Source organism: Ranitomeya imitator, chromosome 1 (assembly GCF_032444005.1).
Source record: "Ranitomeya imitator isolate aRanImi1 chromosome 1, aRanImi1.pri, whole genome shotgun sequence".
Classification (NCBI taxonomy): domain Eukaryota; kingdom Metazoa; phylum Chordata; class Amphibia; order Anura; family Dendrobatidae; genus Ranitomeya; species Ranitomeya imitator.
The window spans coordinates 79,982,456-80,054,544 of record NC_091282.1 but is presented as its reverse complement, the minus strand read 5'-3'; positions in this window follow the sequence as shown (position 1 = coordinate 80,054,544).

The window sequence follows — 72,089 nt, the reverse complement described above, 5'->3', positions numbered from 1 at the left end:
CTGGCAGACCCGCTTCCAACACCCATATGCACGACGCTGGAGGTGAGCCCCGAGGGGGTGATTTTCCAATAGGACAATCCAAGAGCAGAACCAATCGGGTCTCATGGGGAGTCCCAACCAGAAGGGTCCCATATTGAAGCCCTCACCTGGGAGGAGTATAACCAAGGTCTGGTGCTAAAATGGAAAGAGGAGAGCGGGAGTGAGGCCCAACGCAAAGCGCAGGTCCATAAAACTAAATGATGTAACAAGAGCCCAGTGAAATGGGGAATAGTAGTGGTCTTTCACCCAAAAAGGGGTTGGGGTTTTATTAAAGAATCGGGACTGCTGGATAAGGTCCATGTCACCCCTCATGATGTGGAATCTCATCTCTGGGACCTGAGCCGATGGGATCAAGTGACATACACCCGTCACTGGGGTGAAAAAGGCTGGTACGCCATGAACGTTAAGAAATGCGCACCTACAGCAGTGCCACCTAGTGTCAAAGTTGATACCATCACTATCCCTCCTGTCACAAAGCCAGTAACCCTTCAAACCATCACCACTACCACTGAGTGCATAATCACCACCACTGAAACGACCGTGGCAGTTGCACCAGTAGACATGCATACTCAGGACACGCAAACTCTAATTACAGCCTATGACTTGCCTGTACACAATTTTTGACTACCCTGCCTAATCGCTTAGTGTTACAGCCATTAATTATGTGACGCCCAGGAGACCGGGGTACCCAGCACCGGACCAATGGGGTCTGTCTCTTGAGGGGGATGTCACGGGTGGCTTGACCCGGTGCTGTGGTCTCAGGCAATGCACAGTGTAAGGGGTATCGTGAGGGAACAGGCACTTACTTGATCAGCAGCAGGTTCTCCCAGCGGTGATGATCCCGATCCTGGATAGATGGCTATTGTCCAAATGAAAGACTGAGGCACTGAAACGTTTAACCAGTTTACTTCAACATAAAGGGATTTACAACCAGTCCTGTCACCGGAGTCTGTATGGGAACTCTGAGTTACTTTGACCCTGCCGGGGTCTTCGCCTCTTATTGTACGCAATTTCTGTGTGGCCCTGCTGCTGTATGTGAACTGGCTGCCGGCCCAATCTGTCCCCTCCGGGTCCTGGTTCGACGGGCAACCCGAGTCCTTTTATCAGCTTACCCCCTCCGGGAGTACCGCTGAACTCTGTGTCTGTTGCTGCGTTCGGCCCTAGTGAAGCTGATATCACCTCACGTTTTTCCGGTTGCTGTATTATATATAATGAATACAGCCACGGATCCGGTATCCGTCTTTGCGCCTGTTCTGGGTAGTGATTAATGCTACCCGGTTCTCACAATGTCCTTTTTCTCTGTCCCTCTTCTCCTCAGGCCGGTGATTTAGGCCTGGAAACAGTCACAGGACTGTTAGAAATTCAGCTGTATGACCTCTCACTTTCAGCTCCTTAGCCCAACTGCCATTTCTTCTCTCAGACCAGAATGGATCAAGGGGAGTCTCTGGAGCTCCCCCTTCTGGCCGGAGGTGGTAGTGCAGTCTTGCTATTTTAGTATTTGTATTTACTGTCAGTAACTATTTTTGTGGCAAATACCCCTAGGGGTGCCACATTCCCCCTTAGTTAAGAACAGTACTCCGGGACTGTGGGACGATAACATTTTGAAATAACAATTAATATGTACAGAGTCTTAAAAATGAAAAGTTACAAAAACCACTCAAGGAAACAAAAATAGAGTTCTGTAAAAAGTCACTTCAAATAGCGTCCATTAATACAGTCCTATCCTTGAAGGTACTAGGAAAGGCACTGCACTTTGTGTCCAGGAATTTAGTTCCATTTTTCCAACGAAGTTGTCAATATAAAGTCTAAAGAAAGTTCAAAAAGAGCAAAAAGCAAAGTTCAAAAAGCAGTCTTTCCGGAGCTTTGATTTAGTGCCTCCGGGCTGATAAAAAGTTCAAGAATATGCAATAAGTTCATACAGACAAGTCTCTGTAGGTACTGGGCTTAAACGTTGCAGAATGATAACAATGACTATAGTTTTATAGTTGGTAATCCGCATACCTGGCCGGTAATTGACCCTGGGTACTACGCTGTGATCTACGTAATAGCGGTGTCTCTTCATGTGGTGTACTACTGTCTACTGCGGATGTAGTATCTGCCCGCTCTGCTAAAGATAATTCCACGACTATGGAGTTGGCAAGTCCACCGTGAATGGGATTACTCTGATCAGGAATCTGTTCTTCCTGGCCTGGAACCTCCCGTAGTACGGGGTCAGCCTCTTCCTGTCTTGGGACTTCTGGTATTGGGTTCGGTGTTGGGTAAAAGGCCACCATGGGAACCACTACTGCACCATGGTATGTTAGTAGGGTTTTGGGAAAGTCTCCTATACAGGTGTGATACATTTCCTCTTCTTTTTCCTTTACTGGTTGGACCTGCATGGGTTGAATAACTTCTGGTTCTGGCTGGACAACTTCTGGCTCTTTCAATGCTTCCGGACATAATTTAAGATTGTCTCTTGACACTAGTACAGATGTTAAGCCTCCGTTTTTGCTAATGAGACACATTTTAGGATTATCCATTCTTGTTGGTAAAACTGTGTTGGGTACGGCTTCCCACTGATTGTCTAGTTTATTGGCTCGACGATTTCTCTTGAGCACTTGGTCACCCGGTCTTAATGGGGTCGCTAGGGCATTCTGGTTGAAAGTTCTCTCTTGTCTTTCTCTAGTTTGCTGAAGGCTTCTTTCCACACTCTCTTGCACTTGGCGATACTGCTTTTGCCGTATGATATCCCAATTGGAGCCTTGAACTTCTGCGTCTGGTTTCAGAATTCCCATTTCTAGATCGATTGGTAATTGGCCGGGTCTTGCATGCATAAGGTAAGCTGGGGTGCAGTTGGTGGAGCTCACCGGGACATGATTATACAGATCCACCAAGTCAGGCAATTTCTCTGGCCATTGATTCCTTTCTGTCTCAGGTAAAGTCTTTAGTAGGTCTATTACAATATGGTTCATCTTCTCGCATAAGCCGTTTGTTTGTGGATGATAGGCCGTCGTCCGGATCTTTTTGCAACCATACATATTACAGAATTCTCTGAAGATCTCTGATTCAAAGGCTGTACCTTGGTCGGTGAGAACCTGTTCCGGATATCCATGGGGTCTACAAAAGTACGTTTGGAACGCTTTGGCTGCTGTTTTTGCTGTCAGATCTTTTACGGGTACTACTACCAAGAAGCGTGAATAATGGTCCACGATGGTCAAGGCATAGACATAGCCGGACCGGCTTGGTGTCAACTTCACGTGGTCCATGGCTACAAGTTCAAGTGGTTGTTTGGTGATTATGGGCTGCAGTGGTGCTCTTTGGTTCTTTTGATCGTTTCTTCTGAGGTTGCGCGGCCCACAATTTCTGCACCACTGTTCGACTGATTTTCTCATCCCGACCCAATAAAATCTTTCTCTTAGAAGTACTTCTAACTTTTTCCAACCGAAGTGACCAGCACCATTATGGTAAGCTTCGAGGACCATCTTGACATCTTGTTTAGGCACGATAATCTGCCAAACCAATTCATGTGTTTTCGGATTGGTGTACCTTCTACAGAGCTTCCCTTGATACAGGAACATTTTGCCTCTCTCTTTCCAGAGTTGATGCGTCTCTTCTGGGGCATCCTCATCGGGATATGCACTTTGCTCAGTCAGCAGTTCCTTCACCAACTTCACAGCCGGATTGCTGTCTTGGGTGTCAGCCCATCTATGGTGTGCTAACGGATTAAAATTCACCTCTTGTTGTTTCTGATAGGTACTTGACTGATGATGTTTTGCCTTGGGATGATGGAAGGCTGGTAGTTCAATTTCTTCAAGCTCCCCCGTTTCTTCTTCTACATCTCTCAAGTGTAGCATCCGGGATAGGGCATCAGCATTTCCATTCTTGCGACCTGCTCGATACTTGATTATGAAATTGTAATTAGATAACCGGGCTATCCATCGCTGTTCTAACGCACCTAATTTGGCTGTGTCCAGGTGGGTCAACGGATTGTTGTCAGTATAGACAATAAATTCTGCAGCGGCCAGATAGTGTTTGAAACGTTCAGTCACAGCCCAAACTACTGCCAGTAGTTCCAATTTGAAGGAGCTGTAATTTTCTGAATTTCTTTCAGTTGGCCGGAGCTTTCTACTTGCAAAGGCGATGACTTTCTCCCGACCTTCTTGCTTTTGTGACAGCACCGCTCCTAGTCCCACATTACTGGCATCGGTGTAGAGGATGAAAGGTTGATGGTAATCTGGGTATGCCAGAACCTCTTCTCCGGTTAGTGCCTTCTTTAGTTGTTCAAAGGAGTCTTCCCTTTCGTCGTTCCACTGAAAAGGAGGGTTTCGGTTTGAAGGTTTCTTCGTCTGCCCTACCAAGGCATCTTGCAAGGGTGCTGCCAACTTGGTAAATCCTTTTATAAATCTGCGATAGTAACCCACCAATCCCAGGAATTGCCTCACTTCTTTTGCGTTGGTAGGTCTTGGCCAATCCCTTATGGCTCTTATTTTCTCGGGATCCGGTGCTACTCCCTCCGAACTCACGATGTGTCCCAGGTACTGTACCTTTGGCTTGAGAAGGTGACATTTGGATGGCTTGATTTTCATACCATACATGGATAAGGCTTCGAACACTTCTGCCAGGTCTTTTAAGTGTTGTTCGTAAGTCTTTGAGTAGACAATCACATCATCTAGGTACAGGAGGACGGTCTCGAAGTTCTTGTGTCCGAGGCAGCATTCCATCAGCCGCTGGAAGGTACCGGATGCGTTGCAGAGTCTGAATGGCATGCGATTAAATTCACATAGACCCATTGGTGTGGTGAATGCCGTCTTTTCCTTATCTCTCTCAGCCACAGGGACTTGCCAATACCCGCTTGTTAAGTCTAAGGTGGAAAAATAATTAGCAGATTTCAAAGCAGTCAAGGACTCTTCTATCCTAGGCAAGGGGTAGGCGTCTTTATGGGTGATGTTATTAATCCGCCGGTAGTCTACGCACATTCTCATGGTTCCGTCCTTTTTTTTGACAATCACTAGAGGGGCCGCCCAGGGGCTACAGCTGTCTCTTATTACCCCGGCTTGTTTCATCTCCCTCAGCATATCTTTTGCACATTGATAGTGAGCGGGCGGTATGGGTCTATATCTTTCTTTTATTGGGGGATGGTCGCCGGTGGGGATTGTGTGTTCTACCCCTTCTATCCGTCCGAAGTCCAATGGGTGTTTACTGAAGACTTGTTCATATTCCGTCACTAGCCTGTACACCCCTTGCTTTTGATGGGTAGGTGTTGAATTTATGCCCACGTGTACCTGTTGGCACCAATCCTCCAATTCTCCATCTGAGCCGTTGCCTTCCACCTGACAGGTTGGTTCTAAGGGCTCAATGGTTGTGATGGCATTGTTGTCAACAGTATATAGCTTTGACACTGTAGCATACCTTGGCAAAGTGACCTCTTCCTCTCCACAGTTCAAAAGTCGTACCGGCACTCGTCCCCGGTGTACCTCGACTACCCCTCGTGCTGTGAGTATAGTGGGCCTGCTGTCGGTGTACACTGGTTCTATTAAGGCTTGATAATCTCGTCCCTTAGTACCAATGGCTGCTCTACACCATACCAGCATTTCTGTTTTTGGTGGGATTACAATAGATGTTGGATCACTTACCCTCACACTGCCGATTTCTCCACCTGCAACTTCTACCTGTTGCCTTAACATCAATACTTTTATTTCCCTCCGGAGAACTCTCTGCTGGCAGGATTGGGCAGTTTCAGCAATTTGTTGTAAGACAGAAATAACTTCGGAAAAGCAGTTCTCTAACACATTCATTCCTATCAATACAGTTGGTTCACAGTTACGCCGGTCAACATCAACAACAATTATACCCTGTTTCTTCAATTCTACTTTACCAATCTTTATGGTCATCTCCCTGAATCCTAGTTTCAGTACCAACTTACCATTACTGGCCCATATATCTAGTTCAACATCAGAGGGCCCTTTATCAATATCTGCATCAGCCCAGTACCTCTTATAAAGGATATACGGTATAGATGAAATCTGGGAACCTGTGTCCAGCAAAGCGTTGAGGGGAATTCCGTCCAGCACGATAGGGATAATGGGACGTCCTCCGATGTACCTGTCGTGCCAGGGTGTTGGGCCTTGAAAGTTCATTCCTGTGAAGCGGCCCGCATTCCCAGGGGATTCCCGTTTAAATCACAATCTCGTGCAAAGTGGCCTGGCTGCTGGCAACGGCGGCAAATGGGCTGTCCATCCGGTTGGTAGCGGTCGCGGGGTCGTCCTCTCCATGTCGGGTATTTCCGGGGTCTCATCCATGGAACATCCTCTCTACGGTTTGCCAACTCCATCTTGGGTCCTCTCATCTCCTGCATGGTTTTAGCCATTGAAGCAACAACATCAGTTAAAGAGTCAAGCTTTTGTTGAAGAGCCTCATTAGTACTGGGCCCCAGGGGCTTAGTAATGGCCCCGGACATAGCTGATGTCACTTGCACTCCCTGTTGTTGAGGTGCCTCTGCCATGGGTTGCGCCTCCTGATCCCGAGGTGCCTCTGCCAGCTGGAGACGTATAGCGCTCTCCTTTAATTGGGCAAATGTCAATTCAGGGTTCTTAAAAACAAGCATACTCACATGCCTCCGGTGAGAAGGGGTGTAGAGTCCCTCCATAAATTGATCTCTTAGCAGTTTATCCGCTCCGGTGTTAAAAATGGGTTCAGCCAGTGTAAGTGATTTAAGGGCTTCCTGCAGGTTTAAGGCAAAGTCTCTCACGCCCTCATTAGCTTTTTGTTTGCAATTAAAGAATCGTACTTTAGCTTTGCTGCCGGCAGTGGTTTCAAATGTAGCTTTTAATCCAGCAAATATGCGTTCAACAGTGCCTTTTAGATCAGCTGCCCATGCTGTGACTTCTCGCTTAGCATGGCCACTTAACTGCATCATCAGGAGACTAACACGCTGAACTTCACCCACGGGGAACATGTCAAAATGGGCCAGCATCTTTTCTCTGAAATCATCAAGGGTATTAGGCTCACCTTCATACATTGGAAGCCACGGGCCACCTGGGGTATATGGCATCAGCACTGGCATGATGGGCGCCATTCCTTGCACCGCTGCACTACCGGACTCTCTATCGACACTCTGTCTTTCAGCTGCATTAGCGTCGCCGGGTGCTGCGGCGTCTCCGTGCTGCGACATACTGTGCCCCCTTAGTTAATCCGGACCCTTCCGGTCCTCCGCTTCCGTCGGGATAGTGTAGATTCGTTCCGCTGTGCAGCAGGATTGGTTTTCCCCTTGCTCTGACGTCAGAGCGCTCAGCTTGGTGCCGCCCACAATGACACGCCCCCTGCTGCTCCCGCCCGCCGCGTGCTCTGTAATGGCGGATTCTGAAGTTTTTCAGTCAGACTGGGGCTCAGGTGATGGCGTAGCTCAATTAACAGTCTCGTGCCTAACGGTTATGAAGTGATTACCTCAGGGGATGGCGGCCATCTTTACTCCATTATAACCAATGGGGAAAAGTCACTTTCAATAGTTTTTAATGGGAAATGGAATTTTCTTTAATAAAGTCAATTTTCAAGATTTTTCATCCAAGTTTTCACAGTTTTGGGCTCCAATCACGGCACACAATACCCGGTATACGGGCTGGCTGGATCCTGTTCGTGACGCCAATTGTGACGCCCAGGAGACCGGGGTACCCAGCACCGGACCAATGGGGTCTGTCTCTTGAGGGGGATGTCACGGGTGGCTTGACCCGGTGCTGTGGTCTCAGGCAATGCACAGTGTAAGGGGTATCGTGAGGGAACAGGCACTTACTTGATCAGCAGCAGGTTCTCCCAGCGGTGATGATCCCGATCCTGGATAGATGGCTATTGTCCAAATGAAAGACTGAGGCACTGAAACGTTTAACCAGTTTACTTCAACATAAAGGGATTTACAACCAGTCCTGTCACCGGAGTCTGTATGGGAACTCTGAGTTACTTTGACCCTGCCGGGGTCTTCGCCTCTTATTGTACCAATTTCTGTGTGGCCCTGCTGCTGTATGTGAACTAGCTGCCGGCCCAATCTGTCCCCTCCGGGTCCTGGTTCGACGGGCAACCCGAGTCCTTTTATCAGCTTACCCCCTCCGGGAGTACCGCTGAACTCTGTGTCTGTTGCTGCGTTCGGCCCTAGTGAAGCTGATATCACCTCACGTTTTTCCGGTTGCTGTATTATACATAATGAATGCAGCCACGGATCCGGTATCCGTCTTTGCGCCTGTTCTGGGTAGTGATTAATGCTACCCGGTTCTCACAATGTCCCTTTTCTCTGTCCCTCTTCTCCTCAGGCCGGTGATTTAGGCCTGGAAACAGTCACAGGACTGTTAGAAATTCAGCTGTATGACCTCTCACTTTCAGCTCCTTAGCCCAACTGCCATTTCTTCTCTCAGACCAGAATGGATCAAGGGGAGTCTCTGGAGCTCCCCCTTCTGGCCGGAGGTGGTAGTGCAGTCTTGCTATTTTAGTATTTGTATTTACTGTCAGTAACTATTTTTGTGGCAAATACCCCTAGGGGTGCCACATTTACATAGCACTTTACAGACATCATCATCATTTTCCCTATTGGGCTCAAAATCGAAATTTCCTATCAGTACGTTCTTGGAGGAGGAAACCGGAGTACTCAAAGGAAACCCACACCAAAACAAGGGGAACATGCAAATTCTTGGCTGCCCATTTTGTTATTTTCTGTTCTATATTTTACAGGATATATTAGATACTGTAAAATATTCTTTTTGTTAAACTGTTACTTTGAATTGGCAGCAATATTAGTGGACGTGTTTCCCGACGTGAAACACTGACCATGCTGTGGACACATGGCTAAGGGAAAAACTGGTCCTATGTGCCATATTATGAGGAGAATAACCTCTGATTGATCCAGGATCTATGTGAGGACAGAATCGTGCCAGGGATCTATAACACGGTTATGATTTTGCAATGAACCTATGATGGGAGCCAGTTTTGGCTGTAATACCTGGGTAATCACCCACTTCACTAGCTGTAGCTGCCCTCTAACGTTCTCCTGATGTCTTAATTTGTCCAAAGGAGGAGAAAAAGAATGCAATGCTGATTGACCACAGGGATTGTGTGACATAACGATGTGCCGACACAAGGAGGCAATGACTAGTTACCTCTGCAGTCCCTCCCAGATGACTATTGAAAGCAGCAAGTCCCCATTTTTCAACTTCAATTTCAGAGTAAAAGCTGCAATTTGAACAGATGGATGTCTACAAAGGTATTTGGGAGTTGTGGAGCACCCTGATGACAAGTTCTTCTAACATGCTCCTGAAACCTAGTGATAAAATATCAAACTACATGACCCTGTCATAGTTGTATCCAGCTACCGATGACGTATCTGCAGTAATAAACTAGTAAAATTTTCTTTATATTTTTCCCAATGTATATAACAGAATATAAATGCTGGAAGTTGTTGTACCTATTTCTTCGGACTCCCTAATAAATGTATTTTGTATTATCAGTGGGTTGCCATTGAGACGTGCAAGACTTTGCATGGGTAACAAATGTATTAGGTAACTATTGACAATGCTTAAAGAGATCAAAAGTGGGAAGTTTTTTGCTCGTATTTTATTCCCACTGCTCCCATTACTATACAGAATTTTTTGGGTTATTATTTATTTTATTTTTAAATCTGCCCAATAGTTATGGAGATATGGGTCTTTTGTCTTTTATTTAGTGTTACTTTTTATGGTCTTTACTAAGGAAGCATTGCTCACAGCGTGTCTTTAGGATACTCTGTATAATTGCACTGTGAGCCAAGCCCCCTTAGTAAGTACCATAAAAATTAGTACAAAAAAAAGCCCCATTTCTCTGGAACAGTATGGCGGGTTTAAAATAAAACTCTCAGAGGAGCAGGGCGAATAAAATAAGAGGAAAAACTGACCACTTTTGACCTGGTGACAGGTTCTCTTTAAGAGTTGTCTGGCAAACAAAGTTCATTTTAAAGGGAACCTGTCACCTGAATTTGGCGGGACTGGTTTTGGGTCATATGGGCGGAGTTTTGGGGTGTTTGATTCACCCTTTCCTTACCCGCTGGCTGCATGCTGGCTGCAATATTGGATTGAAGTTCATTCTCTGTCCTCTGTAGTACATGCCTGCACAAGGCAAGATTGCTTTGCGCAGGCGTGTACTATGGAGGACAAAGAATGAACTTCAATCCAATATTGCAGCCAGCATGCAGCCAGCGGGTAAGGAAAGGGTGAATCAAACACCCCAAAACTCCGCCCATATGACCCAAAACCAGTCCCGCCAAATTCAGGTGACAGAGTCCCTTTAAGCAATAGATCTAGGAATAAAAATAAGTTCCACAATTGGATGTGTTTAAATAAAATGTTCCTTTACTAAGATAATCTTATAAATGTGCCCCTGCTGTGTACGGTGTAATGGCCGTGTTTACCGCTGCAGCTCCTGGACAGGGGAGGAAGCAAAAGAGAGTATACAGACATTATAGCATGGGAACACAGCTGATTTTTCTGTGATGTAAACCACTTATTAAAAACAGGCAGGGAAATGTTTCACCTCACAAAAACAATTAACTGTGATCCCATGCTGAAATGTCAGTATATTCTTTTGCTTCCTCATGATCAGACCATATTCTGCACGGTCAGACACAGATATTACACAGTACACAGCACACAGAACATAGCAGGACTAATTCTTTTTAAATGTTCTTCAAGCAGTACCATTCACAGAACCCCTGTCACGACTCTGTTTTCCGGTGACCTGAGACCAGGGGCTTCTTCCCTGTCCATAACACTAGGGGCACATTAGCTTGCCCTGTTCCCCAGGTTACTTCTGAAGGTGAAGATGCCGTGGCCACTTACCTTGCCTTATCTCCTGATTTTTACCCTCGTCTGTACCCTTCCTTCACCCAAGGAAGAGGGGAGTAGTTATGCACTATAGTACACCAATCAGACGAACAAAGTAACATGAACAAGGGAAACGGAAAATACCAGGCATGCAAAAATTCACTCACATATAACAAGAAAATGCACCAGGGAGTGGAGGATGGGATAAAAATAAAGTAGCAGAAGGAAAGGGAATTATGACACTTACTAAACCAAGCAACAGTCATACCACCAAACACCTTCTCATATAACCACTAACTCCTATCCTCCCAGCCATGCAGCATAAGCTAGCTCTGATGAAATGTGTCAGTCAGGATTCAGGTTATACAGGGGATATGAGTGGCTAACCGTGCCCTAGGTCCCAGAGTTCTCAACATGGCCAATTAACCCATGTACTGCCAAAATAAATTTATACCATTGAAAAAGAAGGTGAAGTGCTTCTTTTCAGCACATGACCGCGTATGGCCAATAAAGGATCCTTTCCGTAAGGCATCCCCCACCCCCAACTACCCTGCACCCTCTTAAACCCTTCCATTTATTACCCAAGAAAACACACCACCACGTTAATTTCGTTTTGGATAATTTGGCCACAGCGGCCATTTTATTAACAAACAAATACATAAATAACAACATGTAAACAGTAAATATAAAACCTCGAGGGGGGGGCTCTTGGAGCTAAAAAATCTGGCTCATAATAGGCAGAGAGCCTACCCAAAATTTTAACCAAAAAACACGTATTTACCCTCAGCCATAACCACCAGCTCGAGGGCACCAAGTATCCCATTTCGGGCAAACCAACCACAAAGCTCCCGAGGTAAACACCCCATCCAGAGCCGATACCAAAAGCCAGATCAACCCTATAAGCATCATCACCAACTCCAAGAACCCCACCCCCCGCCACACACGAACAGCCCTGACCACCTCAGGCTCGTGAGTGCCCCATCACCGCCAAAGCTCTTTCTACTCCTTCTTGTAGACCGAGCGCCCATAAATCCATCCCGATCTCGTTAAGATGCACTCCATCATCCCTCCAGAAATTACCGACCCCGGCCTCTAGCTCGAAATGTCTCACGGCAATACCCCCATTCCGGGACACAAAACTCGCCACCATCCTGTTCAATTTTACCCTGGCTCTGTTAATCCCTTTATGGGAACGGGCCTCCCGCCACGTCTTCCGTGGCACAATGTCCAACCACACCGTCAGCATACCGGGAAAAGATACCCACAGCCTCAACAAGTCGTAACGGATATCCCGAATGAGTTCCCTCACAGGTTTTGCCCCCAAATCGTTACCCCCCAAGTGAACCACTAGAATATCCGGGGGGCGATCCAAACGGGCGGCGCGGGAGAATTCCAGCAAGAAGCTACGCCACGACATACCGCGAGTCCCCATCCAACGGATGATCACTGCCTCCCGGCCGAAACCCAGTTGCCTACCATTCGCGCGCGCATCGGCCCGGAGGGCGCCCCAATATACGAAAGAGTGTCCAACAATCCATGCCAAAAAGGGGGCATGACCTGGAAAACACAACCACAATTAACAATCCGCAAAAAACGCACTTCCCCCCCAGCATTGTTGATTTAATGCCGCACATAAGACAGGTAACGATTAGAACTCCACCTGCCTATTTTCTTGATCACCTTCGGCCCGAGGCCCAAACCATCGGCCTCGGACGCGGCCCCAATCCTAAAAGAGTGCGAGCCGAAATTTTCCGGGTTAACACCCAGTAAACCCAAGCCCTTCCTCAAAATGGCTACAAACTGGAAACGTGACAAGAAATCCCCTTCTTGGTGTTGCAACAGAGGGCCTGACCTGACCGATGACAAATTCCAATATGCCTCTAAACAGCGTTGCGGACACATCCCGCTACCCGCCACCCTTCCTAGCACTACTTTCTTTCCCCTACCTAGCTGATCCGTCTTTGAACGCCTTATCCAAAAAGCAACTCCCCCGTCCCAAAAAACCACATCTTCCGCCAAAAGACCACCCGACCTGTCCTTGCTCGGGGAAACCAATTCACCCAGACGCAAAGCACCAAAAAACGCTAAAGAAAAGGCCAACCGAAACAGTACCACCTCGAACTGAGATGAACAAATGACACCCAATGCCTCCCCTAACCGCTGCAACATCCCAAAAGAAATGGGCCTACGTTTATCAAAAGTCGAATTACCCTTCCGAAAACCCTTCAACGCCTGCCGTATAGCAAAGTCCTTTGTGACGTCCCTCAATCCTTGCAACTGAAAACCAAAAGCCAAACCTGATATAAACTTGTTTAACCTAGACACGGACCAACCCCACTCCACGACCTTACCTACCAGTGCCAATAACGCCATTGCCCTATCGCTATCTGACTCAGCCGAGCCGCATTGAAACAACCAACTTTCCCACATGGCCCATGACGCCACATAATCTGACCATGTCCTGTTTGACACCGAAGCTTGGATCAATCAGCCTCCCCTTCCGTAACCACCTGCCACAGATGCAAAGGACATGCTGCTCCTGCCGCCTCCGAATCTGGAGCCAATTCCCGGAATAGGTCCCACTGCAAACGAGACAAAGCGTCAGCTATATTGTTCTGAACTCCAGGCACGTGCACCGCCGAAATCCATGCATTCAACTCCAAGCATCTCAAGACCAACTCCCTGACCAGCCTAATTACTGGGGGGGGAGGAAGAAGATAGGCTGTTGATCACGGACACCACGCTCGAGTTATCGCAATGAAAACGTACTCGCTGGTCACGAAAACTGTCACCCCAAACAAACACCGACACCACAATCGGGAACAACTTCAACAATGCCAAATTCTTGGTAAGCCCCTTTTTTCGCCAATCCTCTGGCCACACCCCGACGCTCCATTTTCCTCCACAGTAGGCCCCATAACCAACTCCACCCGCTGCGTCTGTGTAGATCTCGCAATCAAAAGCATTCAGATCCTCCTGCTGAATAAGCGACCTGCCGTTATAGCCTTCCAAAAAACGTTGCCAAACAAGATGGTCATCCTTATGCTCTCTACCCAAACGGATAAAATGATGGGCCGACCGGACTCCAGCCGTCGCCCTGGACAATCTGCGGCAAAATATCCTGCCCATTGGCATAATACGACAAGCAAAATTCAGGCGGCCCAGCAACGACTGCAACTCCTTCAAAGAAATCTTCCGCAATTTTCCAATCCGACTCACCTCTTGCTTAAGCAACACCAACTTATCATCCGGCAACCTACACTTCATTTTTTCAGAATCAATGAGAATCCCTAAGAAACTCAGGACCTTGCAGGGGCCCTCCGTTTTATCCTGTGCCAAAGAAACTCCAAACTGTCCGGCCACCCATTCCATGGTACCAAGTAGATGACCACACACTGCCGAATCCGATGGACCAACAAACAGAAAGTCATCCAAATAGTGAATGACAGAAGGAACGGCCGATACATCTCTCACTACCCACTCCAAAAAGGTACTGAAAGTCTCAAACAATACACAAGAAATCGAACATCCCATAGGCAAACACCTATCCAAGTAAAAACCACCCTCCCACCAACAACCTAACAAAGGAATGCTCTGCGGATGCACTGGCAAGAGCCTAAAGGCCGACTCGATGTCCGTTTTTGCCAACAATGCCCCAGGCCCGTACTTTCGCACCCACCGAACAGCCGCATCAAACGATGTGTAAACAACGGAGTTCAACTCCTCCGCAATCCCATCATTAACTGAGGATCCTTTGGGATACGACAGATGCTGAATTAACCGGAACTTGTTCGGCTCCTTCTTGGGCACCACCCCAAGCGGGGAAACAATTACACCAGCCATGGGCAACGAACTAAACGGCCCCGCCATTCTTCCCAGTTCAACCTCTTTTGCCAATTTAGCCGAAACAACCTCCGAATGCAAGCTAGCTGATCTCAAATTTTTTGTAGAAAAAAGAACCACGTGCGTTGGGTGAGGGATCTTAAACCCCTCAAGAAAACCGTCCCTAATAACCTCCGCCTTTTTAACATCCGGGTATCTACTTAGATAGGGGGCCATCTTTTGAACCCTCACTGGAGTCACCCCCGTGACCGCCACCCACTGATGGCTTACCCCGTGATTTCTTGAAACACTTAGCGGCTCCGTGAGAGGCCCCGTTGCAGTGGGAGCACACGTGTTTAAATTTACAGGTGGTGCCATACTTGCACTGGCCCTCATTAAACCGCCAGCATGTCCCAGTTTTTTCCTTTGCACCCTGAGACCCGTGTCCTCCGCCTTGTCCTGACTGCAGACTGCTACCCCCCCCCCTCCCCCCTGAAAGGACTGCCCATATCGCACCGGAGCCATCACCTTCAACCACAATCCGATGTCTTTTTGGTCCCACCTTATCTCCGGCCTCACCGCTTTTCGCTGCCTGAACTGTTCATCGTATCTCAGCCAAGCCTGGCCCCCGTAGGTACGATGCGCTTCTCCAATAGCATCCAAATAACAAAACAGGCCTTAGCAATTCTCGGGGAATTTCTCCCCTATAACACTCGCTAGAATGGCAAAGGCCTGCTGCCAGTTAACGAACGTCTGAGGAATAAGGCGCCAACGCCTCTTTTCTTCCTCCTCCTTTTTGCTGTCGTCTTTCTTTCCTTTATCCAAGTTAAATTTTTCTAAAGGAAGGAGAGAGAAAATCTCTACGTATTCATCTTTCCAAATCCTTTCCCTGACCTCCTTCTTCAAGAGGGCCCCCAGCGGACCCTCAAAACACACATAGACCTTGTCTTTTGCCCTATCGTCTAACTTAACGGTATCACCTTTTCCCATTTCTGTTTGAACCGACACCCCTGCTGCAGAAACAGGCGGCCCACTACCCAAGCTCGCAATCTCGCTCGAACCCCCTGCTACACCCCCAGCAACCGACACCCAGGCCCCAGCGGGCGACGATCCCACACTATTAGCAACTGAATTACCCCCGCCCCCATCCAATCTATGCAAAATCTGCGACATACCCGCTAAAAGCTCTCTAACACCCGGAACCTCATTACTGCCCCCACCTCGCTCCACTACACCCGAAACACCCGGCACTGGAAAAAGACTGGACATATACTCACGTGGCTGCGCAGGTGCTGTGTCCCCACCAGCCGTGCTTCCTGAATCCTGCCGGTCCCTTTCGTTGCGATGTTCGTTCCCGGAATCGTCGCTGCCGCTCATCTGCCCGAGGCCCGCGCCCCTGGCCTCCACGTCACCAGGGGGGACCGAGACTGGCGAAGGCGACCGGTCTCTCGACCTTCTGCTGGATCTGGATCTGTCCGGCTCCGTGAGTCCTCTGTTTCCTGACGCTGGACTATCTCCTCTGGATGCCGCTCCTGCGGCGCGACCGCGACCCGCTCCCTGCCGTGATGCCGCCGCTGTCCTGCACGAAAATCTGCTCTGCCGTCCGGTCGCAGAGCCAGGTGCACTGGGGGGATGGGATCCGGGTGCACCCACCGCAATACTCCCCGGCTCCTGCCTCGTGGATGCTGCCGCCGCCGCTGGGCTCCTCCCCCGCCCCATCGCTCGCGTCGCCGCCACCGCGGGAGATGCTCCCCGGCGGGTAGAGGCTGCAGTTCTCGGTGCTGCGGCGCCGCCGCGCCCTCTGCTAGGCCGCACCGGAAGTGCGACCCTGGCATCCTGTGCAGCGCCGGCGTCCTGCCGCGTCTGCACCGCTCGCCCAGCACCGCACCGTCTCGCGCCGGCAGGGCCGCCAGGTGGATTCCTGCCGGAGGGGGGGGGCGGGCAAGGTGGATCCGCCGCGTCCCTCAGCCCCCGCAGGGTCCCGGGAGGGGCTCCGCGGCCTGTGCCTGCCGCGCGGTGTAGTGTCAGGGGACAGCCTCTCTGGCGGCCTGGTCCGCCTGGTTCTGCTGCCCCGCCTCCCGCTGTCCTGGCTCCCACTGTCGCCGAGCAGCCCTGTGAGCTGCTCCTCCAGCCATCCGGCCCTCCTGGATCTAGCCTCGAGGCTGTCCACGGTAGACATGGTAAGTGGCTGTGGCAGCAGGTCCACTCACTTCGCCCATCTAAGGTGACTGATCCCCCTTTTCCCGCACTTTTCCAAGCCCCCACCTCCCTTTTGCATAAATCCATACCCCCAATCCTACTCTACCAATCCCCGGGCCCCCTTTCTCCTATTTTAAAAACCTACTGCACTGCTCCCCATGGCAACGCAGTCATGTGGGGGCCTCCTTTTAGCTGCGCCCCATACAGCCCCCCCCCTCTGGAGTAGGAGCAATCAGACGCTATGGTCTTCTGGCTCCTCTCTGTCGGGGTAACCCCGTGACAACCTCAAGGTCCAGGCACAGTACACATACAGATGTCAGCAAAAGTCTTCTCACAAGGATCATGGAACAGGGCACATTGTGGACACACTGCTGGCTGCTGTCTATATGTCATATATGTCACATTGGGGACACATTGCTGATTGCCGTATATATATATACATGTGTTTCTGTCTGATTCCCACCCATTGGGTGTGGTGTTTTTCTTTGAAAGGAGGCATTTTCATGGGCCTCTCTCGCTATAGATAACAGACTCTGTATGTGTATAGACTGCCCTGAGGAAGTGGTGTGATCACCACAAAACGCGTAGAAATAAAGTCCATTTCTCTATTGCTTCTTCTTGGACTCCACTGGTACATCATTGTGACAGGCGAGCAGCGTAGTCTGATGCCCCATTCTCTTTATCCAACAAAGAATCATCGCTTCGGGGTTTGCATCAGGCGCCAATGCTAAGCACAGTGGTTGTGTCTCTCACAACCATAATAGGTGAGTGAATTTGAATTATCTCTCATATACATTCCTTTTATCTTGGATAAGACCCTATGTGCGCTCTACTGTATATTCCTTCTAGCTATCTGCCTTTTTAAACAGTGTAATAAAATGTGATCAAAAAGCTGCATTCACTAGAAAATGGTAGATAATAATAAAGAGGGAGAGGGAACAAGAGAGTCACCTCGTCACATTCTGAAGCACCTCGTAGGCAGGACACACCACACGGAGTCGCCCTAGTCCAGGCAGATCTAACCATGTAGAAAAAAAGGTGGTTCTCCAGTGTTGATGGAAAAGCAGGTAAGTATAAAACTTCACATTTATTTAAGCATATTTAAAAGTCCAACATGTCGGCATGACACAGTGCAACACTATAGAAAAAACAGTCATGATCTGTGTGAACAAGATTAGTTAGAATCGGGCCACCATCTAGTGCTTAAATAACTGTGAATACAACAGTTTTCTATGCAAAAAACAAGCTTCATACGTCATACAGCCCCGCTGACTGAAAATGTTAGACCTTATGGCTCTCAAAATATGGCATACCAACAGAAATAATAATTTGTACAAGTGTAAATTTTTGGTTCAAAATATAAAACAAATAAAACAGTAGAGATTTGGTGTGGCCAAAATCGTACTGAGCCACAGAATGAAGAGAACACGTTATTTGTGCTGCACAGTGAATAGTGTAAACTTAACATGCAAAGAACTATGGTAATATTGCTGCTTTCATAGAAAGGTAGTGTTGGAAGGGACCTCCGGGGTCATCAGGTCCAACCCTTTTTTATATTCTTTCCCATAAAGAGTTAATAAAAGTGTCTTAATAAATTATATATCCCTCAAAATTTTGCCACTGACCAATACAACAGTACAAACAAGTGCCCATATGACTGTTACCACAAAAAATAAAAACGTTATGGCTCCTGAAACGCAATAATTCAAAAGCGAAAAAAAATTATTCTGGACTAAAAGCCAAAACTGGCTGTGACAGCAAGGGGTAAATGAATAATAAATAAATGAGAAATAAATGATAGAAGAAAATGAAGGACAGAACAGGAGGTGACATACAGCCAACTTACGAGGGGCGTTCATTTATGATTTCCCCTGACCCACTTCCTGTGGCCTGAGAGCAATGAACTTTGGCACAGTTATTAGTCCTTCTCTACATAGGTGCCACCTAGGGAAAGAGGTGGATCTCCGTTGTTCAAGGTCGAGGGGGAAGTGGTGTGAATAAGGGGGATGTGGTAGAACTTCAAAGCCACAGGGGCATGCTTCCATTTGGGCAACATGTGAGTTGTGAACTGGTGCATTGTCTTGCAGAAGTCGAGCATCGTTGGTGAGCATGCCATGTCTCTTGGTTTTGATGGCCACAAGCAATTTCTGCAGCAGTGAAGCAGAGTATGAGCCCCCACATACCCTCTCTATATACAGTGTGAACCTCCACATAGCCACCCTATATAGAGTATCAGCCCATGTATATAGCCTCCCTATATACAATATGAGCCCCACATAGCCTCCAATATACAGTATGAGCCACTGCATAGCCTACTATATACAGTATGAGCATCTACATAACCTCCTCTATACAGTATGAGCCCCCACATAGCCTCCTATATACAATTTAAGCCCCCACATGGCCTCACATATACATGTAAACATCCCATACACATTTGCAAAAAGAAAAAAGAAAAACATACCTTGTTTCCATTCTCCTAGTGCTTTGCTCCTGTCTCTGGTGCACTCACTTTCCGTACAGCACATGAGATGATGTGACATCAACGCATCTGCTGCCTCACACTCTGATTGGTGGAAGAAGTAGCTGGTGACTCCATCTTCCACGAATGCATTCACCACTGTCAGCCTCCTGAGGCTGCTGATAGCCATAACATCAGGAAGCGGGAGGCGGTGACGGACAGGCAGTGGGTGAGGTCATGGCCGGACTGAAACAGCGAGAGGCCGAAGGTGGACCGCGGGCCGCACTTTGCTCAGCTATGCTAAATAATATTACTCTTTTCTGGATCCATTGTTAAATGCCTCAATATTGCAATTACACCAAGAAGAAAAAGTTGTGGAATGATGGAAATCACAGGATGGAGATGTCACGGATTTACAAAAGGTGGCAAAACGGAAACATTTCCAAACATCTCAATTTATTCGCTTTGGAGTATGAGCCACATACAGAATTTCCCATATTTTCAGCCTCGGCTGTTATCAATGAGGTTATTAATAGTCTGCTGAGGAAGGTTCTGCTGCTGAATGCACTTGTGCAAATCATCAAGATCTACTACTGGCAGCTCCTGTGTAATCGCCAGCCAATGGCATCCCAGATTTGTCTCGTTTCTACGGAGACAAATCTGGGGACAATGGAGTCATGGGAGAACATTGGGGCCATACAATCTACTCGCAGTACATGTGGCCTGGAGTCGATGTATTTAAAAATGGTTAGTAGGACACTTTACTGACTTGGCCGCACTATGCGTTTCACCAGCAATTAACGTAATGCCAAGCTGTGAGTCTGTGAGTGCACCTGGAATGAAGACTAAAGGGGTCAGGCTACCATATATCATACCATCCCCCACCATAATCCTGGGAAATGGCCTAGTTTGATGTTCCTTCATGAAGGCATCTTCATGGCATTGCCCATGTGGTCTCCAGACCAACTTCTGGCTATCATTGCATCCAAGAAAGATGCAGGACTCATCACTAGAAAGGATAGACCTCTATTTTAGCCTCCATTTCTATCTTGGTTTGCACCATGATGGGCTTTCAAAGAGATGGCATAAGGTTAGTGGACAAGCAACCAGACCCCTCAGCTTGGAGTTACATTGATTTGGTCTTGGTGTAAAGAGGTAGGCAAGAAAAATTCCGAGTATAGTTAGTACCTAACCGAGTATCTGCAAGTGAATACCATCATCTGTTGGTCAGGGGCGATAAAGAAAGTGAAAGCATAAAGGATCACAGTAGTAGGAACCCCGGGAAAGAGTTTAAAGACGACAACGGGTCAGGTGACAGTTGTGTCACAGTTACTAAATATAAAAGGCCTGGCCGGGCCAAAAAGGGGGCATGAGCCTGAACCAGACAGGTCATGTGGCCGCCAAGTGGGGCTAACTGCAACCAACACCACAGAAGGGTCCAGGAAAAGGCTGAGCTGAATAAAATACCATGACCTACGCAGTAGAAAACCATGACCCAAGCTAGTAGAAGACTGTGACCCGAGCCAGTAGAAGACCAAGACCAGAGTCGAACCAGGTTCGAGAGACAATTCGGCTGTAGCAAAAGACTGTTCATGTGGGCTGTTACTTCCACTGTACATGTACGGTACAGAGTGTGGGCCATGCTTCAGGGAACAAAGACGGCCAGTGTGACAAGCACACTGTGTACCAAGTGAATTAAACATCTAGGACTTGCGGCCTAGAGGGAAATACCAGTGACCACTGTTAGGGCCAGTATAGCAATTACAGGCGCTTAAAGAGAATATGATGGTAATTGGTGTAGTGTTGAGCAGGTGGCCCGTTAAGCTGAAACAGAAAGGCTAAACATCACTGATCAACCGTTGTTTACTTACTAGATAATAAGGACAGTGTATATAAATGGAACTTAGATATCGTATTTTGTCACATCGGTGCATTCTGATAGTGTCCTAATATACTGTATTGACCTTGTTACTGTTACCCACAATACAGAGCTTACTTGTATACATATATACTTATAGATAGATATTCTTTCTGTGATAGTCTAATATATGCTGTTGGTTGATTACCGTTGTCTCCTCATTGTCTGCGCTGTTGCATACAAGTAACCTGTTACCATTGAAACCAATGGTCACATGTCAGATAATGTCAGATTATCAATGATGCATCTGACTGGACCCAAATTTATTCTGCAGCCCAAAACATCTAGCCAATGTCATAAAGAAGCAGGAGTTCTGGATATGATGATACGACCCTCACAGAGTCTATATCAGGGGTGTCAAACTGCATTCCTCGAGGGCCGCAAACCATGCGTGTTTTCAAGATTTCCTTAGCTTTGCACAAGGTGCTGGAATCATTATGTGTGTAGGTGATTAAATTATCACCTGTGCAGTACAAGGAAATCCCGAAAACATGACCTGTCCCTTGAGGATTGCAGTTTGACACCTCTGGTCTATATCTCACATCATCCAGATCATCCAGTCTTTCTGGGATCACAGAAGATCGGTGGTTAGTCTCCTGCCAACTTCCTGCCAAGTTCTTTAAAAACTGTGTCCAAATCTATCTACTGTAGAAGAAATAATGGAGACAATGGGCGATCGCCAGATATTGATGGGATTTGGCTTCTTTTTTTTATCAACTTTATATTTTGTTGCGTAATAAGAAATAAACAATTCCCAGTCCAAATTTTGAAATCATATTTGTCCACACTTGCGCAAAAGTTTTCCACAATACTGTAACTGTAACAATACTGTAACAGCCTCTACAAGAACAATATTATACTTTAATTAAAATATAAAAAGATATTTTCTTTGAAAAATGGTGACAAGTTCAATACTTATTTCAATCGGTGTATGTTACATATTTTATGTATGTTACTGCCTAGGAATATATTTTCCCTTGTGTTCTTCAGTGCTACCTGCTTGCTTGCTTTTCATGCCTTCTCCATTAGTTCTTTACTATGGTAAGTGACTGCACTTTAACTTCAATGAAGTTAAATATTTATAAAAAGCCAAAAAGGGAAGATTCACTTAAGAATATGGAGTATTTTATAGACAGTGGTCTATAGCGCAACTAATTGGTTTTTCTCTACATGTGATTACAATTTCTGAGCAATACCTCTTTAGGACCTCTAGGTGTCATCGTGTTAGTGTCTTGTTTAGAGAAAAAAAGTTTTGGAGATAATTAGTATCCAAATCTCATTCATGTGCTGTGAAAAAGAAAAAAATCAGCAGCTGAAATTAACCGGTCTCCCAGTTTCAAATCAGTTCCATACCCCTAGTAATTATGCAACAAATCCTGTAAGTGACATTTATAAATAATGCAGATTTTTTATATATGTAATATACAGCTAAAGTGTGAAACAAAAGATTCTGATGTATTTACTTTTAAAAATGTGAGTCAGCTTCTTAACCTAATATGAATATAATTGTAACAGTGACACCTACAGTATAGACGACAGTACTGCATTCTGTCAAATAAAACGCTCAAGGGTCGCGCATAATCTTTACCTAAATTAAAAATATAATAAAAATTGAGTGGGAAACTTACTTGATACATTCTATTATTTCTAGTTTGCAGAGTCCACAAACATAAAGCAGATAATGCTAAAATAAGAGGAAATCTTATACCTCATGTATGGTTATGGAACAGAAGTTGTGATACGTAAAGGAGTTGTCTCATCACAATACAAGATTTGTCATAAATGTCTGATAGATGTGGGTCCCACCTCTGGGACCTGCACCTTTCTCCAGAAGGAGGGTTCTATGAACCCCTATTCTGACTAATGCCATAGTGGCTGAGACTGACGAGGTGGTTGCGCATGTGCGGCTTTCTCCTATTACTTGTATGGGAATTCAGAAAACTGCAGAGCACCTCTCCTGTGACAGCTGCCATGCCATAAGCAAAGAAGGCAGATCAGGGAACCCAGTTCTAGATATAGGTGTAATTCCCAGAGGTGGGAACCACATATATTGGACATTGATGGTATTTTAATGTTATATGCAGTAGATGAGACAATCCTTAAAGGAAATCTGTCACCTCCCCCCCAAAAAAAACTATAAATGCATATACAGTGAAGGAAATAATTATTTGATCCCTTACTGATTTTGTAAGTTTGCCCACTGACAGACATGAACATTCTATAATTTTAAGGGTAGGTTAATTTTAACATTGAAAGATAGAATATCAAAAATAAAATCCATAAAATCACATTGTATAAATTATATAAATTTATTTGCATTTTTCAGAGAAAAATAAGTACTTGATCCCCTATCAACCATTAAGAGTTCTGGCTCCTACAGACCAGTTAGATGCTCCTAATCAACTTGTGACCTGCATTAAAGACAGCTGTCTTACATAGTCACCTTTATACAAGACTCCGGTCTACAGACTCAATTAGTCAGTCAGACTCTGACCTCTACAACATGGGCAAGATGAAAGAGCTTTATAAGGATGTCAGGAACGAGATCATAGACCTGCACAAAGCTGGAATGGGCTACAAAACCTTAAGTAAGAAGCTGGGTGAGAAGGAGACAACTGTTGGTGCCATAGTAGAAAAATGGAAAAAATACAAAATGACTGTCAATCGACATCGATCTGGGGCACCATGCAAAATCTCACCTCGTTGGGTATCCTTGATCATGAGGAAGGTGAGAGACCAGCCTAAAACTACATGGGGGAACTTATTAATGATCTCAAGGCAGCTGGGACCACAGTCACCAAGAAAACCATTGGTAACACAATACGCCATAAAGGTTTAAAATCCTGCAGTGCCCGTAAGGTCGCCCTGCTCAAGAAGGCACATGTGCAGGCCCCTCTGAAGTTTGCCAATGTACACCTGGATGATTCTGCGAGTGATTGGGAGAAGGTGCTGTGGTCAGATGAGATAAAAATTGAGGTCTTTGGCATTAACTCAACTCACCGTGTTTGAAGGAAGAGAAATGCTGCCTATACCCAAAGAACACCATCCTCACCGTCAAGCATGGAGGTGGAAACATTATGTTTTGGGGGTGTCTCTCTGCTAAGGGCACAGGACTACTTCACTGCATCAATGGGAGAATAGATGGAGCCATGTACCGTAAAATCTTGAGTGACAACCTCCTTCTCTCCGCCAGGACGTTAAAAATGGGTCATGGCTAGGTCTTCCAGCAAGACAATGGCATCCATACAAAAACATAAAACATATGTAATGTGCTGCTGCAGTGCAGTATAGAGCAATCTCCACCAGGGGGTGCTGGATAAGGAAAGGAGGCTGCACACACAGCACAGCAACACTGAGCAACAACACAGGTGTCACAGGTAATGAAAGGGACATGAAACAAGCCAAGGTCATACACGGAGATAGCAGCGCGGTACAGAAGGGGCGAGCAGAGAATCGTCGGGGACAAACAAGACGTCAGAACCTACCGGGAACGTGGTAACCAAAACGTGAGACGGAGACGGAGTCGGGGTACAGGCCAGAGGTCAGAACAAGTCTTAAAACGGGTGTAGGCAGTCAGAGGCAAACAGGAACACAATAACAGAGATCAGGTCAGGAGCTCAAACCGTGCAGCATGAACTATAGCTGACACTGGCCCAATGGCTGCAGAGGACTTAAATAGCTCAGCCAGCTCCAGGGTGAGGCAGAGAGGATTAACTCCCACATGACCAGTCCAGAGACAAGAGGGCTGAACATAATCTCAGAACTGGATCATGACAACATACATATAAAAACATAGAAACATACAGCCAAGGCAACAAAGGAGTGGCTCAAAAAGAAGCACATTAAAGGTCATGGAGTGGAATAGCCAGTCTCCAGACCTTAATACCATAGAAAACTTATGGAGGGAGTTGAAGCTCCGATTTGCCAAATGACAGCCTCAAAATCTTAACGATTTAGAGATGATCTGCAAAGAGGAGTGGACCAAAATTCCTCCTGACATGTGCGCAAACCTCATCATCAACTACAAAAATATCTGACAGCTTTGCTTGCCAACAAGGGTTTTGCCACCAAGTATTAAGTCTTGTTTGCCAGAGGGATCAAATACTTATTTCTCACTGCAAAATGCAAAAAAAATTATATCATTTATAAAATGTGATTTTCTGGATTTTATTTTTGCTATTCTATCTCTCAATGTTAAAATTAACCGGCCCTTAAAATTATAGACTGTTCATGTCTTTGTCAGTGGGCAAACTGTTATGACCTCGTGGTTAGGAGCACCTGGAACGACCTGATAGTTAAACTCACACAGGACAAGCTCTGGGATGTGGGAGCTCAGCTGACCGCAAGCCCTAATCCTATCACAACAACTAAAAATAGCCGTGGAGCGTTCCTGACTCTCCCTAGACGCCTCTTCACAGCCTAAGAGTTAGCTAGCCCTAGAGATAGAAAATAAAGCCTACCTTGCCTCAGAGAAATTCCCCAAAGTGAGTAAAGATGAAGTCACAAACGCAGAAATGAAAGAGGTTTCAGCAAAGGGAGGCCAGACTTACTAAACAGACAGAGGATAGGAAAGGTATCTTTGCGGTCAGCACAAAAACTACAAAAGACCACGCAGAGTGTGCAAAAAGACCTCCGCACCGACTCACGGTGCGGAGGTGCCACTCTGCATCCCAGAGCTTCCAGCTAGCAAGACAAAATCATGATAACCAGCTGGACAAGGAAACAATGAACAAATAATAACTATCAGGAACTTAGCTTCTGCTGGAGAAGACAGGTCACCAGAAAGATCCAAGAGCGAACTGAACCAATGCAGGAACATTGACAGCTGGCATGGAGTAACGATCTGAGTGGAGTTAAATAGAGCAGCCAACCAAAGGATAAACCACGTCACCTGTGCAAGGAACCTCAGAAGCAGCAGCTTCACTCACAGCCACCAGAGGGAGTCCATGGACAGAACTCGCCGAAGTGCCATTCACGACCACAGGAGGGAGTTCGACAACAGAATTCACAACAGTACCCCCCCTTGAGGAGGGGTCACCGAACCCTCACCAGAGCCCCCAGGCCGATCAGGATGAGCGAAATGAAAGGCACGAACTAGATCGGCAGCATGAACATCAGAGGCAAAAACCCAGGAATTATCTTCCTGACCATAACCCTTCCACTTGACCAGGTACTGGAGTTTCCGTCTCGAAACACGAGAATCCAAAATCTTCTCCACCACATACTCCAACTCCCCCTCGACCAACACTGGGGCAGGAGGATCAACGGAGGGAACCATAGGCGCCACGTATCTCCGCAACAACGACCTATGGAATACATTATGGATGGCAAAAGAAGCTGGAAGGTCCAAACGAAATGACACAGGATTAAGAACTTCAGAAATCTTATATGGCCCAATGAAAAGAGGCTTAAACTTAGGAGAGGAAACCTTCATAGGAACATGACGAGATGACAACCAAACCAAATCCCCAACACGAAGTCGGGGACCAACACAGCGCCGGTGGTTAGCGAAACATTGAGCCTTCTCCTGGGACAATGTCAAATTGTCCACCACATGAGTCCAAATCTGCTGCAACCTGTCCACCACCGTATCCACATCAGGACAGTCCGAAGACTCAACCTGCCCTGAAGAGAAACGAGGATGGAAACCAGAATTACAGAAAAAAGGAGAAACTAAAGTAGCCGAGCTAGCCCGATTATTAAGGGCGAACTCAGCCAAAGGCAAGAAGGACACCCAATCATCCTGATCAGCAGAAACAAAGCATCTCAGATATGTTTCCAAAGTCTGATTAGTTCATTCGGTTTGGCCATTAGTCTGGGGATGGAAAGCCGAAGAAAAAGACAAATCAATGCCCATCTTAGCACAAAAGGACCGCCAAAACCTCGAAACAAACTGGGAACCTCTGTCCGAGACGATGTTCTCTGGAATGCCATGCAAACGAACCACATGCTGGAAAAACAATGGCACCAAATCAGAGGAGGAAGGCAATTTAGACAAGGGTACCAAATGGACCATCTTAGAGAAGCGATCACAAACCACCCAAATGACCGACATCCTTTGAGAAACAGGGAGATCAGAAATAAAATCCATGGAAATATGCGTCCAGGGCCTCTTCGGGACCGGCAAGGGCAAAAGCAACCCACTGGCACGAGAACAGCAGGGCTTAGCCCGAGCACAAGTCCCACAGGACTGCACAAAAGAACGCACATCCCGTGACAAGGAAGGCCACCAAAAGGATCTAGCCACCAAATCTCTGGTACCAAAGATTCCAGGATGACCAGCCAACACCGAACAATGAACCTCAGAGATAACTCTACTAGTCCATCTATCAGGGACAAACAGTTTCTCCGTAGGACAACGGTCAGGTCTATGAGCCTGAAACTTCTGCAGCACGCGCCGCAAATCAGGGGAGATGGCAGACAAAATTACCCCCTCTTTAAGAATACCCGCCGGCTCCGGAACACCCGGAGAATCAGGCACAAAACTCCTTGACAGGGCATCAGCCTTCACATTCTTAGATCCCGGAAGGTATGAAACCACAAAATCAAAACGGGAGAAAAAGAGCGACCATCGAGCCTGTCTAGGATTCAACCGTTTGTCAGACTCGAGATAAGTCAAATTCTTGTGATCCGTCAAGACCACCACGCGATGTTTAGCTCCTTCAAGCCAATGTCGCCACTCCTCGAATGCCCACTTCATGGCCAACAACTCTCGATTGCCAACATCATAATTGCGCTCAGCAGGCGAGAATTTTCTAGAAAAGAAGGCACATGGTTTCATCACCGAGCCATCAGAACTTCTTTGCGACAAAACAGCCCCTGCTCCAATCTCAGAAGCATCAACCTCGACCTGAAACGGGAGCGAAACATCTGGCTGGCACAACACAGGGGCAGAAGAAAAACGACGCTTCAACTCCTGAAAAGCCTCTCCAGCCGCAGAGGACCAATTGACCACATCAGCACCTTTCTTGGTCAAATCAGTCAACGGTTTAGCAATACTAGAAAAATTAGCGATGAAGCGACGGTAAAAATTAGCAAAGCCCAGGAACTTCTGCAGGCTCTTCACAGATGTAGGCTGAGTCCAATCATAAATGGCCTGAACTTTAACAGGGTCCATCTCGATAGTAGAAGGGGAAAAAATGAACCCCAAAAATGAAACCTTCTGAACTCCAGAGAGACACTTTGACCCCTTCACAAACAAGGAATTCGCACGAAGGACCTGGAACACCATTCTGACCTGCCTCACATGAGACTCCCAATCATCCGAAAAGACCAAAATGTCATCCAAATATACAATCATGAATCTATCCAGGTACTCTCGGAAGATGTCATGCATAAAGGACTGAAACACAGATGGAGCATTAGAAAGCCCGAATGGCATAACCAGGTACTCAAAATGGCCCTCGGGCGTATTAAATGCGGTTTTCCATTCATCGCCCTGTTTAATTCGCACAAGATTATACGCCCCTCGAAGATCTATCTTAGTGAACCAACTAGCCCCCTTAATCCGAGCAAACAAATCAGACAGCAGCGGCAAAGGATACTGAAATTTGACTGTGATCTTATTAAGAAGGTGGTAATCAATACAAGGTCTCAAAGAGCCATCCTTCTTGGCCACAAAAAAAAAGCCTGCTCCCAATGGTGATGACGACGGGCGAATATGACCCTTCTCCAAGGATTCCTTTACATAACTCCGCATAGCGGCGTGCTCTGGCACAGATAAATTAAACAGACGGCCCTTAGATAACTTACTACCAGGAATCAAATTAATAGCACAATCGCAATCCCTATGAGGAGGTAGGGCACCGGATTTGGGCTCTTCAAATACATCCCGGTAATCTGATAAAAACTCAGGGACTTCAGAAAGAGTGGAAGGCGAAATTGACAACAATGGAACATCACCATGTACCCCCTGACAACCCCAGCCGGACACAGACATAGATTTCCAATCCAACACTGGATTATGGACCTGTAGCCATGGCAACCCCAAAACGACCACATCATGCAGATTATGCAACACCAAAAAGCGAATATCCTCCTGATGTGCAGGAGCCATGCACATGGTCAATTGAGTCCAGTGCTGAGGCTTATTCTTGGCCAAAGGCGTAGCATCAATTCCTCTCAATGGAATAGGATACTGCAAGGGCTCCAAGAAAAAACCACAGCGCCTGGCAAACTCCAAGTCCATCAAATTCAGGGCAGCGCCTGAATCCACAAATGCCATAACAGAATAGGACGACAGAGAGCAAATCAGAGTAATGGACAAAAGAAATTTAGACTGTACCGTACCAATGGTGGCAGACCTAGCGAACCGCTTAGTGCGCTTAGGACAATCGGAGATAGCATGAGTGGATTCACCACAGTAAAAACACAGCCCATTCCGACGTCTGTGTTCTTGCCGTTCAGCTCTGGTCAAAGTCCTATCACACTGCATAGTCTCAGGCCTATGCTCAGAGAATACCGCCAGATGGTGCACAGCTTTGCGCTCACGCAAGCGCCGATCGATCTCAATGGCCAAGGACATAGACTCATTCAGACCAGCAGGTGTGGGAAATCCCACCATGACATCCTTAACCCCTTCCCGACCTGTGACACAGCGTATGCGTCATGAAAGTCGGTGCCAATCCGACCTGTGACGCATATGCTGTGTCACAGAATGATCGCGTCCCTGCAGATCCGGTGAAAGGGTTATCTCCCATTTCACCCGATCTGCAGGGACAGGGGGAGTGGTAGTTTAGCCCAGGGGGGGTGGCTTCACCCCGCCGTGGCTACGATCGCTCTGATTGGCTGTTGAAAGTGAAACTGCCAATCAGAGCGATTTGTAATATTTCACCTATTATAACTGGTGAAATATTACAATCCAGCCATGGCCGATGCTGCAATATCATCGGCCATGGCTGGAAACATTGATGTGCCCCCACCCCACCGATCGCCCCCCCCAGCCCTCCGATCTGTCCTTTACACTGCTCCGCTCCCCTCCGTCCTCCTGTCCGCTCCCCCTGTGCTCTTGTCCGCTCACCCCCATGCTCCAATCACCCCCCCGTGCTTCAACCACCCCCCCTCCACTCCGATCCACCCCCCCTGCACTCCAATCCACCCCCCCTGCAGTCCGATCCACCCCCCTGCAGTCCGATCCACCCCCGATGCTCCAATGCACCCCCCCGTGCTCCGATCCACCCTCCTGTGCTCCGATTTACCCCCCCATGCTCCGATCCACCCCCCCCCCGTGCTCCCCCCCCCACCCCATCATACTTACCGAGCCTCCCGTGGTCCGTCCGTCTTCTTTCCTGGGCGCCGCCATCTTCCAAAATGGCGGGCGCATGCACAGTGCGCCCGCCGAATCTGCCGGCCGGCAGATTCGTTTCAAGTGCATTTTGATCACTGCGATAAAACCTATCGCAGTGATCAAAATAAAAAAAAATACTGAATGACCCCCCCCTTTGTCACCCCCATAGGTAGGGACAATAATAAAATAAAGATTTTTTTTTTATTCCACTAAGGTTGGGGTAAGAACTAGGGTTAGGGTTAGGGGTAGGGTTAGGGGTAGGGGTAGGGTTAGGGGTAGGGGTAGGGTTAGGGGTAGGGTTAGGGTTAGGGGTAGGGTTAGGGTTTCGGTATGTGCACACGTATTCTGGTCCTCTGCGGATTTTTCCGCTGCGGATTTGATAAATCAGCAGTGCTAAACCACTGCGGATTTATGGCAGATTTACCGCGGTTTTTCTGCGCTTTTCACTGCAGTTTTACAACTGCGATTTTCTATTGGAGCAGTTGTAAAACCGCTGTGGAATCCGCAGAAAGATGTGACATGCTGCGGAATGTAAACCGCTGCATTTCCGTGCAGTTTTTCTGCAGCATGTGTACAGCGATTTTTGTTTTCCATAGGTTTACATTGAACTGTAAATTCATGGGAAACTGCTGCGGATCCGCAGCGTTTTCCTCAGCGTGTGCACATACCTTTAGAATTAGGCCATGTGCACACGGTGCGGATTTGGCTGCGGATTCGCAGCAGTGTTCCATCAGGTTTACAGTACCAAGTATACCTATGGAAAACCAAATCCGCTGTGCCCATGGTGCGGAAAATACCACGCGGAAACGCTGCATTGTATTTTCTGCAGCATGTCAATTCTTTGTGCGGATTCCGCGGCGTTTTACACCTGTTCCTCCGGTGAAATCCGCAGGTGAAATCCGCACAAAAAACACTGGAAATCGACGGTAAATCCGCAGGTAAAACGCAGTGCCTTTTACCCGCGGATTTTTCAAAAATGATGCTGAAAAATCTCACACGAATCCGCAACGTGGGCACATAGCCTTAGGGTTAGGGTTGGAATTAGGGTTGTGGTTAGGGTTAGGGGTGTGTTGGGGTTAGGGTTGTGGTTAGGGGTGTGTTGGGGTTAGGGTTGTTGTTAGGGTTGTGTTGCGGTTAGGGTTGTGATTAGGGTTATGGCTACAGTTGGGATTAGGGTTAGGCGTGTGGGGGGTTAGTGTTGGAGTTAGAATTGAGGGGTTTCCACTGTTTAGGCACATCAGGGGTCTCCAAACGCAACATGGCGCCACCATTGATTCCAGCCAATCTTGTATTCAAAAAGTCAAATGGTGCTCCCTCACTTCCGAGCCCCGACGTGTGCCCAAACAGTGGTTTACCCCCACATATGGGGTACCAGTATACTCAGGACAAACTGCGCAACAATTATTGGGGTCCAATTTCTCCTGTTACCCTTGTGAAAATAAAAAAATGTTTGCTAAAACATCATTTTTGAGGAAAGAAAAATGATTTTTTATTTTCACGGCTCTGCGTTTTAAACGTCTGTGAAGCACTTGGGGGTTCAAAGTGCTCACCACATATCTAGATAAGTTCCTTGGGGGGTCTAGTTTCTAAAATGGGGTCACTTGTGGGGGGTTTCTACTGTTTAGGCACACCAGGGGCTCTGCAAACGCAGCGTGACGCCCGCAGAGCATTCCATCAAAGTCTGCATTTCAAAACGTCACTACTTCACTTCCGAGCCCCGGCATGTGCCCAAACAGTAGTTTACCCCCACATATGGGGTATCACCGTACTCAGGAGAAACTGGAAACAAATATTTGGGTCAAATTTCTCCTGTTACCCTTGGGAAAATTAAAAAATTCTGGGCTAAATAATTATTTTTGAGGAAAGAAAACATATTTATTATTTTCACGGCTCTGCGTTATAAACTTCTGTGAAGCACTTGGGGGTTCAAAGTGCTCACCACACATCTAGATAAGTTCCTTTCGGGGTCTAGTTTCCAAAATGGAGTCACTTGTGGGGGTTTTCTACTGTTTAGCCACATCAAGGGCTCTGCAAACGCAACGTGACGCCCGCAGAGCATTCCATCAAAGTCTGCATTTCAAAACGTCACTACTTCACTTCCGAGCCCCGGCATGTGCCCAAACAGTAGTTTACCCCCACATATGGGGTATCACCGTACTCAGGAGAAACTGGACAACAACTTTTGGGGTCAAATTTCTCCTGTAACCCTTGGGAAAATAAAAAATTGCAGGCTGAAAGATCATTTTTGAGAAAATAATTTTTTATTTTATTTTCATGGCTCTGCGTTATAAACTTCTGTGAAGCACTTGGGGGCTCAAAGTCCTCACCACACATCTAGATAAGTTCCTTTAGGGGTCTAGTTTCCAAAATGGGGTCATTTGTGGGGGATCTCCAATATTTAGGCACACAAGGGCTCTCCAAACGTGACATGGTGTCCGCTAATGATTGGAGCTAATTTTCCATTTAAAAAGCCAAATGGCGTGCCTTCCCTTCCGAGCCCTGCCGTGCGCCCAAACAGTGGTTTACCCCCACATATGGGGTATCAGCGTACTCAGGACAAACTGGACAACAACATTTGGGGTCCAATTTCTCCTAATACCCTTGGCAAAATAGGAAATTCCAGGCTAAAAATCATTTTTGAGGAAAGAAAAGTTATTTTTTATTTTCATGGCTCTGCGTTATAAACTTCTGTGAAGCAGCTGGGGGTTTAAAGTGCTCAATATGCATCTAGATAAGTTCTTTGGGGGATCTAGTTTCCAAAATGGGGTCACTTGTGTGGGAGCTCCAATGTTTAGGCACACAGGGGCTCTCCAAACGCGACATGGTGTCCGCTAACAATTGGAGCTAATTTTCCATTCAAAAAGTCAAATGGCGCACCTTCCCTTCCGAGCCCTGCCGTGTGCCCTTTCTCTTCCAAGCTCTGCGGTGCGCCCAAACAGTGTTTTTTTCCCACATATGAGGTATCGGCGTACTCGGGAGAAATTGCCCAACAAATTTTCGGATCCATTTTATCCTATTGCCCATGTGAAAATGAAAAAATTGAGGCGAAAAGAAATTTTTTGTGAAAAAAAAGTACTTTTTCATTTTTATAGATCAATTTGTGAAGCACCTGAGGGTTTAAAGTACTCACTAGGCATCTAGATAAGTTCCTTGGGTGGTCTAGTTTCCAAAATGGGGTCACTTGTGGGGGAGCTCCAATGTTTAGGCACACAGGGGCTCTCCAAACGCGACATGGTGTCCGCTAACGATGGAGATAATTTTTCATTCAAAAAGTCAAATGGCGCTCCTTCCCTTCCGAGCCTTCCATGTGCCCAAACAGTGGTTTACCCCCACATGTGAGGTATCGGTGTACTCAAGAGAAATTGCCCAACAAATTTTAGGATCCATTTTATCCTGATGCCCATGTGAAAATGAAAAAAATGAGGCTAAAAGAATTTTTTTGTGAAAAAAAGTACTTTTTCATTATTACGGATCAATTTGTGAAGCACCTGGGGGTTCAAAGTGCTCACTATGCATCTAGATAAGTTCCTTGGGGTGTCTAGTTTCCAAAATGGGGTCACTTGTGGGGGAGCTCCAATTTTTAGGCACACGGGGGCTCTCGAAACGTGACATGGTGTCCGCTAAAGAGTGCAGCCAATTTTTCATTCAAAAAGTCAAATGGCGCTCCTTCCCTTCCAAGCCCTGCCGTGCGCGCAAACAGTGGTTTACCCCTACATATGAGGTATCAGCGTACTCAGGACAAATTGGACAACAACTTTCATGGTTCAGTTTCTCCTTTTACCATTGTGAAATCAAAAAAATTGTTGCTAAAAGATAATTTTTGTGACTAAAAAGTTAAATGTTCATTTTTTCCTTCCATGTTGCTTCTGCTGCTGTGAAGCACTTGAAGGGTTAATAAACTTCTTGAATGTGGTTTTGTGCACCTTGAGGGGTGCAGTTTTTAGAATGGTGTCACTTTTGGGTATTTTCAGCCATATAGACCCCGTAAACTGACTTCAAATGTGAGGTGGTCCCTAAAAAAAATGGTTTTGTAAATTTCGTTGTAAAAATGAGAAATCGCTGGTCAAATTTTAACCCTTATAACTTCCTAGCAAAAAAAAATTTTGTTTCCAAAATTGTGCTGATGTAAAGTATACATGTGGGAAATGTTATTTATTAACTATTTTGTGCCACATAACTCTGGTTTAACAGAATAAAAATTCAAATTGTGAAAATTGCGAAATTTTCAAAATTTTCGCCAAATTTCCATTTTTATCACAAATAAACGTATAAATTATTGACCTAAATTTACCACTGACATGAAGCCCAATATGTCACGAAAAAACAATTTCAGAACCGCTAGGATCCGTTGAAGCGTTCCTGAGTTATTACCTCATAAAGGGACACTGGTCAGAATTGCAAAAAACGGCCAGGTCATTAAGGTCAAAATAGGCTGGGTCATGAAGGGGTTAAGGGCTTCAGAAAGACCCTTTCTGAAAATTGCCGCCAGGGCACACTCATTCCACTGAGTAAGCACAGACCACTTTCTAAACTTCTGACAGTACACCTCCGCTTCATCCTGACCCTGACACAAAGCCAGCAAGATTTTCTCTGCCTGATCCACTGAATTTGGTTCATCATAAAGCAATCCAAGCGCCAGAAAAAATGCATCAACATCACGCAATGCAGGATCTCCTGGCGCAAGGGAAAATGCCCAGTCTTGAGGGTCTCCGTGCAACAAAGAAATAATGATTTTTACTTGTTCAACGGGGTCACCAGAGGAGCGGGGTTTCAAGGCTAGAAACAGTTTACAATTATTTTTGAAATTCAAGAACTTAGATCTATCCCCAGAAAATAAATCAGGAATAGGAATTATAGGCTCTAACATAAGATTCTGAACCACAAAATCTTGAATGTTTTGTACCCTTGCAGTGAGATGATCCACACAAGAGGACAGACCTTGAATGTCCATATCTACACCTGTGTCCTGAACCACCCAAAGGTTTAGGGGAAAAGAAAGACAAAACACAGTGCAAAGAAAAAAAAATGGTCTCAGAACTTCTCTTATCCCTCTATTGAGATGCATTAATACTTTGGGCCAGCTGTACTGTTATGACCTGGTGGTTAGGAGCACCTGGAACGACCTGATAGTTAAACTCACACAGGACAAGCTCTGGGATGTGGGAGCTCTGCTGACCGCAAGCCCTAATCCTATCAAAACAACTAAAAATAGCCGTGGAGCGTTCCTGACTCTCCCTAGATGCCTCTTCACAGCCTAAGAGTTAGCTAGCCCTAGAGATAGAAAATAAAGCCTACCTTGCCTCAGAGAAATTCCCCAAAGGAAAAGGCAGCCCCCCACATATATTGACTGTGAGTAAAGATGAAGTCACAAACACAGAAATGAAAGAGGTTTCAGCAAAGGGAGGCCAGACTTACTAAACAGACAGAGGATAGGAAAGGTATCTTTGCGGTCAGCACAAAAACTACAAAAGACCACGCAGAGTGTGCAAAAAGACCTCTGCACCAACTCACGGTGCGGAGGTGCCACTCTGCATCCCAGAGCTTCCAGCTAGCAAGACAAAATCATGATAACCAGCTGGACAAGGAAACAATGAACAAATAATAACTATCAGGAACTTAGCTTCTGCTGGAGAAGACAGGTCACCAGAAAGATCCAAGAGCTAACTGAACCAATGCAGGAACATTGACAGCTGGCATGGAGTAACGATCTGAGTGGAGTTAAATAGAGCAGCCAACCAAAGGATAAACCACGTCACCTGTGCAAGAAACCTCAGAAGCAGCAGCTTCACTCACAGCCACCAGAGGGAGTCCATGGACAGAACTCGCCGAAGTACCATTCGCGACCACAGGAGGGAGTTCGACAACAGAATTCACAACAGCAAACTTACATAATCAGCAAGGGATCAAATACTTATTTCCTTCACTGTAGCTCTTTCAAAAAAGTCCAGCATTATGGTTTCAAGGCCAGTCAATTTCTCCATTACTGAGAAATCAGCCTTTGAATCGATATGCAAATTAGGACGAAGAGCGATTTGTAAATCTGAAGCCACTGTCACTCCAGCTCTATTCCCTACCTTGCAGTGCCTTCTCCTGCTTGGCTCACAATCTCCATGCTATGTGATGTGACTTTAAGCAAATGAGCTGTCATTCAAGCAGGAGAAGGCGGAACTTGGAGAGGAATAGAGCTGGAGTGACGGAGGCTTCAGATATACAAATAGTACTAATTTCTCAGTAATGGAGTAACGGACTGACTGTGCATCGCAGACCTTAGTGAAAGTTTGTCCTGACATGGAAAGACCAGTTAAGTGCCCCCCTTGATAATTGGTTGCATTTTTTTTTAACCAACTGTGATAGTAATCATATGGCTTATACTGTAGTATTTGTGCCTCTTACATCTTTGTAGGACAGTAGAGATCTTCTGCAATAAAGATGTAAGAATTGTTTCTTCTTCCTCTTCTAAATGTTCTCATACTTTCATACATAGAAATATTAATCTCTTTTATACGTTTCTCACGGACCGTTAGTGTTTTCCATGAAATAAAGTTTCCTGATCGCGGTAATCAATTAGTCTGCAGCAGTCAGTGTCAACCTTTTTTTTTTTTTTTTGCTTGATTTGCATGTAAATGTGTATATTTTTTGGTATAGGGGACGACTTAGGAAGTGAATAAATGGAAGAGGAAAGCAAAACTAGGTGAATCCGTCACTATGTGCTTCATAAAGATCTGACTGAATAAAACAAGGATTGTCCCGAGTTTAATGTTGTCATGCTCTAAGTCCCGCAGTTAAAGCATTGTCCCAAAGGGCTGCCGTGAAAATTGCTTTTCCCAGGAATCTTTTCTCCTAAATGGGAACAGCTTATTTGCATACTTTCCCTAGCCGGCATCCTGTTAACTCATTAAGACAACACCTACAGCATTTAACATTCAGCCCGAATCAACATCGAATCTGGAAATGGAAACCCAGCTACATATTGAATCATGGAGTCCATTATCCTGACTGAGGATTATTATAAGGTTTTACAAGAATAGATGAGATAGAAAGTATCTAATCTTAGGATGTATCATAGCTGAGGTTACTCAGAGTATAAGACCCAAACTAGCTATGATACACTTGGGATGGGCGAATAAAACAGGTTTGATGAACCCATGAAAAGATCAGTGTTGTAGCTAAAAGATCATGGACACCTCTTGGCTTTAAACCTACAGGTACTGTTGTAATTTCCAAATGACCACTCCATCCCTCACTGTTTTAACTGAAAGTGTAACTGTACCCAAGTAATTTTTAAAAATAAGCTGTCCTTTTCAGATAAGGAATGATTCTGGCTATTTTATCACTTATATCTGGCATTTTACCAGTTTTTCCCTCCACTGGCTCTATCTCTTAATTTGCAATTGACTCTGAGCTGGTGGGAGGAGACTAGCTACTAGGATAGCTCCCATACACAGCACACAATGATGGACTTCTGTTCTTCACTGCAGAGAGAAGACGGAGCACCATGGAGGAAATTAAATAGTTGTCCTGAGCTGTGCACATGTGAGCCTAACAGAAAATGTCTGTGTCTCAGTCTGCCTGTTTTCTCACTGCGATCGTCACTCTTTCAAAGGGACCACCATCAATACAGGAATACATCACCAGAACCACCATACCATCAGTGACACACCCGCAGATGGCGCACATGATTCTCTGACCCACTGTGCCACAGGACCGGGCTTACCTGGGATGGGACATGGCTAAGCAGCTTCCTGTTCACTGGAACTCCTGATGGTGGAGTCAGACTCGAGCTGCACGTAGTCTTTAGGTACCACTGTTAGGTCGGGGTCACACTTGCGAGTGTTATGCAAGAAACATGCGCGAGTCTCTCACATCAATGCCAGGCAGTGCCACCGGCACTCGGGACCAGAGCGTGCGGCTGCATGTATGTCTATGCAGCTGAATGCTCCGGTCTGAACCGCCAGCGGCAATGCCGGGAATTGATGCGAGAGACTCGCATTACACTCGCAAGTGTGACCCCGGCCCTAGACAGAGCCCTGTACTGCAGCTGCGACCCCAAGGGTCAGGTAGGCTCAGAGTAACTGGCAGGACAGGATAACAGAATTGGACACAGTTCAGACTACACAAGTTCAGGATCACCGGGCAGGATGGACTCAGGGTATCAGAACAGTGCAAGACTGGTCAGGTTCTAAAACACAAGACAGAATAGGTACAGGTTCAGACTGGTCAGGTTCTGGAACACAGGATGGATTCAGGTATAGGTACAGGTTCAGACTGGTCAGATTCTGGATCACAGGATGGATTCAGGTATAAGTACAGGTTCAGACTGGTCAGATACTGGAACACAGGATGGACTCAGGTATAGGTTCAGAGTTCAGGCCTGGGCCAGACAACCCCTGGGAGGGTTTGGGTACAGACATGACCTGACAGCGGACTTAGCAGCTTAAAAACAAGCTAGACACTAAAATCCTAAATGTTGAACAGGAAAGGAACTGCAGATGCAGACAGGCATAGAACCGCAGGCACGGACAGGAATGTTATGATCAGGTGGCCTTGGAGCAGCATGAAAACTTTCACTAGAGTAGGTGGTAACTATACTGACCGCAAACCCTGATCTTAACACCGCAACTAGAAGTAGCCGTAGGGTGTGCCTAACAAAACCTAGACACCTCGACACAGCCGGAGGACTAAATACCCCTATAGATGGAAATAGGAATTCTACCTTGCCTCAGAGCAGAACCCCAAAGGATAGGCAGCCCCCCACAAATATTGACTGTGAGTAGTAGAGGAAAAGACACACGTAGGCAGGAAACAGGATTTAGCAAATGAGGCCACACTAGCAAGACAGGAAAGGATAGGACAGGATACAAAGCGGTCAGTATTAAAAATCCTTCCAAAAATATCCACAGCAGAAAATACAAAAACTCTACCATCTAACTAAAGATGTGGAGCGTATATCTGCAACTCCAGAGAATCCAACAAGACTGAGAAAACACTGACACAGTCTAAGCTGGACAAGAGAAAAACAAATGAATAGTACAGAATATAAGCACACTGCATGTGTGCCACAGAAAAAGAAACAGACACTTATCTTTGCTGAATTGGCAGCTAAACAGGAGAAGCCAGAAAGTGATCCAACACTTCACAAGAAACATTGACAACTGACAAGGACCAAAGAATCCTGCACACCTAAATATCCCAGTCAGAACTGCAATCAGCAGATACACGTGGCCAGGACTGCGACTCAGAGACAACTGCATTCCCACCTACAACCACTGGAAGAAACCCAAAAGCAGAATTCACAACAGTACCCCCCCCCCCCCCTTGAGGAGGGGTCACCGAACCCTCACCAGGGCCCCCAGGACGATCAGGATGAGCCAGATGAAAGGCACGGACCAAATCAGCAGCATGGACATCAGAGGCAAAAACCCAAGAATTATCCTCCTGGCCATAACCCTTCCATTTGACAAGGTACTGAAGCCTCCGCCTCGAAAAACGAGAATCCAAAATCTTCTCAACCATATACTCCAACTCTCCATCAACCAACACAGGGGCCGGAGGATCAACAGAGGGAACAACGGGCACCAAATATTTCCGCAATAAAAATCTATGGAAGACATTATGGATAGCAAAAGAGGCCGGAAGCGCCAAACGAAAAGACACCGGATTAATAATCTCAGAAATCTTATAAGGACCAATAAACCGATGCTTAAACTTAGGGGAAGAAACCTTCATAGGAACATGAAGGGAAGACAACCAGACCAGATCTCCAACCCGAAGCCGGGAACCAACACACCGACGACGGTTAGCAAAACGTTGAGCCTCCACCTGAGACAACACCAAATTGTCCACCACATGAGCCCAAATCTGCTGCAACCTGTCAACTACAGAATCCACACCAGGACAGTCAGAAGGCTCAACCTGCCCAGAAGAAAAATGAGGATGAAAACCAAAATTACAAAAGAAAGGCGAAACCAAAGTAGCCGAACTAGCCCGATTATTAAGGGCAAACTCGGCCAATGGCAAGAAGGCCACCCAATCATCTTGATCAGCAGACACAAAGCATCTCAAATAAGTCTCCAAAGTCTGATTAGTTCGCTCGGTCTGGCCATTTGTCAGAGGATGAAATGCAGAAGAAAAAGACAAATCAATGCCCAGCCTAGCACAAAAGGCCCGCCAAAACCTAGAAACAAACTGGGAACCTCTGTCGGACACAATATTCTCCGGAATACCATGCAAACGAACCACATGCTGAAAAAACAACGGAACCAAATCTGAAGAGGAAGGCAATTTAGGCAAAGGCACCAAATGAACCATCTTAGAGAACCGGTCACAAACAACCCAGATAACAGACATCTTCTGGGAGACCGGAAGATCAGAAATAAAATCCATCGAAATATGCGTCCAGGGCCTCTCAGGGACTGGCAATGGCAAAAGCAACCCACTAGCACGGGAACAACAAGGCTTGGCCCGCGCACAAGTCCTACAGGATTGCACAAAAAAACGCACATCACGCGACAAAGAAGGCCACCAAAAGGACCTACCAACCAAGTCTCTGGTACCAAAAATGCCAGAATGACCAGCCAACACGGAACAGTGAACCTCAGAAATCACTCTACTAGTCCATCTGTCAGGAACAAACAGTTTCCCCACAGGACAGCGGTCAGGTTTGTCAGCCTGAAATTCCTGAAGAACCCGTCGTAAATCAGGGGAAATGGCAGAAAGGACCACCCCTTCTTTCAGAATACCGACCGGTTCTAAGACCTTAGGAGAATCAGGCAAAAAACTCATAGAGAGGGCATCAGCCTTAATATTCTTAGAACCCGGAAGGTACGAGACCACAAAATCAAAACGGGAAAAAAACAAGGACCATCAAGCCTGTCTAGGATTCAGCCGTTTGGCAGACTCGAGGTAAATCAGATTCTTATGATCGGTCAAGACCACAATATGGTGCTTAGCTCCCTCAAGCTAATGTCGCCACTCCTCAAATGCCCACTTCATAGCCAACAACTCCCGATTGCCGACATCATAATTGCATTCAGCAGGCGAAAACTTACGGGAAAAGAAGGCACACGGTTTCATTAAGGAACCAACAGAATCCCTCTGAGACAAAACGGCCCCTGCCCCAATCTCAGAAGCGTCAACCTCAACCTGAAACGGAAGAGAAACATCCGGTTGGCGCAACACCGGAGCAGAAGTAAATCGACTTTTAAGCTCCTGAAAGGCAGAGACAGCCGCAGAGGACCAATTCGCCACATCAGCGCCTTTCTTCGTCAAATCGGTCAAGAGAACTACAATACCCAGATAGATTAGCGAAATTAGGATTATTTAGTCTAGAAAAAAGACGACTGAGGGGCGATCTAATAACCATGTATAAGTATATAAGGGGACAATACAAATATCTCGCTGAGGATCTGTTTATACCAAGGAAGGTGACGGGCACAAGGGGGCATTCTTTGTGTCTGGAGGAGAGAAGGTTTTTCCACCAACATAGAAGAGGATTCTTTACTGTTAGGGCAGTGAGAATCTGGAATTGCTTGCCTGAGCAGGTGGTGATGGCGAACTCAGTCGAGGGGTTCAAGAGAGGCCTGGATGTCTTCCTGGAGCAAAACAATATTGTATCATACAATTATTAGGTTCTGTAGAAGGACGTAGATCTGGGGATTTATTATGATGGAATATAGGCTGAACTGGATGGACAAATGTCTTTTTTCGGCCTTACTAACTATGTTACTATGTTAAGGGTTTAACCACGCTGGAAAAATTAGCAATGAAACAGCGATAAAAATTTGCAAAACCCAAAAATTTCTGAAGGCTCTTCACGGATGTGGGCTGAATCCAATCATGAATGGCCTGAACCTTAACCGGATCCATCTCTATAGACGAGGGAGAAAAAATAAAGCCCTAAAAAGAAACCTTCTGCACCCCAAAGAGACACTTAGACCCTTTCACAAACAAAGCATTGTCACGAAGGATCTGAAATACCATCCTGACCTGTTGCACATGAGACTCCCAATCATCGGAAAAAATCAAAATATCATCCAAATATACAATCAAGAATTTATCAAGATAAGTCCGGAAGATATCATGCATGAAGGACTGAAAAACAGATGGAGCATTAGAGAGTCTGATTGGCATCACAAGGTATTCAAAATGGCATTCGGGCGTGTTAAACGCAGTTTTCCATTCATCACCCTGCTTAATACGAACAAGATTATATGCCCCCCGAAGGTCAATTTTCGTAAGCCAACTAGCTCCCTTAATCCTAGCAAACAAATCGGAAAGCAAAGGTAAAGGGTATTGAAACTTGACCGTGATCTTATTCAAGAGGCGATAATCAATACAGAGTCTCAAGGAACCATCTTTTTTAGCAACAAAAAAGAACCCCGCTCCCAACGGTGAAGAAGATGGTCGAAAATGCCCTTTCTCCAAAGACTCCTTAATATAGCTCCGCATAGCGGTATGTTCAGGCACAGACAGGTTGAAAAGTCGACCCTTAGGAAACTTACAGCCTGGAATTAAGTCAATAGCACAATCGCAGTCCCTGTGCGGTGGAAGGAAACTCGACTTGGGCTCATCGAATACATCCTGAAAATCAGACAAAAACTCTGGAATTTCAGAAGAGGAAGAAGAGGAGATTGACATCAAAGGAACATCATTATGAGCCCCCTGACAACCCCAACTAGTCACAGACATGGACTTCCAATCCAACACAGGATTATGTACCTGCAACCACGGAAAACCCAGCACGATAGCATCATGCAAATTATGCAACACCAGAAATCGACAATCTTCCTGATGGGCTGGCGCCATGCGCATGGTCACCTGTGTCCAAAACTGGGGCTTATTTTTAGCCAAGGGTGTAGCATCAATGCCCCTTAAAGGAATAGGGTTCTGCAAAGGCTGCAAGGGAAAACCACAACGCTTGGCAAATTCAAAGTCCATTAAGTTCAAGGCGGCGCCTGAATCCACAAACGCCATGACAGAAAATGATGACAATGAGCAGATCAAGGACACAGATAACAAAAATTTAGGTTGAACAGTACTGATGGTAATTGAACTGGCGATCCTCTTTGTCCGCTTAGGGCAGACAGAAATGACATGAGAAGCGTCGCCACAATAATAACACAACCTATTCTGACATCTGAAACCTTGTCGTTCCGTTCTAGACAGAATCCTATCACACTGCATTGGCTCAGGAATTTGCTCTGAGGATAACGCCACAGCGCACAGTTCTGCGCTCCCGCAAGCGCCGGTCAATCTGAATGGCCAGAGACATAGAATCACCCAGACCGGAAGGCGTGGGAAACCCCACCATAACATCTTTAATGGATTCAGAAAGACCCTTTCTGAAAATTGCCACCAAAGCATCATTATTCCATTTAGTCAACACCGACCATTTTCTGAATTTCTGACAATACAATTCTGCCGCCTCTTGACTCTGAGACAGGGCCAACAAGGTCTTCTCAGCTTGATCCACAGAATTAGGTTCATCATATAACAATCCCAAAGCCTGAAAAAAGGAGTCTACATCAAGCAAAGCCGGATTCCCAGATTCCAGGGAAAATGCCCAATCCTGCGGGTCGCCACGCAGCAGGGAGATGACGATTTTAACCTGCTGAATGGAATCACCGGAGGATCAAGGTCTCAAAGCAAAAATCAGTTTACAGTTGTCTTTAAAACTCAAAAATTTGGACCTGTCACCAAAAAACAAATCAGGAGTAGGAATCTTCAGTGCTAAAACAGGAGTCTGAACAATATAATCAGAAATACCCTGTACCCTAGCAGCAAGCTGGTCTACACGAGAAGCTAATTCCTGAACATTCATGCTAGCACAAGGCTCTTCAGCCACCCAGAGATAAAAAGGGAGGAGAAGACAAAGTAGACTGAAGAAAAAAAAAATGGCTCAAGACCTTTCTTCCCTTCTTCTGAGATGCATTTAACTCATTATTGGCCAGTTGTACCATTATGATCTGGTGGCCTTGGAGCAGCATGAAAACTTTCACTGGAGTAGGTGGTAACTATACTGACCGCAAACCCTGATCTTAACACCGCAAATAGAAGTAGCCGTGGGGTGTGCCTAACAAAACCTAGACACCTCGACACAGCCGGAGGACTAAATACCCCTATAGATGGAAATAGGAATTCTACCTTGCCTCAGAGCAGAACCCCAAAGGATAGGCAGCCCCCCACAAATATTGACTGTGAGTAGTAGAGGAAAAGACACACGTAGGCAGGAAACAGGATTTAGCAAATGAGGCCACACTAGCAAGACAGGAAAGGATAGGACAGGATACAAAGCGGTCAGTATTAAAAATCCTTCCAAAAATATCCACAGCAGAAAATACAAAAACTCCACCATCTAACTAAAGATGTGGAACGTATATCTGCAACTCCAGAGAATCCAACAAGACTGAGAAAACACTGACACAGTCTAAGCTGGACAAGAGAAAAACAAATGAATAGCACAGACTATAAGCACACTGCATGTGTGCCACAGAAAAAGAAACAGACACTTATCTTTGCTGAATTGGCAGCTAAGCAGGAGAAGCCAGAAAGTGATCCAACACTTCACAAGAAACATTGACAACTGGCAAGGACCAAAGAATCCTGCACACCTAAATATCCCAGTCAGAACTGCAATCAGCAGATACACGTGGCCAGGACTGCGACTCAGAGACAACTGCATTCCCACCTACAACCACTGGAGGGAACCCAAAAGCAGAATTCACAACACAGGAACAGAAGCGCAGGTGTGGATAGGCAGGGAGTCGCAGGTGCAGGCATGAATGGGACTGCTGGTGCAAACATGGTTGGAACCACAGGTGCATACAGGCACAGAACTGCAGGCGCGGGCAGACAGGGAACTGAAGGTGCAAACAGGCAGGAAACTGCTGGCGCTGGCAGGAATGGAACCGCAAGGGCAGACAGGTTCGGAGGAGCAGGTGCATACAAGGAGCACAGATAAAGGTTGCAGGTTAATACTTGATCAGACACAACAAGTTTGTAGATAGACCTGATTCAGACACAGGTTTAGGAAAGGGTACTGCTCCTGACACAGCAGGCTTAGAGGTAATGACAGATTCAAAGACAGCAGGTATGGAGGGCAACACGGATTAAAGGTACCTTCACACTAAACGATATCGCTAGCGATCCGTGACGTTGCAGCATCCTGGCTAGCGATATCGTTCAGTTTGACACGGAGCAGCGATCAGAATCCTGCTGTGATGTCGTTGGTCGGGGCTAGAAGGCCAGAACTTTGTTTGGTCGCTGGCTCTCCCGCTGACATCGCTGAATCGGCGTGTGTGACACCGATTCAGCGATGTCTTCGCTGGTAACCAGGGTAAACATCGGGTTACTAAGCGCAGGGCCGCGCTTAGTAACCCGATGTTTACCCTGGTTACCAGCGTAAAAGTAAAAAAAACAAACGCTTCATACTTACCTTCCGCTGTCTGTCCTCCGGCGCTGTGCTTTCCTGCACTCACTGTGAGCACAGCGGCCGGAAAGCAGATCGGTGACGTCACCGCTCTGCTTTCCGGCCGCTGTGCTCACAGCCAGTACAGAGAAGCACAGCGCCAGGGACAGACAGCGGAAGGTAAGTATGAAGCGTTTGTTTTTTTTACTTTTAGGATGGTAACCAGGCTAAACATCGGGTTACTAAGCGCGGCCCTGCGCTTAGTAACCCAATGTTTACCCTGGTTACCGGCATCGTTGGTCGCTGGAGAGCGGTCTGTGTAACAGCTCTCCAGCGACCAAATAGCGACGCTGCAGCGATCCGGATCGTTGTCTGGATCGCTGCAGCGTCATTTATTGTGAAGGTACCTTAAGACACAGCAGGTGTGGAAGCAGATACTGCAGGTTTTGAAAAGGGTACTGCTTCTGACACAGCAGGCTTAAATGTAAGGACAGACTCTGAATTAGACACAGCAGGTTTGGAGAAAGGTGCTGATTCAGACACAGCAGATTTAGGAAAGATACTGCTTCTGACACAATAGGGATAGAGGTAGGGACAGATTCATTCACAGCAGGTTTAGGAAAGGATAATGCACCTGCTGTTGCTGATGACAGCAAGAACAGGCACCGCTGACAGGAGTATTCATCAGCTGGCGCCTGCGCTATAAATACATTTTAAAAAAGTGATGTGGGGTCTGTTCTATTTTTGATAACCAGCACTGGCAAAACTGACAGCTGCAGGCTGCAACCCTCAGCTGTCATCTTTATCTTGGCTGGTTATCAAGAATAGAGAGGAAGATGCGTATATTGTGGCAGTCTTGAGCATATAATCCACTCCCGGAAAGTCCAGTTCCTAGGGACTGTTGGCAAGGCCACCCTGGGCAAGAATCACTCCTCTCTTTCTCTGACTCTTACTGTATCCGTTTCCTGTGGCAACATACATTTTCTCAAGTCAGTCTACCTGGATTCTGGTTCCACAGTTAATCTCATCCAACAGGCCATTGTGGAGTCATATAAAATCTCGATCCATTCTCTACAGGATACGTTGGTGGTTTCATCAGTGGATGGAAAACCTATTTCCGAGACCACCCTTTTCATTACTGAGCCTGTGGAACTTTGGGTAGGAATGCTACACTCGGAGGCGATTCCTCTCTACATTGTGTCAGGTTTGTCTCATCCTCAGCTTCTAGGTGTGCCACGGCTGTGGAGAAATGAGCCTGTCTTGGAATGGAAATCCAGAGAAGCACTCCGTTGGGGACATGAGTGCAATGAGACTTGTCTAGTTCCCATTCATCCTGCTTGACCTCTAGCTTCTTCTAATTTACCTAGCTTGCCTGCTGCATATTGGACATACGCTGACGTCTTTGACAAAAAGGAGGGTGATGTGCTACCACCTTGTAGGCCATATGACTGCCCTATTGATCTTCTTCCTGTTACTTCCCCTCCACAAGGTAAAATCTACTCCTTGTCACAGGCTGAAACCTGAGCCATGTCCAAGTATATTACAGGGAAAGGAGGAGGTCCTGGGAGCTGCAAACGTAGCCTGGAAATGTACGGGGTGGTTGGTAATCATAGGAGCCAATCCAGTTAGTGAAGGCAGCCACAGTAGGAAAAGGAAAGGATTTCATTTGGCACTCCCATCCTGATTAAAATGGTAACACATACAACCCCTGGCAAAAATTATGGAATCACCGGCCTTGGAGGATGTTCATTCATTTGTTTAATTTTGTTAAAAAAAAAGCAGATCACAGACATGGCACAAAACTAAAGTCATTTCAAATGGCAACTTACTGGCTTTAAAGGGAACCTGTCACCCCGTTTTTTGAGATTGAGCTATAAATACTGTTAAATAGGGCCTGCGCTGTGTGTTCCTATAGTGTATGTAGTGTACCCCGATTCCCCATGTATGCTGAGAAATAACTTACCAAAGTCGCCGTTTTCGCCTGTCAATCAGGCTGGTCAGGTCGGGAGGGCGTGGTGACATCGCTGGTTCTTCCTCAGCTTTACGTTGGTGGCGTAGTGGCGTAGTGGTGAACAAGCAGCGCGCGATCTGCGCTGTCATCCCTTTCGTCGGTGGGGGCGGCCATCTTCCTGGGGCCGCGCGTGCGCAGATCGAGTGCTCTGCTGCACGGGGCTTCAGGAAAATGGCCGCGGGATGCCGCGCGTGCGCATTAGAGATCGCGGCGGCCATTTTCCCAAAGCCGAGTTTGCATCTCGGCTTTGGGAAAATGGCCGCCGCGATCTCTAATGCGCACGCGCGGCATCCCGCGGCCATTTTCCTGAAGCCCCGTGCAGCAGAGCACTCGATCTGCGCACGCGCGGCCCCAGGAAGATGGCCGCCCCCACCGACGAAAGGGATGACAGCGCAGATCGCACGCTGCTTGTTCACCACTACGCCACTACGCCACCAACGTAAAGCTGAGGAAGAACCAGCGATGTCACCACGCCCTCCCGACCTGACCAGCCTGATTGACAGGCGAAAACGGCGACTTTGGTAAGTTATTTCTCAGCATACATGGGGAATCGGGGTACACTACATACACTATAGGAACACACAGCGCAGGCCCTATTTAACAGTATTTATAGCTCAATCTCAAAAAACGGGGGTGACAGGTTCCCTTTAAGAAACACTAAAAGAAATCAAGAACAAAAATTGTGGTGGTCAGTAATGGTTACTTTTTGTAAACACGCATAAGGAAAACATTATGCAATCACTCAATTCTGAGGAAAAAAATATGGAATCATGAAAAACACACAAACAAAAAAACACTCCAAAACATCACTAGTATTTTGTTGCACCACCTCTGGCTTTTATTACAGCTTGCAGTCTCTGAGGCATGGACTTAATGAGGGTCACACAGGACTCTTCATCAATCTGGCTCCAACTTTCTCTGATTGCTGTTGCCAGATCAGCTTTGCAGGTTGGAGCCTTCTCATGGACCATTTTCTTCAACTTCAACCAAAGATTTTCAATTGGATTGAGTTCCGGACTACTTGCAGGTCATGATATTGACCTTATGTGTCTTTTTTCAAGGAATGTTTTCACAGTTTTTGCTCTATGGCAGGATGCCTTATCATCTTGAAAAATGATTTCATGATCCCCAAACATTCTTTCAATTGATGGGATAAGAAAAGTGTCCAAAATATCAACATAAACTTGTGAATATATTGAAGATGTAATGACAGCCATCTCCCCAGTGCCTTTACCTGACATGCAGCCCCATATCATCAATGAATGTGATCTGCTTTTTTCCTACAAAATTAAACAACTGAATGAACATCCTCCAAGATCGGTGATTTCATAATTTTTGCCAGGGGTTGTATATGCAATTAATACAAATAATTTCTATAGTTCATTCCATTGGGGAACTTTGTATTCAAACGTAAAATCCAATAAGCTTCTTTATCAATAGTAAAACTGGTGGTTATTCTGGGGCATGCAACACTTTGCCACAGTTCACAATGGTGATCTATCTCATTTTGTATTTTTCGGAGTAGAAAGGGTGCCATGCCCTAAACATGGAGGCAACTGGAAAAGAGAACTCGCCCTTAGAGAAGCCTTTTGGATTTCACGTTGGAATACAAAGTTCCCCAATGGAAAGAACTATAGAAACAATTTGCATTACATTTATTAATTGCATATACTGTATGTGTTCCTTATATCCTTGTTATTTGTCTAATACTGCCGCCCATGTGTTTTGTTTCACCTGTGTGTATTTCCAATTAATCACTGGGTTTCCAGGATTGGTCAAATTTCTTGTTACATTTCCAAGTTTAATTCTTTTTCCCTGTCCTATGACTAAGGGCACTTTATCGTGCCTGAAACGGGTCAGGTTTCTTTTATGTATTTTAACTTGATTTTATAAATTGTTACCATTTTAATCAGGATGGGAGTGCTGAATTAAATCCTTATATTAAAGAGAATCGTGCCAGGGGATTTATTTGGAAATCTTCCTCACCGGCAGGAGCAGCAATCTTCTTTATAAAGAAAAAGGATGGTTCTCTGTGATCTTGTCCTATCCTTCGATCGATTATAGGCGACTCAACCAAATAGCGATCAAAAATAAATATCCTCTGCATCTCATCTCCGAGCTGTTTGATCGTCTTAAATGTTCCAGAGTCTTCACGAAACTCGACCTTCGGGGGGTGTATAACATGATTCAAATATGCCAGGAAGATGAATGGAAGACAGCCTTTAATACCAGCGATGGCCATTATGAGTATCGTGTTATGCCGTTTGGACTCTGTAATGCATTTGCAGTCTTTCAAGAACTAGTGAATGACATCTTCCAGGACCTTCTCTACACGTGTTTGGTAGTTTGCTTAGACGATATTTCGGTGTTCTCTCTAGAATCTGTCTACACACAGGAGGTATGTTTGCCAGGTTCTGCAGAGATTTAGGAAGAACCGGCTGTACGCCAAGAATGAAAAGTGCATCTTCGAGCAGACATCTGTCATGCCAATCTGTGTACCAGCCAGAACTGCCTGCACCTGCTGTGCCAGTCTGTATATCAGCCTGACCCACCTGCGCCTGCCGTGCCAGTCTGTATATCAGCTGGACCCGCCTGCACCTGCTGTGCCAATCTGTATATCAGCTGCACTCTCCTACTGGGCCGTTCCAGCTACGTGTGCCTTGGGATCAGCTGCCGTGTGTCCGAGTTCTGTCCTAGAGTAGCACCTGGTGTTCATCGGGAGCCAAACCTAACCCCTCCATCAGGGGCTCTTGTGAAGAGTCAGGTGCTCACCTAATCACACCCTTCCAAGGAACAGTGGTTCCACCACTCCCGTTACAGTATGTCCTTAACAATGGTAAGGGGGTGCTGGAAAATTAGAAACATTTAATAGCCCATAGTGACAGCAACATTTCGGTCCAGTTGGCTCCTCAGTTGGACCGAAACATTGCCCTCACTATGGGCTGTTAAATGTTTCTAACTTTCTATTTTGGGAGTTCTGCCTTCATTTTTGTATATAGAGAGATAGCTAGATAAATATTAGATAGATAGATAGATAGATAGATAGATAGATAGATAGATAGATAGATAATAGGTAGAATGGCTCATATAACCCAGACGAGATCACATTGGGGAAAAGGGAGGGAATACTGTGAGAACTTGGCTGCCAGACAATGTCATTGATGAACTAGAGGTAAATGGGAGCTATATTTAGTATAGGAGCCTTAGATTTGTCTGCATATATCTTTCCATGGATCTAGGACATCTAGTTTTAGAACTTTCAAGGTTATATGATAAATGTAAATCTGGATATTTCTATACTCCCTCATGTGAGTGGTCGCATGTCACGTTCTTATTAAAATACAGTATATCGCCTGAAGCTTGCTATATGTATTCCACCCAGAGCAATGACACAGAAATGGATGAAATACCTGGCAATCCATTAATACTGGGAATATGACCCATGGAATAAACAGAAATTGAATGATTTGCTATTTAACCACTGACAAGTGCCATGATTTTGCTCTTCAATGTAGATGTATCTTCTTGATAATAACTGCATTGCATAATCATTCTGAAATATATGCTGTGAGTCTTAGAAAATCGCTGCAAAACCATCATATTTTTCCATGTGTTTTTATAAACCATGGGCGGACCGCATTAGAATTAACCTAAAGGATTGTCCCTCTTAACCCTTGTGACAAAGTCACTGGCAAAGTGCTAGAGGGGAGAATATGTTTTACTGAGGCTATTAGCTGCAATGAATTGAAACCCAGAAGTTTCCTCCAGCACACTCATGGGCGGACATACCGCCTGTTCAACCTGTGCGGCTGCACAGGGGCCCGGAGGCTCCAGGGGGCCCCTGCAGGCAGGGCCGGCGTTAGGGGCAGGCAGCTGCCTAGGTCCTCGCTCCCCCAGGGGCCCCCAGCTAGCGGCACATCACACAGCTGCTATGTAGCCCCTGTGAGGCAGGGGGGCCCGCCTGCCGCCAGCGCCGACTCCCCCGCCGCGTTGAACTATACCGGCGTCTGCCGGTAGAGTTCAAAGCAATGAATGATGGAGGAGAGAACGTCACCTGACGCTCCCTCTCCCATCATTCCCCGCTCTGCCTGCTCTGAAAGACACTGTCGCGCACTCACTGTGTGCCGACAGGAGCAGGAGGTGGAAGCAGCGCGGGCACGAGGTGAGGTGAGGAATGTGTTTGTTTGTTTTTTTACTCTATAACAGTGAGTACTGGACTGTGGGGCCATTCTGGGGGGGGGGGGTTGGGGAGCTGCGCTGTATACCATGAGGCTGGGTGCGCTGTATACCATGAGGCTGGGTGCGCTGTATACCATGAGGCTGGGTGCGCTGTATACCATGAGGCTGGGTGCGCTGTATACCATGAGGCTGGGTGTGCTGTATACCATGAGGCTGGGTGCGCTGTATACCATGAGGCTGGGTGCACTGTATACTACGCGGGCAGTGCTGTATACTATGAGGCTGCGCCGTTCTGTCCCCATCATTCTTTCTCAGACGGTGGAAAGAGGCCGGGAAGCAAGCGTTGAACGACTTCAGTATTGTCGATCACACTCCTTTAGTGGCCTGAACTCAGCGCTTGTAAATACAACCGAAATGCTTCTGTGTGATGTGCGATATGTTAGGATTTGAGGCCCCATTTTAAACTTTGCCTAGGGCCCCACTTTGCCTAAAACCGGCCCTGCCTGCAGGGTGGCTAATAATGAGGGCAAACTGGCCAGTTTATCCGGCTTCGGGGGGGCCCTGACCAGATTGCCATCATGGGATTGCAGCTCCGCTGCCTGCAAGAGAAAAAGGCAGGGAATGGATCCATCCTGCTTCCTGCCACATAGCAGCGGCTAAATGACATCATCATTCAGCGCCGTGGCTGTGTGAGACAGGAAGCTGCCGGCGATGGTGCGGCTTCAGGATACCGTGCGAGCAGAGGTGAGGTGTGTGTGTGTGCAGAGAGGTGAATAATGATGTGTGTGTGTGTGTGTGTGTGTGTGTAGGTGGAGGAGAGGGCAATGATGGGGGTGACGGGGCAGAAGACAATGATTAGGTTGATGCTTTATTACTGTATTGTTAACATGGTTACCTATGACTGTTGTGTTTGAAACTGTTAAATTGTAAAGCGCTGCTTAATATGTTGGCGCTATATAAAGATTATTATTATTATTATTATTAATGGAGAGGGCAATGATAGGGGTGGTGGGGCAGGAGGAAATGATGGTGGCAGTGGAAAGGACAATGGTGGGGGGGGAGGCAATGATGGAGGTGGTGGAATGGGCAATGATATGGGGTGGTGGGGGAGAAGGCAATAATGTAGGTTGTGAAGAGAGAAATCATGGGGGTGGGGGAGAGGGCAATAATGGGATGCGGGGATTTTATAATGGGTTTAAGAACAGGGGGAGGTGGAGGAAGACATTATTATCGATTATTATGTATAACAGTCCCTTAGTATAAAGTGTACTCACTTATGTATAGCACAGTCCCTTAGCTTTGTCGCTTTAAAAGGAGGGGGGCCCAGGTACATTTCCTGCACAGGGGCCCCAAGCTGTCTGTGTCCGCCCCTGAGCACACTATATGTTGAGAAGGGTTAATCGGCCATTTTAAGGGCTGAGTCTGAGTGGGAGGTTGTCCATCTTATCTCCATCCCTAGGTTTGGTCTGAGGTTTAAATTGTAGGCCTCCTGAGGCATTTAGTGTTCAGTGTGTCTGGAGAGGCTAACTCCAGAGAATTGTGTTTATGCTGTTATTGTAACTATTTATTTGTGCTTTATTATTTTGGACATTTAAATCGACCTATATATCTATGCTAATTCTATATTTTAGTATTAGCTTTATAAGTATAATTTATAAAAGCAATAACACAGGGTGTTATCATGCTAATCTGAACTGTGTGTTTTGCTAACCCTGAGTGGGCAGATCTCCGCTACCACAAGGACTGTGCTTTATGCTACCACTTTGTTTTGTTTGACCTGTTTTGCCCAAAGGGCCATGTTTATTCTTATTTCACCATGGTTTATGCCGCATATGTAATAAACCAGTGTCTATCTCCATGTACATCTGAGTGAGCTGATCTACTACATGTGGTGGAGAATGTGGGGAGAGCCAAGAGCCGGGAATGGACAGTAGCTAGAGATAGACCCACTGAGTAGTATCTCCTGTTTCCATGTTTTAGTAGGAACATATGTAGTGGCAGAATGATCCAATTGATATGATCTTCCTCTGCTTTATCAATCTGCTCCAGGATTCTCAACAAGACCTCCTTAGGATTACACAACTGTATTAAAGCATGAAGCATTTGTAAGCAGACGTCTCTTCAATTCTGAATGCACATCTCTGTATACACTGAGTAATGGGTCCGATGAGATTCCAGCCCATGTGCCTGATGATGACCTGATTTTTCTCATTCTTGATTATTTCTAACAATACTGCCAGCTCCAAACACAGCTGACAGGTCACCAGGAACACATTGGTGTCTTCTTCCTTACATTTTTCTTCTGAAAGTTTTTGAAGTTTCTGCACAAGAGCTTGGAGGTCTGCTGCTGCCGCCAAGGTGCTTGGCAGTGGAAGGTGAATGGTACCCAGACAACCAACTAAAGTCTTCTACTGAGCAGTCCTCATTGATCTACCCTGATGTACATCTATATCTGTCCTGGAGATTCTTGTCTGGGCCTCTTGTACTTAAAAGAGGCTCTCCCTCACAATTGGCATTATCCTTGCAATCCTGTCCTGCATATGGGCCACATGTGGTTGCAGCCAGAGTCCACCACCCCAGCCCAGATGGTAGAGCGGGTTGTAATGGTCAGGTTTATCCACTCCCTTCCCTACAGGCATAGAATATTAGATCTGGCCCATTTTCTTGTCTTGGGGAGGCATCTGAGAGTAGACAAAAACTCAGGAGCAGCTGAAAACCACTGGTGAATGAGCTGCTGAGAGCGGAGCTTCAGTGACTAGCTATGTCATCACTGAAGCTGCGCTCCCTCACAGCTTGAACTGCGGTGAACTGTGGAGCGTGGGAAAATGCCATAATTTGCACACACACTGTACTAATTGTATTGATCACAAACATCTATACATCGAACTATTCTGCATGGATTTACTGTATGTAAACCATGTCTTCTATCCTGTCATCAGCTCCTGCAGTTATTTTACAGAGGCCGACAAATGAATTACTGGTTATTCTTCTATCTATCTCTCTATGAAATATAAAGACATATATATATATATATATATATATATATATATATACAGGGGTTGGACAAAATAATGGAAACACCTAACGTTTTGGCATCATAATCTTCGAGCGTGATAAACATGCAAACCGTGACATATGGTAATGTTTTATAGTTGATTATTTGTGTTATGTGATGTGTATGTAAATTAACTGTTTGTTTTGCATAATTGTAAGAACATTGATGAGAACCTGATACCAATGGCAGACCTCTCGGATTTTCAAAGAGGCCAAATTGTTGGTGCTCGTAACCGAAATTGCCTGAATGCTTGGCGTGTCAAGAGGTACTGTCTCCAAAGTAATGACTGTGTTTGAAAGAGAAGGAAAAACATCTGCAGCAGTGCACAGGTCCGGCCGAAAGTCAAAGTTGACTGAGAGAGACCGTCAGACTCTAAAGCGAATTGTGAGAGAGGATCGCAAGACCACGGCTCCAAAAATCACCGCTGAGCTCAATGAACACCTACAGAACCCAGTTTCCACAAAAACTGTTCGTCGGGAGCTGCACAAATCTGGATTCCACGGAAGAGCTGCAATTAGAAAACCGCTGCTCTCAATATCAAATGTTTCCAAGCTTTTACAGTGGTGTAGAAATTAGAAACCTCCAGAATTGGTCCCTCGAGCAATGGAAACGTGATATTCTCAGACGAATCATCGTTTACCCTATTTCTGACCTCCGGCCAAGTGTACGTTTGGAGACAGACGAAAGAAGCATTCCATGTAGACTGCCTTCTCCCAACCGTAAAACATGGTGGAGGTTCTGTGATGATCTGGGGTGCTATTTCGTGGACATCCGCAGGGCCAATGATATCCCTTCATGGAAGAATTAACAGCCGAGATTATTAAGGCATTTTGGGCAACCAAGTGCATCCAATGGTTCAAGCACTGTTCCCGGAGGGGAACGCCATCTTACAGGATAATGCACCAATTCATACAGCTAGAATCGTTAAAGCATGGCACGAGGAACATTCTAATGAAGTTGAGCATCTCATCTGGCCCCCAAAATCCCCAGACCCCAACATTATTGAGCATTTATGGTCGATTTTAGAGATTCAAGTTAGACGTCGATTTCCACCGCCATCGTCGCTCAAAGAACTGGAGGGTGTTTTAACTGCAGAATGGGCTAAAATTCCTTTGGAAACAATTCACACCTTGTATGAATTCATACCTCGGAGAATTGAGGCTGTAATCGCCACAAAAGGTGGACCTACACCATATTAAACTAACTTTGTTGATGTTTCCTGGTGTTTCCATTATTCTGTCCAACCACTGTGTGTCACCATATATATAGAGTATATACAGTATAAATACATCTATTCTATGTGTATATATCTATTCTATTCTAACATGTCAGTGTGATTTTACTGTGCACACAGGAATTTCCAGTTTTCTATCTATCTATCTCTATCGTGTGTGTGTGTGTGTTTTGACGAATATTTCATTTGAAAACGATGTGTAAATGACAGAGAACTGCTGTATGTAAAAAGAGAGAACTTGCAATCTAATAGCAATCGCAGTGCATTCGGATGTAAATCGATGCTAGGTGTGAAAATCGCATTGTACTTGCATGACACTCACATGGCAACATTTTTTATCTCACATATGCGTATGTACCCTTAGGCCACGTTCTTACGTTCAGTATTTGGTTAGTATTTTACATCAGTATATATAAAGCCAAAAAAAGAAGTGGGGGAAAAAATGCAGAAGGGGAGACGTGTTTCTATTATACTTTTTCTCTGGTTGTTCCACTCCTAATTTTGGCTTACAAATACTGATCTATCTTCAATACAGGAGAAGATAGTATTCTGCTACAGATGGATCTGGATAAATTGGAAACTTGGGCCAAGAGGTGGCAGATGCGGTTTAACAATGATAAATGTAAGGTTATACACATGGGAAGAAGTAATCAATATCACCATTACACACTGACCAGAAAACCACTGGGTAAATCTCACATGGAGAAGGACTTGGGGATTCTAGTTAAAGATAAACTTACCTGGAGCAGCAAGTGCCAGGCAGCAGCTGCCAAGGCAAACAGGATCATGGAGTGCATTAAAAGAGGTCTGGATACACATGATGAGAGCATTATACTGCCTCTGTACAAATCCTAGGTTAGACCGCACATGGAGTACTGTGTACAGTTTTGGGAACCAGAGAAGGATATAATTGAACTAGTGTGAGGGGATGGGGGGACTACAATACCCAGAGAGATTAGCAAAATTAGGATTATTTAGTCTAGAAAAAAAGACGACTGAGGGGCGATCTAATGACCATGTATAAGTATATAAGGGGACAATACAAATATCTCTCCGAGGATGTTTATACCAAGGAAGGTGATGGTCACAAGGAGGCATTCTCTGTGTCTGGAGCAGAGAAGGTTTTTCCACCAACATAGAAGAGGATTCTTTACTGTTAGGGCAGTGAGAATCTGGAATTGCTTGCCTGAGGAGGTGGTGATGGTGAACTCAGTTGAGGGGTTCAAGAGAGGCCTGGATGTCTTCCTGGAGCAGAACAATATTGTATCATACAATTATTAGGTTCTGTAGAAGGACGTAGATCTGGGGATTTATTCTGACGGAATATAGGCTGAACTGGATGGACAAATGTTTTTTTTCGGCCTTGCTAACTATGTTGCTTGCTAACTATGTTACTATGTGTGTGAGGGCTTGCTTTTTCTGTGGCTGATGTTTTAATTTATTTAGGATATGGGCCGCTTTTTGATAGCTGTTTATTGCACTTTTTTAGGGGAAGATGAGGAACGAAAAATTGTAATTCTGGAGTTTCAATTTTTTTTTCTTTTTATGACTTATTAGCATGGGTTAATTAATTTTATATTTAACCAGTAAGGACTTTTATAGATGCAACAATAACAAATGTGTTTATTTTTGTCGGGTTTTTTTTATTTATTTTTAATGGGAAACTTTCCTTTTTTTATATTTTTTAAATATTTTTAACATTTTTAAAAATATTTATTAGTTAATACTTAATTTATTTTTTAGACCCTCTAAGGGCCTTGAACCTGCGATTATTTGATCACATGTACTATATACTACAATACTCCAGCAATGCAGTATATAGTAAAATTGATGATGTCCTACGAAGCCCACCCAAAGGCTGAGCTCCATGGGAGGACAAAGATGGCAGAGATGGAGATCTTCATGAGCACCCATCAGCAACCCACAATCGCAACATGGATCATCGGCAACTGAACCATTGAAATATCGCTGTCAGAGGTCAACATCTAAATGGTTAAGCAGCAGTGTTCTGAGTGAGCTCCGGTTGCTGCTGTTAGAAGCAGATGCCGGCTGTATGATACAGCAAGCACTTGGTGTATATGGCTGAGGCTCAGCTCCTGCTCAAGCCCTGGTAGGAACATACAATACTGCAGGAACGTACCGCTTCAGAATCAATGACCTGTTACTGCTGCAACCAGTCACTGCACTCAGCGGTCACATGCCAGACAGGCAAGTTTCGGTGTTGAGTCTATCAACAGACGGATGGTCCGTGGGGATCACTGGCGTAGGTTCATCGGATAAGTAATGGTTCTTTTAATATTATTACTATTGTTATTATTATTTTAACTATTAGACAACTTTTTAAAAGTTTTTGACGACCCCTTTAAAGAGTAACGTGATACAGTCGTAAACTTCTTGAATGAGAATTGAAAGTCCACACTTTAGTGACTTGTCGATGGCTTTGTATCGGGGTTCAGGGGGCGAAATAATGAAAATCCTGTGACTCTCCGAATACGGGGCTGTATAAAGATACAGGAGAGTTTGTAGGAGAGCGAGGGGAGGCAGTGAGGGGACGACAGGCGGGGGCTTTGCATGTGCTGTGTCTGGTTTGTAAAGTGACTCTCCCTTTCTGTCTGCCTAACACAATTATTGGGGGGTTGTATATAATGTTGTGATCCTGAGTGTGCGGAGATGTATGGAGCCACAAAACAGGTTTAACACTTGGATTAATGGGACATTGACAGCCGGGGTTTTGCCATGTCATAAAGCAGGTGGCCATTGATGACCTTGCTGTGATATTGGCGGTGGATAGACGCCATCACATGATTCCTCACTTCCAGGAACTTTTGCTACATGACCGAATTTAATTTTATGAATGCAAAAAAAAAATGTAATGATTGACATAGAAAACAAGGTAACGCATTCATTAAAGGGGCTGGGGATTTATTGAGGAAGGATGTTCTGGGACAGAGGAGAAACAATTCTTCTTATCCACAATGCCCTGCCAATGACCTCCACCTGACCTGCAGGGGCCACCGTCTCATGGGGGGCGAGGGGTGATGCAGACTGGGCCCCCTCAGCAATGGTGCAAACCCTTTAATTATGTGTGTGCGAGTTTTATGATGTGACGGTGGGCTACTGTCCGCTGGGACCCAGCTAAGGCCACACATTTCATTTCATATGGGACAGGCTGAAGGAACTTGGGTGAAAGGGCAGGGCTTTTTTGCAATAAGTCACCCAGATTACACCCAGTGTGTTCTCTATGAATGAAACGAGTACAGGAACCGAGTGTGTGAGACGTTCCAGACCTCTGACCCTTTCACATTACAGGACTGCTCACTCACTTCCGAAATACTCAGGGGTGTTGTGGCACCAGTCAAAACTGGGCTGCAAAGTACTGAGATTGATGCCAAAGGCAGAAGGAGTCAGGAAAGAGTCACAAGAGAGAAAGAGAAGAGATAGGAAGGAAGGAAGGAAGGAAGAGACATAGAGAGATAGAAAGGAAGAAAAATAGGGAGAGAAAATGAGGTAGTGACTGATGGAGGGAGAGAGATAAGGACAGAAAGAAAAGGGGAGGGAGAAAGAGTGAGAGGATGAACACTGGCAAGAAAGAAAGAGAGAGAAAAGGTGGGAGAGAAACAGAAGGAAGGAAGGAGTGATAGAGAAAAAAGAAAAAGAAAATAGGCGCGAGGAAAGAAAGAAAAAGAGAGATAAAGAAAGATAAAGAGAGAGACATAGAGAGATAGGAAGGAAGGAGAGATCAATAGGAGAGGGAAGGAAGGAAAAATAAGGAGAGAACATGAGGTAGTGAGGGAGAGAGATAAGCACAGACAGAAATAAAAAGGGAGGGAGAAAGAGTGAGAGGATGAACACTGGCAAGAAAGAAAGAGAGAGAAAAGGTGGGAGAGAAACAGGAAGAAGTGATAGAGCAAAAAAGAAAATAAATAAAGAGAGAGATAAATAAAGCCATAACGAAAGAACGTTAAAAGACAGCACAAGAAAGAAGTGAGAGAGAACAGAGAGGGTTTGAAAGAAAGAAAAAAAAAGTAGAGAGACATAAGGATGAAGAGAGAGATGAAGTGAAGTGAAGTGAAAGGAAAGAAAGGAACGAGGGGGAAGAACAGACAAACAAAGAGGATAAGTGAAATGGTGGCAGACTGAAAGGAGAGAAAAAAGAGAGGAGATAAAGTTAAAGAGATACTGTAAAGTGAGAGAGATGCGCAGCTAGAGAAAGATAGGAAGAAGAGATGGAGAGGAAGGGGAGAGAAAGGAAGAAAGAAAAAAGGAGATAGAAAGACAGAGGGAAATATAGAGACTGAGGAAGAAAGAGCGAGATACAGAAAATGAAAGAACTGATGAGCTGTAAATAGAGAAGATATAAGAAAGCGAGAGATGGGAAATAGAGCGATAGAGGGAGATACTGCGATAGAGGGGAAGTAAGAGGGGATAACAAATAGCAGAAAAGGGGAAATAAAGTCAGGAATGGGGAGAACAGAGACCGAGAGTCATAAGGAGAAGACATGAAAGGAGATTGGGAAAGATGATGAGAAAAAGAGGGATCAGCAGAGGGAGGCTGAGCATGGCAAAGAGGAGAAAACAAGACTGAAACATTGGTGAAAAAGAGAGACTGGATGAAAAAGGAGAGGGGGGGGGGGAGACAGAGGGACAAGGTGCAACGAGGATGAGGCCCACATCCTACTGCAATGTTCTAAAATGCAAAGCAGTGAGGGGCGCCCACATCCCCAGACAGGCTGCCCATCACATCCCAGCTCTACAATGAGGGAGATAACCTGGATTATTGTGCCGCTGGTGTCCATGTCCCCTAAAAGTTCTTGGCAAGTAGTGGGAGGATAGGAGTAGTAGTCTGCATTGCTGATGTACTTCAAGAATCCAGAAGACACTGTGCAGGATTGACTATGTGGTTTATTCTCAATGTGTTTTGAAGTTGGACCAACTTCTTTGTCAGGAGAAGTGATGGGAGAACCCGAACAGTAGAGTTCACCTACTGTTCGGTCACAGACCGGGAACACGGACTACTCTAGTTAGTCCAATTTACTGTTCGGGTTCGGCACCCCGAACATCGGATGTTTCCCATACAGTAATCTGCATGGCAGCATGAGAAACACCGGTGGCTCTGATTGGCAGTAAGATTATTACAGCTGGTGAGAGTGCCAGCAGCTTTGACCGGCGGTAAAAAGTTTACCTCCAGGCACAAAAGCGTCACCTGATGTGAGTACTACTCCCATCAGCCTATGCCTGCTGCACTGTAAATAAAAAGATTTTTTTAAACATAGGGTCTGTTCTATTTTTCATAACCAGCATGGCAAAACTGGCAGCTGCGGGCTGCAACCCTCAGCTGTCAGCTTTATCATGGATGGTTATCAAGAATACTAGATGGTGGCCCGATTCTAACGCATCAGGTATTCTAGAATATGCATGTATATGCATGTCCACGTAGTATATTGCACAACCATTTAGTATATTGCACAGTCACGTAGTATATTGCACAGCCACGTAGTATATAACACAGCCACGTAGTATATTGCACAGCCACAGAGTATATAGCACAGCCACAGAGTATATAGCACAGCCCACGTAGTATATACTCACCTTCCATCCGCAGCTATCACCGCTGCATGTGCTGCGCTGTTTGCTGCTGTTGCAGCCGTCATCAATAACCGCGGCCATCTTCACTGACTGCGGCCGCAAATTTAGTCCCTGGCTTTTGGCGGCGGTAGGCCCAACAGCGCCCATGGTCCCGGCCGGCTCCGCCTTCCTCACGGCGACTCCGCCTCCTTTGCAGTGCTTCTGGCCGGGCCTGTACTGGCTGGCCGCGACCCGCTGCCAGTAATTTAGTCCCCGACTTTTTGGCGAGGTAGGCCCAACAGCGTCCATGGTCCCGGCCGCCTCTGCCCTCCTCATGGCGACTCCGTCCCCTTTTCAGCGCTTCTGGCCGGGCTTGTACTGGCTGGCCCCGACCAGCGGCTGTAATTTAGTCCCCGGCTTTTTGGCGAGGTAGGCCCAACAGCGTCCATGGTCCCAGCCGCCTCTGCCCTCCTCATAACGACTCCGCCCCCTTTGCAGCGCTTCTGGCCAGCTCTGCACACTTCCTGGCCTCCCCTGCCCTTTTGTGTATGCCCACTGGCTGGCCGCCTCCAATGAATATCCGGGACAGACAGACAGACGGAAGTGACCCTTAGACAATTATATAGTAGATAGGGAATTACTATCCCCAAAGTCATATAGTAAATAAAAAAACACCCAGAAAAAGTCCTTTATTTGAAATAAAAATCCACACAGTTTTACATGTTTATTTAAAAATAGTTTTACCCACCTTACATTCCACTGAATCCTTTGTCACCTTTAAAAACAGAAAATAATAAACAAGAAAAATACTTACCTTACGTGTAATCCACCGATGCCCATGTCCCCTGTAAAAAAAGAAAAATAATAAACAACCATATCCCTCACCTGTCCGAAGTGCAGCTAATCTATACTGTCCCATGACGATTTGGATGATTTGGAGAGAGATCACAGTGAACCTTCTATGCCATCTGAACTCTACCATCTGAAGTGCCAGTGAGTGTCTGTTTATAAATCTTTGATGCCATCATTGCCCCAATCCTCCTGTATGGCAGCGAGTCTGGACCCTCCCACATTCCCGGAGTGGTCAAGGTGGGATTCCAGCCCAACAGAAATAAAGCACCTGGATTTTGTCCATCGTAGCACCACAAACAGTGGTTGTCGGGCTGAGATGGGCAGATTCCCTCTGCACCTACCAGTTCTGAAGAGGGCGCTGTTATTACAGGCACACCTACATCATAGCAATCCAAGCTCTCATCAACATAAAGCCCTGTTCCTTCCACCTGAACCAGGACCCTCGAAGCAGCTCACCCAAACCCAACATGACCGAAACATCAATCACAGCAGCCTGACAAAAGCCAGAATCAGGAACATGGTAGAGGAGGTCCAAGAGAGGTGCGTCGGTGACTGGAGAAACAATATCATCACCTCACAGAAACTGACTGTGTACAGGACTCTACAGAAAGACTACAGACTGGCTCTATATCTGGAGAAATTCTCGGACCCCAGAGACTGCCAGATCCTGAGACCCACTTCCTGCTACACTGCACCAAATACTCAGCAGTGAGGGACACTCACTTCAGGAGACTATCTGAACTCTTCCCAGATTTCAGCTCCATGAAGGAGGAAGAGAAAACATTTATCCTGCTGGGGTAAGAAGAGAGAGCGGTGGAGAGAGCAACACAGTATGTGAACGAAAGAGAGATAGATAGATAATAGAAAGATACATAATAGATAGATAGATAGATAGATAGATAGATAGATAGATAGATAGATAGATAGATAGATAGATAATAGAACGCTAATGGATAGATGATAGATAGATAGATAGATAGATAGATAGATAGATAGATAGATAGATAGATAGATAGATAGATAATATATAGATGATAGATAGATAGATGATAGATGGATAATAGATAATAGATAAATAATTATTGATAGACTAGATGGTGGCCTGATTCTAACGCATCCGGTATTCTAGACTATGCATGTATATAGCAGCCACATAGTAAATAGCACAGGCCATGACATATTCTTGAATACCCGATGCGTTAATACAGGCCACGCAGTATATAGCAGTGGCCACGCAGTATATAACACAGCCCAAAAAGTATATAACACAGCCCAAACAGTATATAACACAGCCCAAACAGTATATAACACAGCCCACGCAGTATATAAAATTGCCCACATAGTATATAACACTGGCCACGTAGTATATAGCAGCCATGCAGTATATAACGCAGCCCACACAGTATATAACACTGCCCACATAGTATATAACACTGCTCATATAGTATATAGCAGCCATGTAGTAGATAACGCAGCCCACACAGTATATAACACTGCCCACGTAGTATATAGCAGCCATGTAGTATATAACGCAGCCCACGCAGTATATAACATTGCCCACATAGTATATAACACTGGTCACATAGTATATAACAGCCATGTAGTATATAACGCAGCCCACGCAGTATATAACATTGCCCACATAGTATATAACACTGCCCACATGGTATATAGCATCCATGTAGTATATAACGCAGCCCACACAGTATATAACATTGCCCACATGGTATATAACACTGCCCACGTAGTACATAGCAGCCATGTGCCATGTAGTATATAACGCAGCCCACGCAGTATGTAACACTGCCCATGTAGTATATAGCAATGTGGGCACTATATGCGTGGTTAAAAAAGACTTAAAATAAAAAATAAACATATACTCACCTTCCGTAGGCCCCTTGTAGTCCTAGCACCTGTGTGCGGTGCACGCGGCAGCTTCCGGTCCCAGGGTTGGTATGAGCGCAGAACCTGTGATGACATCGCGGTCACATGACCGTGACATCATGGAAGGTCCTTCTCGCATAGCATCCTTGGCACCGGAACCTGCCGCTTGCACTGCCGAGGACAGCGCATACGCAGCATCAATACTAAAAAGTTGGTCACACAGAGTTAATAGCAGCGTTAATGGAGTGCGTAACACCGCGGCCTAACGCGGTCCATTAACGCTGGCATTAACCCTGTGTGAGGGCTGACTGGAGGGGAGTATGGGGCGGGCACTGACTGCAGGGAGGAAGGAGCGTGTTGTGAATTCCGCTCTTGGGCTCCCTCCGGTGGTTGTAAGTGGCACTTTTGTGAGTTCTGCTCTTGGGCTCCCTCTTGTGGTTTCAAGTGGTATGGCTGCTCCTTGGATCTAGCTGTCAGCAGCTGCTTCTACTGATTGTCTTTTCTGCTCGGCTATTTATGCCTGGCTCTTTCCTTCAGCCAGTGCCACTTGTAAATGGTTCCTGGTTGGATTCACATCTCTTTGGATTTCCCTGTTATCCTGACCAGTTCAGCAAAGCTAAGTTCTTTCTTGCTCTTTTCTGTCCACAGATTGTGGACTTATCCGTTCTGTGCTTTCTACGTTTGTCCAGCTTATCAGTATGAATTAACTCTGTGTTGCTGGAAGCTCTGGGAAGCAGATTTACCCTCCACACCTTTAGTCAGGTGTGGAGATTCTTGTAATCTCTGCGTGAATTTTTGTAGTGTTTTATACTGACCGCACAGTATTCCATCCTGTCCTATCTATCTAGCTAGACTGGCCTCCTGTGCTCATCCTGGTTTCATTCTGTGTATGTCCTTTCCCTCTCCACTCACAGTCATTATTTGTGGGGGGCTAACCTATCCTTTGGGGATTTTCTCTGAGGCAAGATAGTTCTCCTGCTTCTATCTTTAGGGGTAGTTAGCTCTTAGGCTGTGAAGAGGTGCCTAGGGAGAGTTAGGAGCATCCCACAGCTACTTCTAGTGTTGTGTTGAGCTTAGGGACTGCGGTCAGTACAGATACCACTTCCTTCAGAGCTCGTTCCTTGTTGCTCCTAAACCACCAGATCATAACAGTACAAGTGGCCCTAAATGAATTAAATGCATCTCAAAAAGAAGGAAAAAATTCTGAGCCATTTTTTTTTCTGTGCTCTCTTTTTGTCTTTTTTTTTTCCTCTTGACCTTTGGGTGGTGCAGGATTTGTGCTCTGGCATGGATGTTCAGGGTTTGTTTTCTCGTGTGGATCAACTTGCTGCAAGAGTACAGAGTATCCAAGATTATGTTGTCCAGACTCCGGCTTTGGAGCCTAAAATTCCTTCTCCTGATTTGTTTTTTGGAGACAGATCCAATTTTTTGAACTTTAAAAATAACTGCAAATTGTTTTTTGCTTTGAAACCCCGTTCTTCTGGCGATCCCATTCAGCAAGTAAAAATCATCATATCCTTGCTGCGTGGTGACCCTCAGGACTGGGCATTCTCCCTTGAATCAGGGAATCCGGCACTGCTGAATGTTGACGCATTCTTTCAAGCGCTCGGATTATTGTATGATGAACCTAACTCTGTGGATCATGCAGAAAAAACCCTGTTGGCCTTGTGTCAAGGTCAGGAAGCGGCTGAATCCTAGACAGGCTCGATGGTCCCTGTTTTTCTCCCGTTTTGATTTTGTGGTCTCGTATCTTCCGGGATCTAAGAATGTTAAGGCTGATGCCCTCTCTAGGAGTTTTTCGCCTGATTCTCCTGGAGTCCTTGAGCCGGTTGGCATTCTTAAGAAAGGGGTGATTCTTTCTGCCATCTCCCCTGATTTGCGGCGGGTGCTTCAGGAATTTCAGGCCGATAGGCCTGACCGCTGTCCTGTGGGGAAGCTGTTTGTTCCTGATGGATGGACAAGTAAGGCGATTTCTGAGGTTCATTGTTCAGTGTTGGCTGGTCATCCTGGGATTTTTGGTACCAGAGATTTGGTTGCTATGTCCTTTTGGTGGTCTTCCTTGTCGCGCGATGTCCGTGCTTTTGTGCAGTCCTGTGGGACTTGCGCCCAAGCCAAGCCTTACTGTTCCCGCGCTAGTGGGTTGCTTTTGCCTTTGCCGGTCCCTGAGAGGCCCTGGACGCATATTTCCATGGATTTTATTTCGGATCTTCCTGTTTCCCAGAAGATGTCTGTTATCTGGGTTGTTTGTGACCGGTTCTCTAAAATGGTCCATCTGGTACCTTTGCCTAAGTTGCCTTCCTCCTCAGATCTGGTTCCATTGTTTTTTCAGCATGTGGTTCGTTTGCATGGCATTCTGGAGAATATTGTGGCTGACAGAGGTTCTCAGTTTGTCTCTAGGTTTTGGCGGGCCTTTTGTGCTAGGATGGGCATTGATTTGTCTTTTTCCTCGGCGTTTCATCCTCAGACTAATGGCCAAACTGAGCGAACTAATCAGACCTTGGAGACCTATTTGAGATGCTTTGTGTCTGCTGATCAGGATGATTGGGTGTCTTTCTTGCCGTTGGCCGAGTTTGCCCTTAATAATCGGGCTAGTTCGGCTACTTTGGTTTCACCTTTCTTTTGTAATTTTGGTTTTCATCCTCGTTTTTCTTCTGGGCAGGTTGAGCCTTCTGATTGTCCTGGTGTTGATTCTGTGGTGGACAGGCTGCAGCAGATTTGGACTCATGTGGTGGACAATTTGACGTTGTCTCAGGAAAGGGCTCAACGTTTTGCTAACCGCCATCGGTGTGTTGGCCCCCGGCTTCGTGTGGGGGATTTGGTTTGGTTGTCTTCTCGTCATGTTCCTATGAAGGTTTCTTCCCCTAAGTTTAAGCCTCGGTTTATTGGTCCTTATAAAATTTCTGAAATTATTAATCCGGTGTCTTTTCGTTTGGCTCTTCCAGCCTCTTTTGCCATTCATAATGTTTTCCATAGATCTTTGTTGCGGAGATATGTGGTGCCCGTTGTTCCCTCGGTTGACCCTCCTGCCTCGGTGTTGGTTGAGGGAGAGTTGGAATATGAGGTTGAGAAGATTTTGGATTCTCGTTTTTCGAGGCGGAGGCTTCAGTATCTTGTCAAGTGGAAGGGTTATGGCCAGGAGGATAATTCTTGGGTTGTTGCCTCCGATGTCCATGCCACCGATTTGGTTCGTGCTTTTCACTTGGCTCGTCCTGATCGGTCTGGGGGCTCTGGTGAGGGTTCGGTGACCCCTCCTCAAGGGGGGGTACTGTTGTGAATTCCGCTCTTGGGCTCCCTCCGGTGGTTGTAAGTGGCACTTTTGTGAGTTCTGCTCTTGGGCTCCCTCTTGTGGTTTCAAGTGGTATGGCTGCTCCTTGGATTTAGCTGTCAGCAGCTGCTTCTACTGATTGTCTTTTCTGCTCGGCTATTTATGCCTGGCTCTTTCCTTCAGCCAGTGCCACTTGTAAATGGTTCCTGGTTGGATTCACATCTCTTTGGATTTCCCTGTTATCCTGACCAATTCAGCAAAGCTAAGTTCTTGCTTGCTCTTTTCTGTCCACAGATTGTGGACTTATCCGTTCTGTGCTTTCTATGTTTGTCCAGCTTATCAGTATGAATTAACTCTGTGTTGCTGGAAGCTCTGGGAAGCAGATTTACCCTCCACACCTTTAGTCAGGTGTGGAGAGTTTTGTAATCTCTGTGTGGAATTTTGTAGTGTTTTATACTGACCGCACAGTATTCCATCCTGCCCTATCTATCTAGCTAGACTGGCCTCCTGTGCTCATCCTGGTTTCATTCTGTGTATGTCCTTTCCCTCTCCACTCACAGTCATTATTTGTTGGGGGCTAATCTATCCTTTGGGGATTTTCTCTGAGGCAAGATAGTTTTCCTGCTTCTATCTTTAGGGGTAGTTAGCTCTTAAGCTGTGAAGAGGTGCCTAGGGAGAGTTAGGAGCATCCCACGGCTACTTCTAGTGTTGTGTTGAGCTTAGGGACTGCGGTCAGTACAGTTACCACTTCCTTCAGAGCTCCTTCCATGTTGCTCCTAAACCACCACATCATAACAGGAGCGGCCATGTTGCCGCCGGACTGTGCCCGTCGCTGATTGGTCGTGGCAATGGTCGTGGGCTTTTTGCCACAACCAATCAGCGACTTGGATTTCCATGGCAGACAGAGGCCGCAACCAATGAAAATCTGTGACAGAAAGACAGACAGAAAGACAGACATACAGACGGAAGTGACCCTTAGACAATTATATAGTAGACTAGATGGTGGCCCGATTCTAATGCATCAGGTATTCTAGAATATGCATGTCCACGTAGTATATTGCCCAGCCACGTAGTATATTGCCCAGCCACGTAGTATATTGCCCAGCCACGTAGTATATTGCCCAGTCACATACTATATTGCCCAGCCACGTAGTATATTGCCCAGTCACGTAGTATATTGCCCAGCCACGTAGTATATTGCCCAGTCACGTAGTATATTGGCCAGTCACGTAGTATATTGCCCAGTCACGTAGTATATTGCCCAGTCACATACTATATTGCCCAGCCACGTAGTATATTGCCCAGTCACATACTATATTGCCCAGCCACGTAGTATATTGCCCAGTCACGTAGTATATTGCCCAGTCGCATACTATATTGCCCAGCCACGTAGTATATTGCCCAGTCACGTAGTATATTGCCCAGTCACGTAGTATATTGCCCAGCCACGTAGTATATTGCCCAGCCACGTAGTATATTGCCCAGTCACGTAGTATATTGCCCAGCCACGTAGTATATCGCCCAGCCACGTAGTATATTGCCCAGCCACGTAGTATATTGGCCAGTCACGTAGTATATTGCCCAGTCACGTAGTATATTGCCCAGCCACATAGTATACTGCCCAGACACGTAGTATATTGGCCAGTCACGTAGTATATTACCCAGTCACATAGTATACAGCACAGACACGTAGTATGCTGCCCAGTCACGTAGTATATTGCCCAGCTACGTAGTATATTGCCCAGCCACGTAGTATATTGCCCAGCCACGTAGTATATTGCCCAGCCACGTAGTATATTGGCCAGTCACGTAGTATATTGCCCAGCCACGTATGTAACAGGTTAAAAAAGGCTTAAAATAAAAAACTAACATATACTCACCCTCCGAGGGCCCCTTTTAGTCCTTGCACCTGTGTGCGGTGCACGCGGCAGCTTCCGGTTCCAGGGTTGGTATGAGCGCAGGACCTGTGATGAGGTCACGGTCACATGATCGTGACGTCATGGCAGGTCCTTCTCGCATAGCATCCTTGCCACCGGAACCTGCCGCTTGCACTGCCGAGGAGAGGACGCGACGGCATAGGGTGAGAATAACCTTTTTTTTATTATTATTATTTGTACCATGAGATCTTTTTACTATTGATGCTGCATAGGCAGCATTAATAGTAAAAAGTTGGTCACACAGGGTTAATAGCAGCGTTAATGGAGTGCGTTACAGCGCGGTGTAACGCAGCCATTAACCCTGTGTGAGCGCTGACTGGAGGGGAGTATGGAGCGGGTACTGACTGCGGTGAGGAAGGAGCGGCCATTTTTCCGCCGGACTGTGCCCGTCGCTGATTGGTCGTGGCTATTTTGCCGCGACCAATAAGCAACTTGGATTTCCATGACAGACAGAGGCCGCGACCAATGAATATCCGTGACAGACAGACGGAAGTGACCCTTAGACAATTATATAGTAGACTAGCTATTGAACCCGTTCTACGCCCGGGTGGCGAGCATTTATATTGGTATATTGTCTCCATCATGGTATGTGCTGCTCCATCCTGCGTCCCCATCCTGTCATGCGCTGCTCCATCCTGCGTCCCCATCCTGTCATGTGCTGCTCCATCCTGCGTCCCCATCCTGTCATGCGCTGCTCCATCCTGCGTCCCCATCCTGTCATGTGCTGCTCCATCCTGCGTTCCCTATCCTGTCATGCGCTGCTCCCATCCTGCGTCCCCATCCTGTCATGCGCTGCTCCCATCCTGCGTCCCCATCCTGTGATGCGCTGCTCCCATCCTGTGATGCGCTGCTCCCATCCTGCGTCCCCATCCTGTCATGCGCTGCTCCATCCTGCGTCCCCATCCTGTCATGCGCTGCTCCATCCTGCGTCCCCATCCTGTCATGCGCTGCTCCATCCTGCGTCCCCATCCTTATGTGCTGCTGCATCCTGCGTCCCCATCCTTATGTGCTGCTGCATCCTGCGTCCCCATCCTTATGTGCTGCTGCATCCTGCGTCCCCATCCTTATGTGCTGCTCCATCCTGCGTCCCCATCCTTATGTGCTGCTCCCATCCTGCGTCCCCATCCTTATGTGCTGCTCCATCCTGCGTCCCCATCCTTATGTGCTGCTGCATCCTGCGTCCCCATCCTTATGTGCTGCTGCATCCTGCGTCCCCATCCTTATGTGCTGCTGCATCCTGCGTCCCCATCCTTATGTGCTGCTCCATCCTGCGTCCCCATCCTTATGTACTGCTGCATCCTGCGTCCCCATCCTTATGTGCTGCTGCATCCTGCGTCCCCATCCTTATGTTCATGCTGCATCCTGCGTCCCCATCCTTATGTGCTGTTGCATCCTGCGTCCCCATCCTTATGTGCTGCTGCATCCTGCGTCCCCATCCTTATGTGCTGCTCCCATCCTGCGTCCCCATCCTTATGTTCATGCTGCATCCTGCGTCCCCATCCTTATGTGCTGCTGCATCCTGCGTCCCCATCCTTATGTGCTGCTCCCATCCTGCGTCCCCATCCTTATGTTCATGCTGCATCCTGCGTCCCCATCCTTATGTGCTGCTGCATCCTGCGTCCCCATCCTTATGTTCATGCTGCATCCTGCGTCCCCATCCTTATGTTCATGCTGCATCCTGCGTCCCCATCCTTATGTGCTGCTGCATCCTGCGTCCCCATCCTTATGTGCTGCTCCCATCCTGCGTCCCCATCCTTATGTTCATGCTCCATCCTGCGTCCCCATCCTTATGTGCTGCTCCATCCTGCGTCCCCATCCTTATGTGCTGCTCCATCCTGCGTCCCCATCCTTATGTGCTGCTCCATCCTGCGTCCCCATCCTGTTATGTGCTGCTCCATCCTGCGTCCCCATCCTTATGTGCCGCTCCATCCTGCGTCCCCATCCTTATGTGCTGCTCCATCCTGCGTCCCCATCCTGTTATGTGCTGCTCCATCCTGCGTCCCCATCCTTATGTGCTGCTCCCATCCTGCGTCCCCATCCTTATGTGCTGCTCCATCCTGCGTCCCCATCCTTATGTGCTGCTCCATCCTGCGTCCCCATCCTGTTATGTGCTGCTCCATCCTGCGTCCCCATCCTTATGTTCATGCTGCATCCTGCGTCCCCAT